Source organism: Cryptomeria japonica, chromosome 3 (assembly GCF_030272615.1).
Source record: "Cryptomeria japonica chromosome 3, Sugi_1.0, whole genome shotgun sequence".
Lineage (NCBI taxonomy): Eukaryota > Viridiplantae > Streptophyta > Pinopsida > Cupressales > Cupressaceae > Cryptomeria > Cryptomeria japonica.
The window spans coordinates 772,606,594-772,678,682 of NC_081407.1; the positions used below are offsets into that span (position 1 = coordinate 772,606,594).

At 36.5% G+C, this 72,089-nt stretch overlaps 1 protein-coding gene across 1 annotated transcript; it reads left to right on the top strand.

The window, feature by feature from the left end:
* Nucleotides 1–36,551: 36,551 nt before the first annotated feature.
* LOC131075248 (glycine-rich cell wall structural protein 2) lies at nucleotides 36,552–37,100 on the top strand. Its single transcript, XM_058012079.1, has one exon. It carries the CDS (start codon nucleotides 36,552–36,554, stop codon nucleotides 37,098–37,100), a length of 549 nt encoding a protein of 182 aa, XP_057868062.1.
* The last annotated feature ends 34,989 nt before the right edge of the window (nucleotides 37,101–72,089 follow it).

Below are 72,089 nucleotides of genomic sequence, written 5' to 3' on the forward strand. Positions count from 1 at the left end.
GCAAAGGTAATAATAATTTACACATTGTTAACTGGAAGTGGTGCCATATTGAGAAATCTCTTGGTGGCCTTGGATTAAAGGATCTTAGGATCCAAGGTATTTCCCTTGCGGATAAATGGATCTTCCATTCTCTCGAAGGTCAGGAACCTTGGAAGGTTTTAATCAGACATAATATTGAGAGGGCTATCCCTAAGAATTCTAAGTCTTTGAAGGGTTTACCTCTCACCGACCTTGTGGTCGATGGTTTTCTTGTTTCTGTCCAGGGCACTTGTGTGTTCAAGTCTATTTGGAAATCTTGGGAACATGTTAGGGGGTTTTTGGTCAACACTAGTGTCAACAATGGTGATTTGATTCATGGCGAGAGATCCTTATGGTGGAACCTCTTCCACGTTGGCAAACCCTTGGCCCTTATTGAAGGATGCTCGGCTAGAGCTTGGGCCAGCAAAGGGATCAAATATCTTATTGACATTTTGGAACATGATACTCTTATCACGTGGGAAGATCTCAGCTCAAAATTTAACCTCCCCCCCGCTCAAAAAAGAACCTACAACATGATTAAGTAGGCTTGTATTGATTTCGGTCTTCCTAAAGACTGTGATGTTGATTCTCATAGATTTATGTCTTTTAAATGGGCTGGTGGTACTATTTTGGCTAAAATTAAGGCTCATAACATATACTTTGTTTTAGCTTATGAAGCTTCCATCATTAAGCATGTTAACATTTTATGGTATTCTGATCTGCCTGTTATGCAATGGAAAAATACCTTCAACATGCTATGGAAAAGTCCGATCGAACCAAAAAATAAGTGCTTTAAATGGCTTATGATACTTAATAGACTTCCTCTCTGAAGGAATTATGATAATAATGATTTGTGCTCTATTTGTAAACTTCCTGAGACTGGCAGGCATATTTTCTTTGATTGCTCCATTGCTAAGGAAATCTGGTTAATGTTTGGCTTTTCTATCCCTAATCTTGTGAATACTATGTGTAGCGTCCTAAAATTGCGACACTTGCAATTTCGACTGCATTTCGGTCTTCACGATGGCGACGCAACACACAACCTGAATGGAGACCCCAAAACTTGCTCACGACACTGAAAACTGCATTTTTCATGCACCCTGGCCTGAACCTCCTTGCACCCCGCTGTCCCGGAGGTGGGACCAGAGCGCCCAGTGCCCTGGTCCCTCAGGACCAGGGCGCCCAGCGCCCTGGTCCCTGGGTCCTATTTTGGGCCCGGTTTCCTAAGTGATATCGGGTCTTTTTGATTGCAATTTGGAAATATACTTCCCTGGTCGGCCTAAGGTCGGGAAAATCAGTCTATCAGCCCTAAATGACAAGTATATAAACTACATTTTCCTCTCTCATTCGATATGATGGAAAAGGCGTGGAAACTATACTCAAGCATTCAAGCATTCAAGCAATCAATCATTTCAAGTCTCCATTCAAGGCTAAGTGTTGCATTCAAGACAAGGATTCAACCATTGAAGAGGAGATCACTTATTACATGCTACATACTACAACATACAACATCTAAACCTTTGCACATAAGGATACCAACATCCTTAGAACAAGGTATTAGTACTTGTTTTACATTACAGTCATTTACATTTACAGCTCTTGCTCATTTCTTGGTTAATTCCAAAACCGGGGTTTGACCTAAAGGCAAACCCCTAATCCCTAACCCCCCATCATCTTCGCTTTTCTGTGTGTAGGTTGCAGGTACGCGGCTGAGATTGAAGATCTGGAATCCTTGTGCAAAGACGAACCGATCCCCCTTCGTTTCGCGGATTTTTCGGAGGACCGTGGCGCCGGGCGCCATCGTCCCGACAACTTTTTCTCAAATTTGCAGGACAGCGCCGTATCGACATTTTACTGCTAATTCCAGGTCCGCAGCTTCATCCTATAACCTAAACTCAGTTTATAAGCGAATCTTTATGACTTTCTATGCATCCTTAGCTTAATTTCCTTAATCAATATTCTTTACAAAAGAGGGTAGCTTTGCTTTCCAAACCCTTGAAATTCATCTAGCATCCAATCTTACCTTGTGTGGGATTGGATCTTATGAGTTTCAACCCCTCTTTTGAATGTAAAGTCTTCCCCCTAAGTGAAAACCCATCGAATCCTAGCGAACCTCCCTTCTCTCTCCTCGGAGTTAGAAGAGGGGAGACCAACTAGGGTTCGACAGCGATTTTCCGCTTTACATTTTGGTGAACCCGACGTGAACATCCTTTCTGATTTTTCATGCTTAGATCTGAAAAGTTGATTACATTTCCATGTTTGATCTTTTGCAAAATTTTAGAGGTGATTGCATAAAAACCCTAAATTTTCTTTTTGAACATTGAACTTGCGAAATGTTTAATTGTTAATGATTGCTTCAGATCTGCTTTTCTATTATAAATTATCAATTCATATCTGTACTTTAATTTTGAAAATAAAGTGGTTAAATGTCAAAACCCTAATTTTTGAAACCCTCTTAATTCAACCTTTGTCCGACAATTTGACCGATCAAAACATCTCCAAATCAGCTGTAACTTTGGATTCTGCAATAAAATCACAATATCTTTCATCCCTGAAAATTTGGAAAAAAGTTGCGAGGACCGTGTTGCACTCCGAGCGCCATCGTCCCCGACATTTTTTCCAAAATTTCGGGAGCAAGATCTTGCTGTATTTTCCTGCTAAAATCCAGAATTTTGGCTGATTTTGTCAATTATAACACTTTCAAAATTACAGTCAAAGTTGGTCTTGCAATTGCTTGGTCTAAGGCTTCTAATCATTCAAAAATCATTGAAATTGAAATTTTGTGTCAAAATTGTGTTCTTACTGTCCTAAATCTGAAAAGTGTGTTTGCATTCATTCGAAATTTCAGTGCTTTATTCAAATTCTTGCAATTTATGACTTTTGAAATTAAGTGCTTAATTACAACAACCTTGATTTCCGCTTTCAAAATTGAATTTTGTGTGAAATTGAGTCAATTTTTAAAATTCAAAACTTGCACTGCTTTTGACATTCCCTCTAAAATCATAAAATTCAAAATTTCAGTTTCCCTCTCTTTTTCAAAATTCAAATTTTGCATTTTTCGACAATCTTGATAGGGTTCAATTTTGAGATTGCAACTTTAATTTGGCCTATCTACAGATCGTAAAATCCCTCAATTTTTTCAGATTAGCTCTAAAATCATCATACCTTTCATCCCTGCAAATTTCGGAAAAAGTTGCAAGGACCGTGTTGCACTCCGAGCGCCACGGTCCCGAACATTTTTTTTGAAATTTCGGGAGACTGTTGTGATTGCATTTAATAGCTTAAATCTGGAAGATTGGCTGTTTTTACTGAAAATTGCTACCTCTAAATTCAAAATCTTTTCTCTCTCTCTAGTGCATGAGTTTTACAACAACAAGTCCTACTTACACTATTCCCGTTAGACGAAGCCGTAGAATTAAGTCTTTCCAAGGTTTAACTACTGAGGAGATGGAACCTAATTTGAGTAGCCTTTTTAACGAGGACATGGGTAATTCCTCTAATCCTCCGAATGATGAAGAAGCTCTCCATGAAGTTTCCGTTGAACAACTTTCCAAATTGGATAACCAATTTGATGATTTTCACCAGTGGATGTCTCATGAGTATCCCGATAGTCAAGCTCTTCCTTTAATTGAGGGTCTAAAACGCATGCTTCAAAGTGATAAGAATGGAATTGATGTTTTGCGTGGTATTGCACACATTGTGGATTCGAATGTGATGCCTATGAAGAGTTGTGCTGAATCCTTAGGTTATACACAACCTCCTACACAAGTTAATCATTCTATTCCTTTGACCACTCCTATTGCTAGTATACCTACCTTTACATCAAACATCATGGCTACTTCTATACAAGACATTCCTCCTGTGATTACCAGTCATGGGGGCAATCCTCCTTCTTCAGTTAATCGTCTTCCTTCATTCAATCCAACTTCTTCGTACATTCCTTCAATGAGTGTTCCTATTACATCTTCACAAATGAACATGACGCAAGGGGGCAATTCATTTAACCATTCCATTCCTCCTTGTAGTGTTCCTCCTATCCAATCATCCCGTATGGTTGACTATCAAAGGGTCCCACCACCTTATTCTCTACCTTCTTTCAATAACATAACACCTCCATCTCAATCTAACACACCTAATATGAATTCTTCGACTGAAGCGACCATTAACAATCTTGCACAAACTGTCTCTTCTTTACAGCAACAAATTGCCTCTATGAATCAATCTAAGTTTAGTGTGCCCACATTTGATGTTGCGAGCCCACTTTCTCTTGACATTGTTCGAGCTATCCCTCCTAAACATGTTGAAATCCCGCATCTGGAGCTTTATAATGGTAAAGGAGATCCTCTAACACATGTTAAGACTTTTCAAACAATTTTTACTGATTTTGCTTACGACCCAAGGTTGCTTGCGAAACTATTCACTAGAACATTAAGAGACAAAGCCCTACAATGGTATTGCTCGTTGCCTTCTTATTCTATTACTTCTTTCGAACAACTTGCAAATGCTTTCATTCAACAATTTCAAAACAATATAAGTCCTAAAGTTACTTTGATTGATTTAATGCATTGTAAACAAGGTGTTAAAGAAAAAGTGACTGATTTCATTGGTAGATATAAGCATTTGTATGCTCAAATTTCTTTTCCAGTGCTTGATAATGATATTCAAAGAATCTTTATTTCTAATTTGCAAAAAGATATTCGAGACAAACTTCTATTTTCTGAGTTTACTTCTTTCCAACAGTTGTGTGCCACTCTTCACAATTATCAACTGACTGTGAGTCAAATGGAACAATCACATCCTATGGCTCCGAGTGATAAGGGTGATAGCAGTCAACAACCATTTGGGAAGTTTAAACCGAACAGAGATTCCATCAAATTCAATGAAAACATCATCAACAATAATGTGAATGCAGCATCAGGTGTGCCTCCTATTTCTAAATTTTTCAGGAAAGAAAGAAAGTATACTCCTTTGAATGAATCATTGCATGATATTATGAATAAGTTATTGGGACAAAATGTGCTTACTCTTCCTCCTATAAGACAAATTGATCCTGCAAAAATTACTTCCCCTTATTTTGATCACAAAGCTTTTTGTCATTTTCATCGTCAGCCTGGTCATGATACTGAAAAATGTTTTTCTTTAAAGGGTAAAATTCAAGATTTGATTGATAATAATACTATCTCTGTTTCTGGAGTGAATGATAAAGGCAACACATCTGTAGCTCCTCCTAACCAAAATCTTCAGATTTTTACTGATCCATTGCCTTCTCATACCTCTAATGCAATTGAGGCTAATGATTCCTCTCTTTCATCTGATGGTCTTGTGTCTATGACTCCGAATGTGATTAACTTTGTAGAGCAGCAAGAAATCCCTAAAGAACCTTCCATCACATTTAATTCTAGTGAAACCATTAGAGCACCTGATGGTCCTTTATACATAGTTGCAAAAGTTAAGAATATACCTTGTCGTGGAGTGCTTATTGATCCTTCGTGCATGGTTAATGTTATTACTGAAGAATTTCTTTTTACTTTGCAATTGAATCAAGTGATATATGACAAAACAGATGTGATTGTGAAACTATTTGATGCATTTTCTGCTCCTGCAATTGGTTCTATTACATTGCCTATTGAGGTCCATAATAAATCCCTTGATGTGAACTTTGCTATTATTCCTTCTTCCGAACAATTTCGTGTGAAGCTTGGCTATCCTTGGCTATCTTCCATGAAGGCTATTGCTTCTCCTATACATAAGTGTTTGAAATTTCCCCATAATGGTGAAGTTGTTACTGTCAATCATAGTCTCTTTAAACCAGCTGAAAGAACCTCTAGTGTTCCTATTGATTACTTTTGGCCTAAACAATTCCAATCTCTTCCTCCACGAAGTGATCATCTTTTCAAATCTTATCAAAAGTGGAAAACAAATATGATCCTATCTTTAAGTGAACCTAGAACACCTAAACTTGACATTCCTATCATTCTTGAGAAGGAAATTCTTCCTTTGAAAGATAAAACTAATGTCTTTCCCCAAGAAGATGCCCAACCCGTCCCCATGGATGTAACTATGTCTATGCCTAATAAATCTTTTAAGAGTAGATCTATACCTCCTCGTCATGATGGACTTGGTCTTCTCCCTAAACCAAAAATTCCTCCTTTATATGGAGCAGTTCCTCCTCCTGCCTTTTATAGAGAGAAGAGACCTTCTTCTTCTCCTATTATTCAACCGAAGAGACCACAACCTAAACACCCAAGTGCTAAGGATGAGAACATTCCTCCTCCTCAATCTTCTCCACTTCCTACTAAGACTAGACGTAATCGTTCTGCACGTGAACGCCGACGAAAGCGTCGTCTTAGAGCTCAAACTTTACAATCTCCAAAAACACCTTCAACAAGCATTATTCCATTTTCGCCTCAGCCGGATATTGAGCCTAAATCTCCTAAACACAAGATACATGATGGTCTTGATCCTGTGCGAGTTAAAGATCCTATTTTTATAAATCTTGATGATGATATAGATGAAAATGTTATTCATGATGAAAATGTTACTCCTCTTGCTTCTGATAGTGAATATGAACTTGTTGATATTGACAACCATTTATCTAATGAATTTTCAAAAGCACTCATCCTAGCTCCTAGACAAGAACAATGTGGCTCGGAACATGAACATAGCCCTTGTTTGGATCTTGTGATAGCTCCATCTGCGGTGTTGGATGTTCCTCCTCTAGCGTGTTCCCTGCTTTCCCGAAACATTGATCAGCAAGATCGAGGGGTAGATGACGTGCTAGACTAGTTACATTAGCATGGCAGATTCTCTCCCCCTCTCTTTTGTTACTTCTTCTATATGTTATTCTCATTCTTCTATTTGTTGTCCTTAGTGTTGTCTACTTGAGGACGATGCAAAGCATTGAGATCTCTTTGGTCTCTCTCATGTTGACTCAAAAGACACATGTGTTCCCTTCTTCTAGGTGACCTTCCTTGATTGGGGAATGAAGAACAATTATGCATACATACATATGATATATACATGACTTATCATACAGCATACTGACCCCGAGGAAAGCAAAGTCACCTCGTGCTTTGTGTTTGTGTTCATTATCCTTAGGTTTATCTCACACTTGGGGGCTAAATCCTTGCGATAACGTGCTCCTTTCCTTTCTCATTTCTTATGTGTATCACTACGTTAAAACAATCACCCCCGTTGAGGCGTGTGCGATCGCTTTAACGTAGGGGGGCATACACCCTGTCTATCCCTTCACGATACTTGAAAATTTCTTGGCGATCTTAGCTTTGTCTTGAAAATTTTCGGTATTTCTTTTGCATGACTCATAGTGAGGGAACCTTACTACTGACAGTCATGGTTCTCCCTCGTGATCTTCCCTTTTACTTTATCAATCGAAGTCGTAAGATCCTTAGTCCACTGGGGGCTTGGTGTGTCTTGCCTCCTTGACATGGTGAAAGTCTTTCAATGTTGTTTCCTTGTACTTTACCGGAAGTATGAGCATACATACTCCCGCTAAAGTGGGGGCTAAATGTAGCGTCCTAAAATTGCGACACTTGCAATTTCGACTGCATTTCGGTCTTCACGATAGCGACGCAACACGCAACCTGAATGGAGACCCCAAAACTTGCTCACGACACTGAAAACTGCATTTTTCATGCACCCTGGCCTGAACCTCCTTGCACCCCGCTGTCCCGGAGGTGGGACTAGAGCGCCCAGCGCCCTGGTCCCTCAGGACCAGGTCACCCAGCGCCCTGGTCCCTCAGGACCAAGGCGCTCAGCGCCCTGGTCCTCCAGGACCATGGCGCCTAGTGCCCTGGTCCCTGGGTCCTATTTTGGGCCCGGTTTCCTAAGTGATATCGGGTCTTTTTTATTGCAATTTGGAAATATACTTCCCTGGTCGGCCTAAGGTCGGGAAAATCAGTCTATCAGCCCTAAATGACAAGTATATAAACTACATTTTCCTCTCTCATTCGATATGATGGAAAAGGCGTGGAAACTATACTCAAGCATTCAAGCATTCAAGCAATCAATCATTTCAAGTCTCCATTCAAGGCTAAGTGTTGCATTCAAGACAAGGATTCAACCATTGAAGAGGAGATCACTTATTACATGCTACATACTACAACATACAACATCTAAACCTTTGCACATAAGGATACCAACATCCTTAGAACAAGGTATTAGTACTTGTTTTACATTACAGTCATTTACATTTACAGCTCTTGCTCATTTCTTGGTTAATTCCAAAACCGGGGTTTGACCTAAAGGCAAACCCCTAATCCCTAACCCCCCATCATCTTCGCTTTTCTGTGTGTAGGTTGCAGGTACGCGGCTGAGATTGAAGATCTGGAATCCTTGTGCAGAGACGAACCGATCCCCCTTCGTTTCGCGGATTTTTCGGAGGACCGTGGCGCCGGGCGCCATCGTCCCGACAGCTTTTTCTCAAATTTGCAGGACAACGCCGTATCGACATTTTACTGCTAATTCCAGGTCCGCAGCTTCATCCTATAACCTAAACTTAGTTTATAAGCGAATCTTTATGACTTTCTATGCATCCTTAGCTTAATTTCCTTAATCAATATTCTTTACAAAAGAGGGTAGCTTTGCTTTCCAAACCCTTGAAATTCATCTAGCATCCAATCTTACCTTGTGTGGGATTGGATCTTATGAGTTTCAACCCCTCTTTTGAATGTAAAGTCTTCCCCCTAAGTGAAAACCCATCGAATCCTAGCGAACCTCCCTTCTCTCTCCTCGGAGTTAGAAGAGGGGAGACCAACTAGGGTTCGACAGCGATTTTCCGCTTTACACTATGAAAATTATTTTTGGGCACATTAAAGAATTGAAAAAGGATGCTAATATCTTTTGGTTTAATTTATCTGCCAATATTCTTTGGTATATTTGGAAAATTAGGAATGCTAATAGGTTTGAAGGTCAAGCTAGGGCCCTTATTGAATCCTTTCGAAGACTCGCATTCTTCAAAATTTTTGTGCAGGTTACCTCTACTATGAACGTTGAGAGGCACAAGCTCCTGAGGTTCCTCAAGGATGGTCACGCCACCATGTTCATCAATGAGATGAAGGATGGTTATGAGTGGAGGTGCAATGAGGACAACCTATCCTCCTTTGATGAGGCTCTCAAGAAGCTAAACAACAAAATTAAAGATAACAGGGAGCCCTGCTATGCCCAAGTTGAGATGCTGGCACAGATTCAGAGTCAAAAGACCATTGTTTAGATGGAAGGACCTCAGGGATGGGTGGCATGGGTTGAACCCCATGATGACATCCTCTCTTGATGCTTTTGTTGACTTCACATGATGCAGTTAGTTTGTTAGTACTCTTTTCTGCGGATTACACACCCTATTGTTACTTTGGTTTTTGTTGTCCTGTGGCGATGACAACTTTGTTTTGTTGAGGCCTGGCCTCCTTGTTCTGGATTCTCTCGATTTCTAATATAAAAAATGATTTAATTAAATATTATAGGATAATAATATAATATCAAAAAAATTAATATAATAATTTAAATCCATAATATAATAATAAAATATTTAAGTGTAATTTTTATTGAATTTTAACTTCTTATCTTTGTTTTCAATTGTAAATGTTTTTTATCTATTGATATTAACCCTAATCTAACTTTAAATCTAACCTATCTTTAATTGAATCTAAACATAACCCTAAATTGAAGATTTAAGCAAAATCTAACCACAATTGTAAAAGTAATCATAACTTAACACTAATTGAATCGTAAACTTAATTTTTAAAACATCGTATTAATATTGAGTATATTATTAAATTTATTATATTTTATTAATACTATATTTATACTATTTAAATCATTATTATATTATATTATTATTACTACATATTAATATTGAGTATATTATTATATTAATTATATTTTATTAATACTATATTTATATTATATTATTATTATTACGTCTAAAGGTGTATTAATACTCACAACATGGATTAATAGATATACAAGATTAAAAACCCCTATGATTAAAATTGACACCCATCATATTGTATGTCACTCGTCATAATTATAATTAGTTTTACTATTAATTAAATAAAAATAATTTAAATAACTTTAAATAACCTAAATTAAAATAAATCCATGAAAAACCAAAAAAAAAATTTATTCATTTTCTCCATCATACTTATAGTTAACTTCAAGAGTTTAAAAAAAATATTAAAATATAGTAATATCTTAATAATAATATAATATTGATTACTCATAATATAATAATAAATTAATATTAATTATAATATAATTATATAAATATTTTTTAAGTGGAATAATAAACAAATATGATATCTTTCCCCTTACTTTACCTATATTTTTCCCTATATTTTTTTATATTTTTCTAAAGATAGGTATACTAGTATTATATTAATATATAATTCTTATTATCATTAGATATAATAATATAATATAATATAATATAAAATTATATATATAATTAAAATTTTATTTTTTTTGGCTTCTACAGATTCAAGTATAGAATAGTGAATTTTGAAGGCAATGGAGCTCTGCATTTTCTCGGTGTTTTCAACTGCGACCTTTCCCTGAATCTGGAAGCAACTTCGAGGCATCAAGTGCTGACAGGGGTACTTTGGCATCTATGTGGAGGATTTAAACTCCTCCACCCGGTTTGCTTTTTCTTACCTTGCCCACTTGCTTTGCCTACTCTTCTTTTTCAATTACTCTTCTCTGCATTTTAATTACTTTGCTCTGCATCTATTAATTACGGTTAACCCATCTGCTCATCCCGTGAAACCCTAACCCTGGTTTCCAATGGAGCTAGAGTCTGATGGAATTAATAGCCCTAAACCCACGCCGCAGTCAAACCCACCCCTGAAAAAAACCTTCACTGAGACCGTCGCCCCACTTGCGAATGGAGTCCACTTGTTGACGTACTTCCTTAAGGCTCCTGCAAATGAAGGACCCAGTAAGGATGGTAAGTCCCCTTGCAATACCTCGGACCCCTTCTACATTTCGCCAAATATGGAAATGTTGAATGAAATTGCCTCAGAAAAACTTAGGCTATGTAACACTGCTATATTTTTTGCTTGTGTTGATGCTCAAAAGTGCCTACCTAGGAAATTTGTAGACGATTGGTTTCGCAATCTATGGAATCTTAAACTAGGGCTTAAAATCACATTCTGTAGACAAATACAGAGAGGTCTGTTTCTCATCTTCTTTAATTCGCATGAGTCCTAGTTGGAAGCTCTTAAACGATAGTACTGGATAGTTGGAAATACCTCCTTCTGAGCTCTAGCTTGGTCTCCTGAAGCGGCTAATGAGGAAGTCCTCGCATTATCCACTCCCAGATGAGTCATCCTCAAGGATGTCCCTCCCTTTCTGTGGCGTTTTCTTCCCCAATTAATGGAACCTTTTGGTAAAATAGTTCGGATCGATGAAACTGCTCAGTTGGTTCCCAACCTAGACGCAAGAATGCTTGTCTCAATCAAGCCCGGAATCGACATCCCACCTTTTTTAAACCTAAATATTAATGGGGACACGTTTATCTATCCGGTTGAAATGCTTGGAGGATTGAATGCTTGTTTCCTCTACAATAAAGAAGGGCATATTCATAAAAAATTCCCAATTATTAGTCGTAGGAACCAAAAGCATAACTCAGCTAGGACCTCTATTAACCCTAATAATATTAATGACCTAAATTCTTCATCTCCTCACTCTACTAATGTGGTCTCTGAAGTACCTGCTCCCACTCCTAATGAACTTAACCCTCGCAAGCCCGATCTCGCACCATCGGCCCCTAAGCATCTCATCCCTGGCTCTGACCCTCCACTCGACCTTGTGGAACCACACTCTTCAACTTGTTACCTCGAGAAAATGAAGGCATAAAACTAACCCTCTCAATGCCCTAAACCATAGTCATTCAAATACCATCCAATTGGCCTCTAACCATAAACCCCAGGACCCTCCTCAATCCCCTATCATTTATGTGGTTAAAAATATGGTCAAAAACCTAGAAAACCCCAATCGTGGTGATGATGATGCTAACATTTGTAATAACCCTACAATGATCCTTAGATTCGGAACCCCCTTACAATTGGTCTCCTCTTCACTTGTAGGTCTTATTACTGATACTAGCACCATCAACCCATCGACTGCATCTACGCTCAAAGAGCTAGAGGATAATCATATTATAGAATTTATTTATGCAAACAAAGGCTTAGATGAAATTAGATCTAGCACTATGTTCCCTAGCTTTCTAGGCTCCCAGTTGTCTGGGTCCGACATAAGAGGAAATTCTGATCTTAGAACTGAGCCTCCCGAAAATAGTGAAGATGATGAGGACCTTAGAAAAGGTTACTCCCTAAATAAAAAGAAAGGTAGGCCTGTGGGCTCCAAAAACAACAAGAAGCCTGGAGATCAACACGGTCTCCCTACAAGCCCCCCCTTAAATCCTCCTCTTTAATGATGTACATATCATGGAACATTCGAGGCCTTGAGTCGCCTGACAGAAAATTTGTTATTAAAAGGTTTCTGGACTGTCATAAAAACCTAGACTGTCTGATGTTACAAGAACTTAAATCTGTTGGGTTCTCCCTTGACACTACTCTTGACTTCATTTGGAGAGATGCAATCAAAATCTGCACCAACCACCCGAGAGGAAAGGGAGGTGTTGGTCTTCTGATTGCCCCTAAATGGTCAATGTACCTCAAGGATAAAGGAACCTCCCCCTGTAATAGAGTGGCCTGGGTTACCCTAGATGTTAAAGGAACTTGCTTTGGCATATGCTCCATATATGCGTCTAATGACTACAAGGAAAGAATATCCCTCTGGAATTGGCTAACATCCCTCCCAAATATCCCCTGGGTCATGGCTGGAGACTTTAATATGACTTAATCCCAGGATGACAAGGCTAGGGGACTTCCATTTGAATGGAAATCCTCAGAAAAACCCCACTGGGATAGGTGTAAACAACATCTGCAATTGTTTGACCCCTTGGAAGGCACTAAACCTGATACACCCAACTTATGGCACACCTGGTGCAATTTTCAGCAAAACACTAATAGGATCTACTCCAGGCTAGATAGATTCTATGCTAATAAGGACTTATTCTCCTTTTCCCCCAATCAATTTGGGAATGCGGTTGCAGTCTTACCAACTACCCTGTCTGATCACTTCCCCATTCTAGCCATCATTAATATCAGGAACTCCATCACCCCTAGCCACCCTCGCTATAAGAAATTTTTGCTTAACACCTCCTTGCTACAAGATGAGGAAGTTCTTAATGCCATCAAGATAGTTAGACTCTTCAATTTGCAACCCCATCCCCCCCAATCCCACACTCTCAGATGGCAAAGGAATATCTCCTCCTGGCAGAAACTTCTCCAAACCATTGGTCAAAAAAAAGCCAAGGACTTTAGGTTCATAGAAAAAACCCTTACCCTTCGGCTTCACTCCCTAGAGCATGAAATCCAACTGCAACCCTCTTCTCCTACCTTGGCCAAATAGATCTTTGAGGCTAGAAATATCCTCAGAAAACACCAGCAAGTTAAAATTAGAGGTGCTTTCATTAGAGCCCGTAACCACTGGCTCCAGTTTGGTGATAAAGGCTCCAAAATATTCTTTAATCTTCTCAAGCAAAAATAGATTACAGAAAGAATAGACAGAATAATGGTAGATAATAAGGATCTCTTGGATCTCAATGATATCAAGGAAGCCTTTGAAATATTTTACAAGAGTTTGTTTACCTTAAAGGATAATGAGGCCTTGGTAGATGCTCGTTCCAAGTGTAGGACCATTATTCCTAATAGAATCTCTGAGGACGAAGCTAGCCTCCTCAAAACTAAGCTAACTATGTGAGAAATTAAGGATGCCATTAAGGCTCTCAAGGATAACAAGGCCTCAGGCCCTGATGGACTTCCTGCTGAATTCTACAAAACCAACATTGACTGGAACTCCAATGACCTCTATGACATCTACAATGAGGCCCTTGACACTAGCACCTTGGGGGAATTCATAAATAGGGGAATCATTAAGCTTATTCCAAAAGAGGGGGATAAAGCCCTCATTAAGAATCGGAGGCCAATCACCCTCCTCAACATTTCCTACAAAATCTTAGCCAAAGCCTTAGCCTCTCGCCTTGAGAAGATCCTCCCCAAATTCATCTGCTCTACCCAAACAAGATTCATTAAAGGTAGATACATCTTGGAGAATCTTGTAACGAGCTAGGAATCCATGGAATGGGACAGAACCTCGAACCAAGACACCACCATGTTCCTTGTTGACTTTGAGAAAGCTTATGACAGGGTGGAATGGGACTTCATCCTCATGATGCTCTCCGCCTTTGGCTTCCCTAATGATTTTTGTGATTATGTTCGGATCCTCCTCAAGGATGCATCTACCCTGGTTGATGTCAATGGGATCCTCTCCCAGCCTATTCCTCTATCTAGGTCAATTAGGCAGGGCTACCCCCTTGCCCCTGCTCTATTTGTCATTGCATCAAATGCCCTGTATTATCTCCTTAGAGATGACATCCTATCCCCCTGTGTCCATGGCATTACTATGCCAAATGACTCTGATCTGATCAACATCCAGTTTGTCGATGACACCTCATTGTTCCTACAACTCTCAAGGAACAATATTGATTCCCTTAATCAAAAAATTGACTTCTTTGGTAGAGCCTCTGGAGCCTGAATGTCTAGCACAAAATCCATTCTACTTGGGTGGAAAGACAAACCTTCGGACTGGCTTCACTAGTTTAGATAGGCTTGGGGAGGACCAAATAAATTAGTCTGTTACCTTGGTATCCCCTTTTCTATTTCTCCCTCTCTTCAAGACATGTGGGGTTGGGTCAAGGGGAAAATAGATAGTAAGCTCAACAAATGGGACAATAGGGTCCTCTCCCTTGCTGGCAGGATCCAAGTCTGCCAAAAAATCCTATCTTCCTACAACATCTACTACTCCTCAATGTGGATGTTCAACAACTACCAAATCTTTGAAATCCAAAAAGCTATCAGATGATTCCTATGGTCTGATCGCAAGGGTAAAAGGAAAGCTCACGCGGTCAAATGGACCTGGTGCCACTTAGACAAAAAACTTGGTGGGCTGGGCCTCAAGGATCTTAGGATGCAAGGTATCTCCCTCATAGCCAAATAGATTTTTCACTCACTGGAAGGTCAAGAACCTTGGAAAATCCTCATCAGAAACAACATACAAAATGGTGTTCCCAAAACTGCCAAAACCTGGAAAGCCCTCTCATTCAGTGATCTAATTGTAGGCAGTTTCCCTGTGTCTATCCAAGGCACCTGGGTGTTTAAATCCATCTGGAAAGCCTAGGAGCATGTGCGTGGTCTTATCAACAACTCAAGCTTCAACTGTGACAATACCCTCCATGGTGAAAGGTCAATATGGTGGAATGTTCTTCATAACTCCAAACCCCTGGCTTTGACCCAAGGTTGTTCTGCTAAGCACTGGAATAGTAAAGGAATCAAGTATATTATGGACATTTTAGAACATGATGACCTTATCAGCTGGGAGACTCTTAGCACTAAATATGATCTCCCTGCTTCGCATAAGAAGACCTACAACATGATCAAAAATGCTTGCACTCCCCTTAATCTCCCTAAGAACACCCAAGTTGATGCCCATAGGTACCTTACATTCCTTTGGAAAAATGGCTCTGCCCTCCCCAAGATCAAAGCCAAGTCTATCTATACCCTACTCAATAGTGACACCTCAGTGATCGAACATATCAACACTTTGTGGTATACTAACCATACCCCCCAAACTTGGCAAAAAACCTTTGAGAAGCTCTGGCGGTCCCCCATCCCCCCTAAGATCAAATGCTTCAGATGGCTGCTTATATTGGATAGACTAACTATAAGGAATAAATCGACTGCATATGATCTTTGTTCTATCTGCAGAAAGCCTGAGACCGCGCGCCACATCTTCTTTGACTGCCCATTTGCTAGAGAAATTTGGCTGTTGTTTGGAATATCTATTACAGAATATGTTTACACTCTTGATATAGTTACTGGTTTTATTCAAGGACTGAGGAAGGATACTAACCTTGTTTGGCAAATTCTATCTTCTTACATTCTTTGGTTTATTTGGAAACTTAGGAATGAGGAGAAGTTCCAAGGTATTACAAGGGAACGTACTGGGTTTTTTAAAAAACTCACACATTACAAAATTGTTGTGCAGGTCTGTTTTCTGATGAACATTGAGAGAAACAAGCTCCTGCGATTTCTCAAAGATGGCAGAGCTACCATATTTGTCTATGAGATGCAAGATGGGTACGAGTGGGCCAGGATTGCACAGAATCAGACCTCCTTTGACAAGGCAGTAAAAAAGTTGATAAAGGATCTCCAGGATAGCAGGCCCCCTCCCTTCAATAGGATAGAGATGTGCTCCCAGATCCTAGCCAGAAAGAAGGTGGTTTGGATGGAAGGAGTTCAAGGCTGGACCACTTGGCTGGAGGACCAGGATGAGGTTCTCTAGTAGTGCTTGACTCTGTTGTGTCCCTTTTTTTTTTTTGATATGATTAGCAGATAATTGTATATAGCTCTCTCCCTGGTTTACCAGTTTGGCGGTTGAGGCCCGGCTCTCTGCCCTCTAATTTTGTATAAACTCTTCATCTCTTATTTGAACTCTCGATTTCTAATAAAATATATATATATATATATATATATATATATATATATTTAAATATTAAAATAATATATATATATTTTAAGATATTTATCTATGTTTTTTATATAAATTTGTTATTTATATAGATTCTTAAAGATATATACACAGGAAAATAAAAAAAATTGTAAATATTTGACACGGAAAGATAAAACTTTGGATATTATTTGTTAAGTATGTTCTCAAAATCTGTTTATAAATTTTGAAACTATTTTATTTCCTTGATTTCTGAATGGTATATTAATGAAGATCGAATAGAGACATTCACCCTTAATAGTTGCTGCTCATTAAAATTATTTAGTCAGATATACATGTACATATATATATATATATGTAGCATCCTAAAATCGTGACACTTACAATTTCGACTGCATTTTGGTCTTCACGATGGCGACGCAACACGCAACCTGAATGGAGACCCCGAAACCTGATTACAACACTAAAAACTGCATTTTTCAAGCACCCTGGCCTGAACCTCCTTTGCACCCTGTTGTCCCGGGAGGTGGGACCAGAGCGCCCAGCACCCTGGTCCTTCAGGACCAGGGCGCCCCAGGACCATGGCGCCCAGCGCCCTGGGCCTATTTTGGGCCCGGTCTCCTATGGGGTCTCGGGTCTTTTTGTTTGCAAATTGGAAATTAAACTTTCCTGGTTGGCCTAAGGTCGGGAAAATCAGTCTTTTAACCCTAATTGGCAAGTATATAAACTACTTTTCCTCTCTCATTTTGGGTAATACATACATGAAGAGGATATGTGTACAAAGTGTGGAAACTATACTCAAGCATTCAAGCAATTGATCATTTCAAGTCTCCATTCAAGGCTAAGTGTTGCATTCAAGACAAGGATTCAACCATTGAAGAGGAGATCACTTATTACATGCTACATACAACATACTACATACAACAAACAACAACATCTATACCTTCGCACATAAGGATACAAACATCCTTACAACAAGGTATTAGTACTTGTTTTACATTACAAACATTTACATTTACAGCAATTTCTCATTTCTTGGTTAATTCCAAAACCGGGGTTTGACCTAAAGGCAAACCCCTAATCCCTAACCCCCCAATCGTCTTCGCTTTTCTGTGTGTAGGTTGCAGGTACGCGGCTGAAATTGAAGATCTGGAATCCTTGTGCAGAGACGAACAGATCCCCCTTCGTTTCGCGGATTTTTCGGAGGACCGTGGCGCTCGGGCGCCATCGTCCTGACAACTTTTGCTCAAATTTGCAGGACAGCGCCGTATCAACATTTTACTGCTAATTCCAGGTCTGCAGCTTCATCCTATATCCCTATCTCAGTTTATAAGCGAATCTTTGTCACTTTATATGCATTCCTAGCTTAATCCTTCTATCTACATTCTTTACAAAAGAGGGTAGCCTTGCTGTCTTAACCCTTGAAACACATTTAGCATCCAATCTTGCATTGTGTGGGATTGGATCTTGTGGGTTTCAACCCCTCTTTTGAATGTAAAGTCTCTCCCTTAAGTGAAAAACCATCAACCCTAGCGACCTCCCTTCTCTCTCCTCGGAGTTGGAAGAGGGGAGAGCAACTAGGGTTCGATTGCGATTTTTCCGCTTTACATTTTGGTGAACCCGACGTGAACATCCTTTCTGATTTTTTCATGGTTAGATCTGAAAATTAGATTCCTCGATTACATTTCCATGTTTGATCTTTTGCAAAATTTTAGAGGTGATTGCATAAAAACCCTAAAATTTCTTTTTAGTAATTGAACTTGTGAAATATTTAATTGTTAATGTTTGTTTCAGATCTGCCCTTCTATTACAAATTATCAATTCATATTTGTGCTTTAATTTTGAAAATTAAGTGGTTAAGTGTCAAAACCCTAATTTTTGAAACCCTCTTGATTCAACTTTTGTCCGACAATTTCACTGATCAAAACATCTCCAAATCAGCTATAACTTTGGATTCCGCAATAAAATCACAATATCTTTCATCCCTAAAAATTTGGAAAAAAGTTGCGAGGACTGTGTGCACTCCGAGCGCCATCGTCCCTGACATTTTTTTTCGAAATTTCGGGAGCAAGATCTTACTGTATTTTCCTGCTAAAATCCAGAATTTTGGCTACTTTTATCAATTATAACACTTTCAAAATTATAGTAAAAGTTGGTCTTGTGATTGCTTGGTTTAAGGCTCCTAATCATTCAAAAATCATCGAAATTGAAATTCATGTCAAAATTGTGTTTCTTACTGTCCTAAATCTGAAAAGTGTGTTTGCATTCATTCGAAATTTCAGTGCTTTATTCAAATTCTTGCAATTTGTGACTTTTGAAATTAAGTGCTTAATTACGACAACTTTGATTTCCGCTTTCAAAATTGAATTTTGTGTGAAATTGAGTCAACTTTTAAATTTCAAAACTTGCATTGCTTTTGACATTCCCTCTAAAATCATAAAATTCAAAATTTCAGTTTCCCTCTCTTTTTCAAAATTCAAATTTTTGCATTTTTCGACAATCTTGGTAGGGTTCAATTTTGAAATTGCAACTTTAATTTGGCCTATCTACAGATCGTAAAATCACTCAATTTTTTCAGATTAGCTCTAAAATCATCATACCTTTCATCCCTGCAAATTTCGAAAAAAGTTGCAAGGACCGTGTGCACTCCGAGCGCCACGGTCCCGGACATTTTTTCCGAAATTTTGGGAGACTGTCGTGATTGCATTTAACAGCTTAAATCTGGAAAATTGGCTGATTCTATTGAAAATTGCTACCTCTAAATTCAAAATCTTCTCTCCCTCTCTAGTGCATGAGTTTTACAACAATAAGCCCTACTTACACTATTCCCATTAGACGAAGCCGTAGAATTAAGTCTTTCCGAGGTTTAACTACCGAGGAGATGGAACCTAATTTGAACAGCCTTTTTAACGAGGACAGGGGTAATTCCTCTAATCCTCCTAATGATGAAGAAGCTCTCCATGAGGTTTCTGTAGAGCAACTTTCCAAATTGGATAACCAATTTCATGATTTTCACCAATGGATGTCTCATGAGTATCCCAATAGTCAAGCTCTTCCTTTAATTGAGGGTCTAAAACATATGCTTCAAAGTGATAAGAATGGAATTGATATTTTGCATGGTATTGCACACATTGTGAATTCGAATGTGATGCCTACGAAGAGTTGTGCCAAAACTTTGGGTTATACACAACCTCCTACTCAAGTCAATCATTCTATTCCTTTGACAACTTCTATTGCTAGCATACCTACCTTTACATCAAACATAATGACTACTTCTATACAAGACATTCCGCCTATGATTACCAGTCATGGGGGCAATCCTTCTTCTTCAATTAACCCTATTCCTTCATTCAATCCGACTTCTTCATTCATTCCTTCAATGAGTGTTCCTATTACATCTCCACAAATGAACATGACGCAAGGGGGCAATTCATTCAACCATTCCATTACTCCTTGTAGTGTTCCTCCTGTCCAATCATCTCCTATGACTAATTATCATAGGGTCCCACCACCTTACTCTCTACCTTCTTTCAATAACATAACACCTCCATCTCAATCTAACACACCTAATATGAACTCTTCGACTGAAGCGACCATTAACAATCTTGCACAAACTGTCTCTTCTTTACAGCAACAAATTGCCTCTATGAATCAATCTAAGTTTAGTGTGCCCACATTTGATGTTGCGAGCCCACTTTCTCTTGACATTGTTCGAGCTATTCCCCCTAAACATGTTGAAATCCCGCATTTGGAGCTTTATAATGGTAAAGGTGATCCTCTAACACATGTTAAGACTTTTCAAATAATTTGTACTGATTTTGCTTATGACCAAAGGTTGCTTGCAAAACTCTTTACTAGAACATTAAGAGACAAAGCCCTACAATGGTATTGCTCGTTGCCTTCTTATTCTATTACTTCTTTCAAACAACTCGCAAATGCTTTCATTCAACAATTTCAAAACAATATAAGTCCTAAAGTTACTTTGATTGATTTAATGCATTGTAAACAAGGTGTTAAAGAAAAAGTGACTAATTTCATTGGTAGATATAAGCATTTGTATGCTCAAATTTCTTTTCCAGTGCCTGACAATGATATTCAAAGAATCTTTATTTCTAATTTACAAAAAGATATTCGAGACAAACTTCTATTTTTTGAGTTTACTTCTTTCCAACAGTTGTGTGCAACTCTTCACAATTATCAATTGATCGTGAGTCAAATGGAACAATCACATCCTATGGCTCCAAGTGATAAGGGTGATAGCAGTCAACAACCATTTGGAAAGTTTAAACCGAACAGAGATTCCATCAAATTCAATGAAAACATCATCAACAACAATGTGAATGCAGCATCAGGTGTGCCTCCTATTTCTAAGTTTTTCAAGAAAGAAAGAAAGTATACTCCTTTGAATGAATCATTGCATAGTATTATGAATAAGTTATTGGAACAAAATGTGCTTACTCTTCCTCCTATAAGGCAAATTGATCCTGCAAAGATTACTTCACCTTATTTTGATAACAAAGCTTTTTGTCAATTTCATCGTCAGCCTGGGCATGATACTGAAAAATGTTTTTCTTTAAAGGGTAAAATTCAAGATTTGATTGATAATAATACTATCTCTGTTTCTGGAGTGAATGATAAAGGCAACACATTTGTAGCTCCTCCTAACCAAAATCTTCAGATTTTTACTGATCCATTACCTTCTCATACCTCTAATGCGATTGAGGCTAATGATTCCTCTCTCTCATCTGATGGTCTTGTGTCTATAACTCCGAATGTGATTAACTTTGTAGAGCAGCAAGAAAACCCTAAAGAACCTTCCATCACATTTGATTCTAGTGAAACCATTAGGGCACCTGATGGTCCTTTATACATAGTTGCAAAAGTCAAGAATACACCTTGTCGTGGAGTGCTTATTAATCCTTCGTGCATGGTTAATGTTATTACTGAAGAATTCCTTTTTACTTTGCAATTGAATCAAGTGATCTATGACAAAATAGATGTGATTGTGAAATTATTTGATGCATTTTCTTCTCCTGCGATTGGTTCTATTACATTGCCTATTGAGGTCCATAACAAATCCCTTGATGTGAACTTTGCTATTATTCCTTCTTTCGAACAATTTCGTGTGAAGCTTGGCTATCCTTGGCTATCTTCCATGAAAGCTATTGCTTCTCCTATTCATAAATGTTTGAAATTTCCCCATAATGGTGAAGTTGTTACTGTCAATCATAGTCTCTTTAAACCAGCTGAAAGAACTTCTAGTGTTCCTATTGATTATTTTTGGCCTAAACAATTCCAATCTCTTCCTCCGCGAAGTGATCATCTTTTCAAATCTTATCAAAAGTGGAAAACAGATATGATCCTATCTCTAAGTGAACCTAGAACACCCAAACTTGATATTCCTATTGTTCTTGAGAAGGAAGTTCTTCCTTTGAAAGATAAAACTAATGTCTTTCCTCAAGAAGAATCCCAACCCATCCCTATGGATGTGACTATGTCTATGCCTAATAAACCTTCTAAGAGTAGACCTATACCTCCTCGTCATGATGGACCTGGTCTTCTTCCTAAACCAAAAATTCCTCCTTTATATGGAGCAGTTCCTCCTCCTTCCTTTTATAGAGAGAAGAGACCTTCTTCTTCTCCTATTATCCAGCCTAAGAGACCACAACCTAAACACCCAAGTGATAAGGATGAGAACATTCCTCCTCCTCTATCTTCTCCACTTCCTACTAAGACTAGACGAAATCATTCTGCACGTGAACGCCGACGAAAGCGTCGTCTTAGAGCTCAAGCAGCTGCTTCTCAAACTTTGCAATCTCCAAAAACACCTTCAACAAGCATTATTCCATTTTCTCCAAAATCTCCTAAACATAAGATGCATGATGGTCTTGATCCTGTGCGAGTTAAAGATCCTATTTTTATAAATCTTGATGATGATATAGATGAACATGTTATTCATGATGAAAATGTTACTCCTCTTGCTTCTGATAGTGAATATGAACTTGTTGATATTGATAACCATTTATCTAATAAATTTTCTAAAGCACTTATCCTAGCTCCTAGACAAGAACAACATGGCTTGGAACATGAACACAGCCCTTGTTTGGATCTTGTGATAGCTCCATCTGCTGTGTTGGATGTTCCTCCTCTAGCGTGTTCCCTACCTTCCCGAAACATTGATCAGCAAGATCGGGAGGTAGATGACATGCTAGACTAGTTACATTAGCATAGCAGATTCTTTCCTCCTCTCTTGTGTTACTTCTTCTATATGTTATTCTCATTCTTCTATTTGTCGTCCTTAGTGTTGTCTACTTGAGGACGATGCAAAGCATTGAGATCTCTTTTGGTCTCTCTCATGTTGACTCAAAAGACAAATGTGTTCCCTTCTTCTAGGTGACCTTCCTTGATTGGGGAATGAAGAACAATTATGCATACATACATATGATATATATACATGACTTATCATACAACATATTGACCCCGAGGAAAGCGAAGTCACCTTGTGCTTTGTGTTTTGTGTTTATTATCCTTGGGTTTATCTCACACTTGGGGGCTAAATCTTTGTGATAACGTGCTCCTTTCCCTTCTCATTTCTTATGTGTATCACTACGTTAAAACAATCACCCCCGTTGAGGTGTGTGCGATCGCTTTAACGTAGGGGGGCATACACCCTGACTATCCCTTTAAGATACTTGAAAATTTCTTGGCGAACTTAGCTTTGCCTTGAAAATTTTTGGTATTTCTCTTGCATGACTCATAGTGAGGGAACCTTACTACTGACAGTCATGGTTCTCCCTCATGATCTTCCCTTTTACTTTGTCAATCGAAGTCGTAAGATCCTTAGTCCACTGGGGGCTTAGTGTGTCTTGCCTCCTTGACGTGGTGAAAGTCTTTCAATGTTGTTTCCTTGTACTTTACCGGAAGTATGAGCACACATACTCCCGCTAAAGTGGGGGCTAAATGTAGCGTCCTAAAATTGCGACACTTGCAATTTCGACTGCATTTCGGTCTTCACGATGGCGACGCAACATGCAACCTGAATGGAGACCCCGAAACCTGATTACGACACTAAAAACTGCATTTTTCAAGCACCCTGGCCTGAACCTCCTTTGCACCCTGCTGTCCCGAGAGGTGGGACCAGAGCGCCCAGTGCCCTGGTCCTTCAGGACCATGGCGCCCAGCGCCTTGGGCCTATTTTGGGCCCGGTCTCCTATGGGGTCTCGGGTCTTTTTGTTTACAAATTGGAAATTAAACTTTCCTGGTCGGCCTAAGGTCGGGAAAATCAGTCTTTTAACCCTAATTGGCAAGTATATAAACTACTTTTCCTCTCTCATTTTGGGTAAGACATACATGAAGAGGATATGTGTACAAAGCGTGGAAACTATACTCAAGCATTCAAGCAATTGATCATTTCAAGTCTCCATTCAAGGCTAAGTGTTGCATTCAAGACAAGGATTCAACCATTGAAGAGGAGATCACTTATTACATGCTACATACAACATACTACATACAACAAACAACAACATCTATACCTTCGCACATAAGGATACAAACATCCTTACAACAAGGTATTAGTACTTGTTTTACATTACAGACATTTACATTTACAGCAATTTCTCATTTCTTGGTTAATTCCAAAACCGGGGTTTGACCTAAAGGCAAACCCCTAATCCCTAACCCCCCAATCGTCTTCGCTTTTCTGTGTGTAGGTTGCAGGTACGCGGCTGAAATTGAAGATCTAGAATCCTTGTGCAGAGACGAACAGATCCCCCTTCGTTTCGCGGATTTTTCGGAGGACCGTGGCGCTCGGGCGCCATCGTCCTGACAACTTTTGCTCAAATTTGCAGGACAACGCCGTATCAACATTTTACTGCTAATTCCAGGTCCGCAGCTTCATCCTATATCCCTATCTCAGTTTATAAGTGAATCTTTGTCACTTTCTATGCATTCCTAGCTTAATCCTTCTATCTACATTCTTTACAAAAGAGGGTAGCCTTGCTGTCTTAACCCTTGAAACACATTTAGCATCCAATCTTGCATTGTGTGGGATTGGATCTTGTGGGTTTCAACCCCTCTTTTGAATGTAAAGTCTCTCCCTTAAGTGAAAAACCATCAACGCTAGCGACCTCCCTTCTCTCTCCTCGAAGTTGGAAGAGGGGAGAGCAACTAGGGTTCGATCACGATTTTTTCGCTTTACAATATATATTTATACATGTATATATATATATATATATATATATATACATATATGTATATATATACATATATGTATATATATACATATATGTATATATATACATATATGTATATATATACATATATGTATATATATACATATATGTATATATATACATATATGTATATATATACATATATGTATATATATACATATATGTATATATATACATATATGTATATATATACATATATGTATATGTATATATACATATATGTATATATGTAGATACATATATACATATATGTATATATACATATACATATATGTATATATATATGTATGTATGTATGTGTATGTATGTATATACATATATATATGTATATGTAAATATATACATATACATATATGTATGTATGTATGTATGTATACATATATGTATATATACATATGTATATACATATGTATATATGTATATATATATACATATCTATATATACATATGTATATATATATATACATATATACATATGTATATACATATGTATATATACATATCTATATATATATATACATATGTATATATATAGATATGTATATATATACATATGTATATATATGTCTATATGTATATATACATATCTATATGTATATATATACATATGTATATATATACATATGTATATATATACATATGTATATATATATACATGTATATATGTATATATGTACATGTATATATATACATATGTATATATATACACATGTATATATGTATATATATACATATATATATGTATATATGTATGTATGCATATATACACATATATATATATGTATATATGTATATATGTATATATATACATATATATATATGTATATATATACATATATACATATATACATACATACATACATACATACATACATATAAACATATATACATATATACATACGTTGTAATAAAATTGAACTCTTTGTTATTAGCCAACTTGTATGATTTCAATTCCTATGATATTAGTTTGCAAAGAAACTAAAAAGGAGGACCATTATAGCCCAGGTGAAGAGATATAGGTATTGATCATTTAAACATCTTAAAGGTATTACTTTAAAATATATATATATATTTCTTTACTTTAAGAAATATAACATGTATTGAAAGTTGCCTTCTCTCTTTGTACTAAAAAGTATTGTTTTATATATATTTTTAAAATAAATAAAAAATGCGATGAATTAGGAATTTTTTTTTCTCTTATATTAATTAACATGTAAACTTTTCCTTAATTCAGATTTAATGTTTTAATATTAGATTCTTTTTATTTACTTTATTTTTTATTTTAAAAATTTAAAATTTTAATGGAAATTTCTTAAGAAATATAGATGGTTATTTTTCTCTATATGAGCTAAATAAGCAGGTGTCAAATATGGGGAAACAAGGGAAAGTAAACCTTGACACCTAGTTTACCAATCGATAGTTGGGTTAAATCTTTGGCCAAAGTAATTAAAATCAATATAATGTTATTGATTATTTTCTTACCTCCTCCAATATTGTGAATATAGGACTACATAGTCATAGGTGATATGTAAGATAGATGTATTCATACTACACCAAGATCCCATCTGATCTAGCGATTCAAGTTTGCTAGGGGCTTCGTGCAAGGGTTGGGAGCTCATTTAGCACCGGAAGAGCAGTTGCTTTGTGGTTGGGTGGTTAATGCGCTTGGGCCACATGTTCGTATCACAAGAGTAGATGGAGAGTAGTCTACGGTGATTAGAGACAGTTCTACATGTACCTTATGATTATTTGTTGTCATTTAATTGTAATCGCCCATTGGTCATTGTATATTGTAATAATTTTTGACATCAAGAGCATATGTATATGTAAATAGACTTTATGGTTCCATTTTTATTATTTTTCAATAAGTGAGAAATTTGTAATTTTAACAACTTTGTTGTATCTTATCTTGATACATGTGTTTCTTGGAAATTAATGAGAAATTGTGTAATTTGTTATTTATGGAAATTTTGGACCTTACACACACTTAATACAATTATTCCACTGGTCATCCCTGTTTGACTTGAACAACAAGAAAAGTGTGATTACATTGATATGGGGTAGTTGCAACCTTTAGCGGTTTCACTAGGTGGCTATCTTCTTTGAAAAAAGAACAATAATCCTCATTTTAGACTAGTGGATTCTCCTCATTCTACGCTTTCTATACTCCAATACAGTGACTCTTTCCTTTGCTAACATTTCTTTTTGATTGGGCTTGCTATCCCTTCTCTAGCACTTTGGCTAAATTTTTAATTCTTGCACCTTGGGTGCTTCTCCAGTGATCTCTTCTCCTTCTCTCTTCAACTCTACAAACCCAATCAATCTACTCTTATACCATTTTTAAAATTTGAAAATAGAGGCACAAACAAAAATGAACACAAAATGTTGTTGCAAACACTTTAATAAAAAATGGTATTTAATGCACCAAATAAACTCTTATTTATTCAACTCAGAGATGGATTACATACTACCTCGATATAGGTCTTTCTCAGAGATCTACAAAGCATTATTCTAAATTTACAGATTCAAAAATAGGGGATCTCTATATAGAGATATTAGCCCCCAAAAATAGGCTCATACTAGCCTCTACAACTATTCATATAATCTTATCATTCATTTCATCCAAAGAACTCTTTTAACTAGCAATTATTAAAATAGACTAATGCAAACAAAATTTGAACTAAATGTCAAACTGCACATGGCAAACAACTAAATGAGGAAGAACTTGGATTGAACTATTTACATACCTTGGCTATTTCTTCTTGCCTTGGTTGCACCTTATCTCTTTATTTATTTGGGCTACAACTTGTTTGGCAGCACTTTCTTTTCAAACATGAGGTTATTCAAAATCTTGATTCCTTCTCTGGTTGATATGCAAATGACGGTTTGACTTCACTCTCCTCTTTGGAGGGTGGACATCACCTTTGGATTGTGGCTTCTAGATTGATAACAAGATTGACTTCATTGACTGAAAATGCTTTGCCCATGAAACATGGACAACTTCCCATACTGAAAAATATCACATAAATGATTTTTGATCTTTGTTGATCTCCTCTAGCTACTTCCTATGGATTGGTTTTTGTTCCCAACAATTTTTAGGGATCTTCTCCAATAGATAATATTATTTTCTTTTATTTATAGTTTATAAATATTGTGATTTTTTTCAAATAGGAACACAATCTTTTGTAGGAGGATGGACATAGCTAAGACAAATAGAGCCAACTGCAACTCTTCTTTAGCATACCCCTTTTCAGCCTACCATACTCTTGGAACTTCTTGCAATCACCTACTCCTAACAAACACCTTTGATCAGACCAAATAGTCTCATGTCCAAAATATTTGATCTAACGCTTTTAACACCATTCAAAGAATTTAGAAAATGGAGACAAATTGCTACATAGAAATAAACACAAATAAATTGTTGCTCAATAATTAATAAAACTTTAAATACATTGAGTGAATTAAAAATCCTCTTAATCACGAGATCAAGGATTAGCTAATCATAGAGGTCAGAGACAAATATTTCATTACAATCTACCTCTTTATATAGATGTCTTAGACAAATAGATTTTGAGAAACTAAAAATAAAAGAACACATATGGACAACTATAGTTAACAACTTCATTCAAATTTAAAAGCTTTTATCGTTAGCTCCAAAAACTAGATTTCTACTTCATCCTATTTTTAGAGATCCTATTTTTATATCATGCAAAGAATTGCAATTCAAACTATAGTTGATCTCTTGTGGTGGGTAAATTAATATGCTGGCAACAAGTTGTTCTCTTGCATACATTTGTATGTCTTTCTGAAGAATCTCCACTCGACTGTTTGACACCACAACATCACCTACACACTAAGTGTCAACCATGCTATAGATATTCCATATTAAATATACTACACCATTATCCTCCCTTATTCGTGCATCAAAGCTACATGCATGGAATGGTTGAAAGAACTAAATTAAGAAATCTTTTTTAAATTAGAAATTGAGGTGATAAATGTAGCATTTTATTTGCTTTCATGTATGGGTGAATGCTCTTGTGGGTTCTCATCATCTCCAATAGATACTTCCATAAGAACAAATTCATTGATTTCATAGGTATGGAAATGTTGCATCTCTTCTATTTTCCATCATTAATTTAGTGTAGAAAAAATGTATTACATCATCCATTCCTGCAATCAAGGCATTATTTTATGGAAGTAAATGTAAGATGATTTGAACTTTGAATTTCTCTTATGGTAAGAACCAATTTTCATTAGTTGTTTGATTCACTAGCTCTTAGATATTATGAGTGGTATGGAAGGGAAATTTTGAAGAAAAAAAACATTGGGTATTGAGTTAGTCTATAACAAGAAACCATCTTTTTCATCAATACTAGCAAGCACAAGCCAACCTTGCTTTATAATTAAAATTATCAAAACCATTTATATATGACCTTATTCACTATTTTGTTTCATGAAACTATAGCCACAATTGATTGTAATTGAAAAGGAAGGAGAGGAAGGTTCCCTATGTAAAATTGCCAAAGCTATGTCAGCATCAATGATTCTAGCATCATGAGTTGATTAAATCTTAAAGCTTGTGGTTGCATATGATTTGGATATGCAAGATAATCCTAGAATTATATCTTTTATAAGGGTAATAACACATGTAACCATATATTTATATGTATAATCATGACAATCGTACTTGTTACCAATTTTTTGCCTTTCAAGTGAAAAATGGTCCCACATAGAGTCTTAGTATTCATAGTTAAAATTTTGAAGAAAATTTAATGGTTATGGTTTAAACCGAGTCAAAAGCCTTTGATTTATTAAAAACAAGTTGCAAGCAATACATTCTTTCTTTTTCTAAGTCAAAGCTTTCAAAGATGGTTCCACATCAAATAAGTCAAAGCCAAGTTCATATTGGACGATAGTCTCCAAATTATGTTTTAGGGCTTATTTCAAGTTTTATCTTGGGCCCTTCTTTACATCTTGATCTTTCACATGGAAATTAGGTTATATATGTGATAGGTTGTAGTAAGCTTGAGTTTAAGCCATGCGATCCCTTTTGTACCTATTTTACATCATCAAGAAGTCATCAACAAATAGTATTGTATATTATGCAAAGGTTCATAGATTTAAAGGGAATTTACAAAGCTCCCAAGAGGAAGTCAGTTGATCATGCAAAGTTTTGGACATGACAAAAAAAAAATCATCAACAAAGCTTTCAAGAGAAATTGTTTAGGGCTTTAGTCAAGATTCATGCTATAAGATAGATGTTACAAAGTCCTATCACATGAAAGAAAAGATTTCATTTGGGTTCTTTACCTGTCCTAGGATTTGTGATATTCCAAAATAAGGAAAGTTTATTTCATTAGTTGAAAGGGCTTCCCAAAAAGCAATCAAAATACAAAGGGAACAATTTTAAATCTTATAAAAGACAATAGATAGAGGGGGTGTTTTAGATGAAAATCAATGTTCTAGATGCAATAGTGCATTCATAGGTATGTAAGTTCTACAAAGAGATTTAAAAAAATAATATGAAGGAATAGGGAATCAGTTATAATGACACCAAGCACTGCTACCATTCAATGGTATTATGGAAATGTAATGGAACAAAATTTATTTACAGTCAAGGGTTCCATTTGGAAAAGGAAAGAACAAAGAATGAAAATGAAAGAGAATTTAATTAATAGTTAAGGAATGAAAATAAAGACACAAGAAAATCATAATAGGCATCAATCTAGGACAATCATGAGAATGTTTGGCATGCCAATTTTGAGATAAATATCAAGAATAGCGCAATGATAGTGATATTAATGAAATAAAATTGGATGCTATGAATACTAAAATTGTATAATTAGGGAAAGTTTCTTAGAATTACAATATGACATAAAACCCTATGTGAGCCAAACCTCATGGATATATATATATATATATATATATATATATATATATATTTATATATTTGTCATAGATAAAGGCCATATTGTGTTTCACATGTTCAACAAAAAATAATATAGTGATATTAGACCATTGACCCACATCTATGACAATACTACAAGGGAAACACCCTTTCCTTTAAGATCAGAAAGCAAAGAATAAGGTTCAAGATATGGTCAAATAGATATAATAGTGATAGGGTGGTAATCAAGATAGTCAAGTATGAAGTCATGGCTAGGAAATAAAAAAATATACCTTGCCATGGAGTATCTACAAGGAGGAGATCTCTTTGAGCTAAGTTCTTACTAAACCTTGACATAAAAGAGGAAAAAGCCAGAGCATATTTTCATCAATTTGTTTTGTAACCCCTCAAAATCTCTTGCTTGATGATCATGGGAATCTTAAAACTGTAGACTTTGGCTTGAGTGCACTACCTAATCAAGAAAGGAAAAATGATCTCCTACATACTACCTTGGGTTCCCCATCTATGAATCCACTGAGATAATATCTAATAAGGCATATGATGGAACTAAGGAAGACCTATGGTCATGTGAGGCTATTTTGTTCTTTCTCTTAGAAAGATATTTCAATCTTAGAAAGATACACCATAATAGATTCAAGTTCATAAGATGAGTAGAGTCAATAGTCCATAACCCAAGTCCAAAAAAAAGATCAAATGCATATGATAGTAGCAAATTATGAGGTATTGAAAGCATTATTGATGATACCAAGTGAAGACAATCCAAAAGACAATGAGTTGTAGTGGAGAGGCCTTGAAACAAAGTATTACAAACAAACAAAGCAAGGTATTGCGCACATTGATGGTCTATTTTTCTGAGGTTTCAATGTATGTAAAAGTGATGAATGGCAAACCTGATAAGAGATAACTATTTAGGACGATCTTATTAAAAGACTCCTACATTATTAGAATAGAATGCAACCCAATATTATGAAAAAGAAAAAAGAAACATGAGACAATCCAAGATGATAAGGGGACATTGGAAAAGTAGTTTAAGGGTAGTCATGACTAAAGATCAGCAAGAAAGATCATGATAGTTAAAGATCTCTAGAGAGGTACAGGCCTAGTGATATGATAATTGTGAAACTTGGTAGTGTAGTAATTAAGAGAAATATAAAGCTTGGTCAAGTAGTAAGCATTAGAAATTTCAAATGAGGTTTCTATTATCAGATGTGCAAGACAACTTAAGCCTCTCCAGAGTTCTCCCACATGTAGAAGAGTCAGTTAGATTTTGAAAGCTCAAATGCAAACTCTTTGAAAGCAATAAAAAAGGTTCAAGAAACACTTGGATTTCATCGTGCATATCAGTTCAACTTGTGATCATAGATGGCAAGAGGTAGTGGTTCCAGTTCATGCAACAGTTTATGACCTGAAAAGAGGGTATTTTCAAGCATAATCAAGAGCTCTACATCAAGTTAAAAGCTCTCAATGGTTGAGTACTATTTCAAGCAAGTTTGGACCCCACCAAAAATCAATTTGGGTTAGTTCTTAAGGCCTATCTGCATTCATTTAAATATCACTTTCAATCTAAGGAGCTATATAATGCAAATTGGAGATAAAATCAAGGTTGAAGACCACAAGTTGGAACCAAGTCTAAGGATCAATTTGTTGCACTTCATCATCAATCCAAATTTTAGTTGAGATAAACTCTTTCTTTGTTATTAAACTTTTTTTTTTCTCTCTAATTCTTTTCTCTTGCTAGCAATACACAACAACATAGAACGTTGTAACTTAAACATTTTTAAATTAATTTCAGTTTTAGAAGCATTTGTAGATTATAATTGCATAATTCCTTTCAGTTTCAATAAAGAGAAGCAATTCCTTATCAAATGACTCTTGTTTTGAAGTGATGAATGGGTAATTTGATATAGTTATTATGATTTATTTAAAAGATCCTTTTATTGTGTCTCTTTATGCATTGGATTAGTGGGAGGTTTCATGTTAGTGCAGGTTATAGGTTGTGTTTAAATGTTCTAGCAAGTTGAATTTGTTAAAACTATCATTTTCCTTCAAAAATATGTTAAAATTCAAACCTTCCTATTAATCAATTATGTATTGGATGTTTTCAAATTGATTTATGAATGAAATCTGATCTTTATTAAAGTTAATCAAGGGTTTTAGAGAAGCAAGTAGAATCATAAATTTTGGTGTACCACCTCCCAATATTAGTAGTTTTCAATTCAAGCAACATCTCTATCCTTTTCCCCATCGATTTTAGTTCATTTTAGGAGGTTTTCAAAGGGAACCAACCCATAATCTGAAGGTTCATTCTAATTTTAGGCAACCCACAAGCCTAGGAGTGATCCCATGTTGCATGCGATTGTTGGATTTTAAGAACTTGGGATGTAGGCGCAATCCTTTGTGACCACATTACCAACATAAAACCCTCTTATTGAATTTAGTTAAAATTGAAATTTATTATATGTGGTTGTTAAAGGAATTGTGTAATATTTCTGCAACTTGTCTCTATCAAGTGTATGTTGTTATTCCCCCTATCTTCATGATTGAATGAATTGGATTTATATAATTTTGAACATGTAGATATGAGAATTGAGCATTTTATCTTAGATAAATTATTGAGATCAATTAACAGTGAGTGGATAATCTTCATTCACTTAAAATATATAGGATTAAAATGGGTCACACATTTTTTATGGGTTTTCATAATAAAGTGAATATATGCGAGGAAAATTATTTACTTTTATTTATTTTGAATAATGGATAAGCTATTATAAAGTATGAGTGGAGAAATTATTTCAATTATTTCTAGAAGAAAAGTTAAAATAGACTTTTTATCTAATTTAGGAAAAATGAAACAACATTAGCATAATCACCTAAATAATATAAATTTCTTAATTAATTAATTAATGGTGGTAGATGAAATGGTGAAATAACATGATAATGAGGAAATACTAGCATGGTATTAAGATGTAATGTTAGTTGCAACATTAAAAAGTGGTGAAATTTAAATTTTAATATTTTACCCCTCTTTGAAATAGCATTGATTGTGATGCAATGTCATTTAAAATAAAATAGATATAGGCACTTGGTGTAACTTGACAATAGTGATCGAATGTGCCCTAATTGAATAGATATTCATTTCAAGATTAATTGATTTGATTTAATTTAGATCAACTAATTGATAAATGGGGTTAATTGAATGGTGATTGATGATTTAATTAGATTGTTAATATTGGATTTGATACTTCAACATTTGGATAGGTTTGGATTGAAAATTTTGATCTTGATTTTAGATGATCTAGTTTAGTGATGTCACCTCAAGATGATAGATAGATTTCAAGAAGATGAATATGCTCTCAAAGTATATTAGATGAAGATGAGATGGTGAGGGATGGATGGAAGAGATATATTTGGATAGGTTTAGGGATGAATGGAAGAGATAGATTTGGATAGGTTTAGTGATCAATGAAGGGATTCGTCATTATAAATTAGATGTTAAACTATAATAAATGTCAATTAGGGAAAGGAGGGGTGAGATGTACAAATTAAACACGAATGATCAATGATAATGATGTAAACATAGAGGTGATAGAGGCATAGATGATGGTATCATGCATGTTGAAAATATATCTATGCACCACACTATTTCCTAAGTGCAATGTGGTTGTAGAATTCACAAGATAGGAACACAATATAGACACACAGTACCACAAAATTGAGATAAATACACCAAAAATATATAACAAATGCACTTGGAATGGATTAAAGGTCACTTGGTTAGGCTATAGTAATCCTAGGTCATGTTATAGGTAATGAAAATTAAAATAAGAATAATTTATGACATTAAAATTATACAGTATGCAATTTTCAATATTACTCGCGGAAGGGGTGAAATATGTAGATTAGAGTCATATTTATGCCTATAGAATGGTCTTATACTTATAAAAATGATCTAGAGGAATGTAGAATTGTTATCCATACTATGCCTAATTTGATAATGGTTCCTCTAACTTCTCCATTATTTAAAATAAACTTTTGGTGGTTTTTGATATGTCAAAAAGGGACAAATTATCCTAGAATCCCCCTAAAACTTAGGTGAAAGATTGAAGATAATCATATTAAAATATTTGAAAGATTGAAGATAATCATATTAAATATTTGTACTTTCCATGTAAATGATATTTTGATGAGATTATTAGTTGTCTTAGATATGAAATGAATGAAATTAAATGTCTTCAAATGTAAGATCATAGAAACAAGCTCCAAAAAATGTGTGTTTAGTCATCATTTGACAAGAAAACAATATATAAAAGTTGACTAACATTTAAATTTATATTTTGAGTTTTAAATTTTTAAGCATCAAATTAGTTAATATAAAATTAATCTAATGTTTGCCAAAATAACGTAAAACATAAAAAATAGATAGATTAAAATAAACAACAATTATATGAAAATATTTACAACTATACACTTATTTAATATATAATTTAAACAAGTATATTAAAACTCACATATAGAAAAATGATATGAAACTTAAATTGATAAAAATATGTATGAATAAATAAATAATAATAAATAGAAAACAAATTTACTTTCCTAAACATAGAAAAATTCTATTTCAACTTCGATACCATGTTAATTGGAAATTGAATGTTGTAGTGTACACACATTTTGCTTAAATGCCTAATGTTTATTCAAAATTCACTCACTTGTAGGTTTGTTGAGCATGTTTTAAGTTGTTAATGTTGATGATAACAACCCATAATTCAGTGAAATGTATTACTTAAATCTAAAATGCAACAGATCATGTGTTGCCACATCAGTGTACCAATAAAATATAACTTAGTGGTCTCACTTTCTTTTGAGGATCTTTTTGGACACTTTGTTAAAAATCATGTTGATCTGACATGATATTTGATGATGGTCATTATTAGGAGACTTGCCAAATAAGTGACTGTAAAAAAATGAGCGAATTCAAATTTTCATATAAGATTTTCACAAGCTCAACATTAGAATACATAACTACTGAAAATGAGAGGAATTTTTCGAATGCTCAAGATTATGGAAGCCAGATCAAGCAGGAGGGAGGAGCAATTTCAAGGAGAGATCAATTTTAGTGCAACAAGTGGAGAAATCCGCCTAACGCATCAACCACCATGCCATTATAATATTTACAATCAAACATACAATTAAAAAATATTACCAAGGTCCCCCATCTCTTTAAAGCCGGCCATCCCTCGTCCCGTCGGTTACGGCGAAGGTGCTTATACTTTCGTCACCGAAAGTTAAGCTCAGTGAAACGCGGAACAGTTGAAATGCCGTGCAGACTTATGCACAAGACCAATCTTGTCTTTAAAGTCTGAAAAATAACACTACCTACCGCAGTATGAGACGAGACAAATTAAGGCGGAGATTGCGTACGAATACAAAATTTAAAACCGGTGCCTAGTTACACGTTCTCCTGGGCTACTTTTCTTGACAAAATACTTGACTGATTTAAGTAAACCAGACAAATTACAGTCGATTCACACTTAATGTCAATAGCGTGGAAAATGCATAGAGAAAGTAGGATATCAAAGTACCCCACCATGTGCCGATGCACTCTCTACTCTCTACTTTGTATGCAATCGAGAATGGCAGGTGGATAAATGAGGGAACACCAAGCTATAAATGTGCACTCTGCTGCTTCTCATCTTCTCATAGTCTCCTTATAGCTAAGCATACCCAAAATTCCTTGTTTCTTACTCACAATGGCTCTCCACACTCAAATCCTATTCTCCATTCTGCTGGCGATTTTAGTTATTTGTAATGTGGTCGTGCATAATGTAGAGGCCAGGGAAGGCGGTTTCTTCCCCGCTCCTGCTTATAACAGCCCTCCTGTGCGAGAAAACGCCGGTTACCCGGATCCTAAAGAGTATTACCCGACGGGGAGGGAGAACTCATACAATAGATATTACGAGTCTGGTGAAGGGCAAGGCAACGGTTACGGAAATGGTGCTGGTGAAGGTGGAGGCTACAGGGAAGGCGTGAATGGCTACGGTAGAGGCGCTGAATACACTACACAAAATGGCGGCGGTGCAGGCTACGGTGGACAAGGTTTCGGCAATGGCGGCGGCTATGGCTCCGGTGAGTGGCGCGGTTCCAACGGTGGCGGCGGCTATCGACAGAGCGCGGAATTTGGCGGTTACAACACCCGGTTTGGCAACGGTAACCGCTACGGCACAGGGTATGGTGCCGGCTACGGCAATGGCAACGGAGAATACATTCCTAACAACGGTTATAATCAGGAAAATCCTTAGAACATTTTATGATGCTTTTTATTTTCAATACCATCCTCTATGAAAAAAAAACAGCAATCATTCCAGACGATGTTTCAGAACAGGAACAACGATGCCTGTGACTTGGTTCGACAGAATTCCCCCTTATCAATATTTTGTATTAAGATATAGGTTAAGATAAGTTTCCTATCTGTATTATCTGCCAAGTAATTGCCCTACAACTTAGCGGTGTGGCTTTCTTCTCTATAACCATATGAATTATGTAACTTTTGCCCTGCGTTACACTAGCACGGGAGGGCTGTTATAAGGAACCGGCGTGTTTATACGGAATGAATTACACTAGCACTTGCACAAAGAAGTGCAACGGTTATTCTGATAGGAAATTATTATAGACTATAATTCAATAAATGTATGAGAAACATTATTTTGTTTTTATATATAATTATTAGTTTATAGTATTTTGGAATTTGTTATGTTATAAATTAAATCTCTTTTTAAATGAGGATAGTTAAGTAAACAACACATTCCGTAGAAATATAAAAGTAATAAGAAAGTATATTTTTAGTCTTGGTTTGAAATAATATTTAGAATTAATTTTGTAATCTTTGAGGATAAACTATAATTGTGAAATATTGAAAAGATTTCTTCTATCAAGATATTTTACCTATGTTAAAATATAAATTTCATGATTGAATGCATATTCTCGCGTAACTATTGGAACACTCTCTACTCCTCTTTGCATTTGATAAAATTATGTTAAAAATTGCATACTTGATGATTGTAGGTAATAGTGTACGCAAATGTTTATAGATGTAGAATCACAAATTTTTGGCTAAGGTCTCTTTTTCCTTCATCCTTAACATAAATACTTAAATTCATAGGAACAATGACCTAAATAGAATACTTCTATTTAATTAAGAAGTGTCATTCATTTCTCTTGTAAAAAATAAAATGCTTTTCCGAAGAAAAAGAAAAAGGAAGCAACACTTGTCTCCAACTTTTAACTTTGTAGTTCATGGTTTAGATAGACACAACTTGTAAAATATAGAAAACAAGGTACATGATTTTTTTTATTTTCTCTATGTGTATATATGTATACACACACACACACACACACACATATATATACACACACACATATATATATGTATATGTATATATATGTATATGTATGTATATATATGTATGTATATGTATGTATGTGTGTGTGTATGTATGTGTATGAATGTGTGTGCATGTATATGTATGTATGTGTATGTGTGTATGTATGTGTATGTGTATGTGTATGTGTATGTGTATGTGTATGTGTATGTGTATGTGTATGTGTATGTGTCGGTGTGTGTGTGTGTGTGTGTGTGTGTGTGTGTGTGTGTGTGTGTGTGTGTGTGTGTGTGTGTGTAAGTATGTGTGTGTATGTGTGTGTATGTGTATGTATGTGTGTGTATATATGTATGTGTGTGTGTGTGTGTGGATGTGTGTGTATGTGTATGTCCGTGTGTATGTACATATATGTGTGTATGTGTGTGTGTGTGTATGTACATGAAAAATCCATCTCCTATCCAAAAACCATTTTGAATAGTAAGATAACTCAATAGAATTTAATCCATTATCTGGGTCATTAAAATAATTTGGATTGATTGTTTTAACCTAACCCATTGTAGCATGATTTAAGAATAAAGCCTCTCATTTCATTTAATAATTGAAAATTAAGTTTTTTTATTATATATTTTTTCTAACCCCCTTTCTTTAGTTTTAATGTTTCTTTTAAGTAATTTGTATCATTGTATATTGAAATAGTATTTCATGATCTTTCTATTAGTTTAAATTAGTTTAAATTTGAATTAATTTAAATTATTATTGTATCATTTTAAAATTAGTTTGAATTAGTTTAAATTAGTATTGTATCATTTTATATATTTAAAATCTAGCAAAATTAAATTAATTTAAATTAAACAAAATTTTATTTTTCTCTATAACTACATGCAAATATTTTTCACATGGCTGATCAATCTGAGGGTAGTGTTCACCATGAGAGTGACCAGACTTCTAGTCAATCTAGTAAATTACCCTCTGATTGTAATGATTCTAGGGCTTGGCTTTATGTCGAAACCATTGAGACATTACAACATGCATTACATCAGCTTGAGCATACATTACATAATGCCCCTATCCTACCAAATAGGGATAGGGCACTTAGCATTAGGTATGAGCTATTAAATATGATTGACATTTTTCAATCATATAATCCCTATATGATGATATTAGTATTGATGCTTTTTATATTTCTCTTTCATGTAGTGTTGTTGGTAAGGCAAGATGGAAAACCATCTCAAAGGATGTTTCTACGACACATGTTCATACCATGTTCCCCTATTATGCAGGGAAAGATAAAGTCAAGGGTTATCTCATCACTAGGTGAATTGATCCACTTGTGGCCCCATTCATATATCCTAGATGGTTGGTAGTTCATCATAGCTAGTCATAAAAAGATGAGTTGCCACTTTATTTCTACAAATAATTATTTGCAGAGTTTCATTCACACTATGATATAGATTATACAGACTTTCCATCACATGTCGAGTAGGGGAGAGATAGGTTGTGTGACATGTTTAGGTCACCTAATTCACCATCTCCCATTAATAAGTAGGCATTAGTTGGTCCAAACCTTTTGGTTCTTTCAAAACATTTAAAACTAGCACAGGTAGCAAATGTGCCAATTGATGATGCCAAACGAGATATTTTCTAGCATTGCGACTATTGCCATTTAGGTTCATCAGATGTCATCTGATCATGTTGGGATATATTTGTTACATTCACAGGCTACCATTCCTTAGGCTACTGATGGTACATTTAGCAATTATGATCCTTATATTCGTGTTGACATAGCATCCCCTGTTGATGTTGCACGATTGCCTGAGGTTGATCCTTTGTGTCACATGAGTGCATGTCTCTCAAGTGATTTATTAGATGTCTATTAGTTTATTTCTTCTAAGTATGGGATCCCTCTCCACTTTGTATGGACATGTGAGACAATGTCTTGGTAGAACTGGTTATAGAAGCCATGATGGTAGAGCTTCTTAGGGTGACATGATGAGAGAGGAGGGCATTTCAGTACATCCAACAACCCCTCCATCGCATACATCAGTTGACCCCACACCTCCTCCTCAGCCTACACCATTTGATCCTACACTTGAGCCCCCTCAATGTACAATGTCGCCACATGTTCTTGCAGATCTCCCACATCATATGCAACATGATTCTACACCTCTTGTTTGAGGTCGAGGCCATTTTACCAGTCTTCTTATGGATACAGATGAGGTACGACTGGATATGGATATTGACCATGTGTCCTTTCATCCTTTTGAGATCAGTAGGATCAGGAGAGCCTTCGAGTCACATGAGGCACATAAATTTTTATGATATTTTTAAATTCATTTTAAAGAGTAGATTTTGACTTAAAAATTGTTAACACAATTTGAATTTTGAATTATATACTGTATACACATAAAATTGGCTATGAGCATATTTATTTAATGTTTATTCTTCTATTAAATAGTTAAATTGAAAAGATTAATTTTTTAATTCATTTTCGTGTCTTTCTATTAATTTATTTAATTGAAATAATTTATTAATTAATTCATCTATTCTATTCCTCTAAATAATTAAATATCTAATATTTAATTATTCTTTTAATCAATTAATCGAATATCTAAATATTTAATTATCTCCTCCAAACAATTAAATATCTAATATTTAATGGTTATTCTCCTATCCTATAGTCTCAAATATTAAATAATTCTTAATTATTTAATCTCTTTTCCAACTCATCCTTCCATCTCCACTTCATCTTCCCTTTGCCAACTCATCCATCATGTGGCTAAGGAAACTAATATTTCTTAAATATTAATTCATTATTTATCTTCAACCTCCAAATTTAATGAATATTGTGTACGTACACATATTTCATAACCTCCTATATTCTCTCCAACAACCCCCATATCTTAAGAAGGACTTGAGTCCACTTGTCCTATCATGCCTAAATTTTCTCCAACCATCCCTAGATTCCCTCAGTCAGCAACCCAATCAAGGTGAGATGAGTGACACTTGTCTTCTCCTTCCCCCTTTCTCTCAACCTTCACCTTTGTTCACAACCATCCAAATCTGTAGATCTGATCATGACCGTTGATCTGAGCCACATCATCTTATCCTCTCAAGGTCTATAAAATCAAGAGCTTCAGTTGAGAGAGAGTTAGTCTTCAAGTTGTTTTTCAAAGCTAAATCATTTTTAAAACTTTTGTGGGTATGTGCAAGATCATGGGGGACCAAAAAGTGGCAATGGAGAAAAAAATACGTTTTCAACCTTTCCAAACACGCCAAAATACGCTTTGACTTTTTGTTTGGGTCGGGTAAAATTTGAATTTGGTTTGGTAATACTAAATTCACTATTGTGATGTCACCATTGTGATGTCACCATTGTGATGTCACTATTGTGATATCATACTTTTCAAATCGGATATCCGTTTTTCTCAACATAAAAAATATAGTTTCGTAAAATGGGCATAACTTTTGCGTTTCTTATCAAAATTTTGATTTTTTACAGGCGTTGGAAAGGTAATTAAGAGACCTACCAAATAGATTGGGTAGTTTTATGATATTATAGACCAAAAATTAATTATAATAATTTGAATTTAGTCCTTCAATTTTAAAACTTTAAATACTCAGAATTTTTGCATACAAAGTCTCATTTTTTTCCTATCACCTCCTTTATCTATCACTTGTCTATCTATACTTATATAATGTATATTATATATCTCTTTATTCTCTACTTATGTCACTTATTTTCTCATTCCATTTAAATAAATAAATTCCCAAGTTACATGCATCTCTGCGTATATCTCCATCTTTCTATTCATATCTCTCCCTCTCCCACTCCATCATTGTCACTCCTTATTTCTATATTTCTCTCTAATAAGCTTTCTTCTCTCTATTTATCTCCCTCCTCTACCTTATCCTACCTATACTTATATATTACTTGTATCTATCACCTCCTTTCTCTCCCTATCTTGTCCCCTCTCTCTCTATATCCCTATAGATCTAACTTCATGTATATTTATATCTCATTATCTCTAAATCTCACTTATTCACTCCATCACTCCCTCCATTTGTCTTACTCTCTCTATCACTTTCTATCCATATCTATCTCTATCTCCATCTTCACATCTCCATCTCTTTCCCTATCAATCTCTCTTTTTATATGTTCCTCTATCTTTATATATCTTCCTCTATTCGTGATTAATCTACTTCTCTGTCTCTTCCTCTATCGCCCTCTTGAATTATCTTTCCCTTTCTCTACTTTTATCTCTTTATTTACTCCATCTTTATATATCTTTTTCTCTCTCCCCACATCCTTCTCTATAGTGCCTTTATATATCTCTATATCTTCCTCTTTCTCTCTCTCCCTCTCTATCTATCCCTATCTATAATCTCTATCTCTCTTTCTCACTCTCTTGCACTATCTATATATCTCTATCTATCTATATTTCTCTTCCCTTATATCTCTCTATCTCTTCCTTTTTTATCTCTCTCTTTACCCCTCTCTATCCATTTTTATCCATCTCTTCATATATTTATCTTTTTCTTTACCTCTCTCTTTCTCTATATCTATTCACCTCCCTCTCCCTTTATCTTAATTTTTTATCTCTATCTTCCTCTCTCCTTTTCAATATCTAGATATGTCTACCTCTTTCTATCCATCCCTGTCCTTTAGTTTTTCTCCCTCTCACTTTTATATATATATATATATATATATATATATATATATATATATATATGTCCTTGTTATTTAGTTATTTTCCCTCTCTTTAATTCTTCATCTCTCTTCACCCTTATATCTCTCCTTATTTCAAACTTAGTATATATGGTCTCCTAAGGGGTTATATCATGTCCTAAGGGGTCATAGAACATCATATGACCCCTTAGGACACAATATGACCCCTAACAACACCATATGGTCTCCTAAGGGGTCATATGGTGTCATAAGGGGTCATAAAACACCATATGACCCCTTAGGACACCATACAACCCCTAATGACACAATGTGGTGTCCTAAAGGGTCATATGGTGTCCTAAGGGGTCATAGGACACCATATGACCCCTTAGGATACCATACGACCCATAGCACCATATAGTGTCCCAAGGGGTCATATGGTGTCTTAAGGGGTCAAAGAGTGTCATATGACCCATTAGGACATAATACGACCCATGATGACACATAAGGGGTCATATAGTGTCATAAGGGGTCATAGGACACCATATGACCCCTTATAACACCATACGATCCCTTATGACACCATATGGTGTCCTAAGGGTTCATATGGTATCCTAAGGGGTCATATAACACCATATGACCCCTTATAACACAGGAAGACCCATAACGACATGATATGGTGTCCTTAGGGGTCATATGGTGTCAGGAGACACCATATGACCCCTTAGGATACAATATGACCCCTAACAATACCTAAGGGGTCATATGGTGTCCTAAGGGGTTATATGATGTCCTAGGAACCTTTAAGACATAATATGACCCCTTAGCACACCATACAACCCCTAATGACACCATATGGTGTCCTAAGGGGTCATAGGACACCATATGACTCGTTAGGATACAATATGACCCCTAAAAACACCTAAGGGGTCATATTGTGTCCTAAGGGGTCATAGGAAACCATATGACCCCTAACAATACTATATGGTGTCTTAAGGGGTCATATTGTGTCCTAAGAGTTCATAGGAAACCATATGACCCGTAACGACACAAAATGACACCTAACGATACCTAAGGGGACCCCTTAGCACACCATATGATCCCTAATGACACCATATGGTGTCCTAAGGGGTCATAGAACACCATATGACCCCTCAGGACACCATACGATGCATACTGATACTATATGGTGTCCTAAGGGGTCATAGGACACCATATGAGCCCTTAGGAGACCATGTGACCCATAACAACATAATATGGTGTCCTAGAGGGTCATAGAACACCATGTGACCCATAACAACATAATATGGTGTCCTAGAGGGTCATAGAACACCATATGACCCCTAAAAAACACCATACGACCCATAACGATGCCATATAGTGTCTTAAGGGGTCATAAGACACAATATTACCCCTTAGGACATAATATGACCCCTAACGACATCATATAGTGTCCCAATGGGTCATAGGACACTATATGACCCCTTAGGACACCATACGACATCATACCACCCTTTAACGACACCATGTGGTGTCCTAAGGGGTCATATGGTATCCTTAGGGGTCATATAATACCATATGACCCCTTAGAACACAATAAGACCCATAACGACATGATATGGTGTCTTAAGGGGTCATATGGTGTCATGAGATATCATATGACCCATTACGAAATAATATGACCCCTAACGATACCTAAGGGGTCATATAGTGTCTTAAGGAGTTATATGATGTCCTAGGAACCTTTAGGACACAATATGACCCCTTAGCACACCATACGACCCCTAATGACACCATATGGTGTCTTAAGGGGTTGTCGGGCACCATATAACCCATTAGGACACAATATGACCCCTAACAACACCTAAGCAGTCATATTATGTCCTAAGGGGTCATAGGACACCATATGACCCCTTTGGACATTGTATGGTGTACTAAGGGGTCATATTGTGTCCTAAGGGATCATAGGACACCATATGACCCCTTAGCACACCATACGACCCCTAATGACACCATATGGTGTCCTAAGGGGTCATATAACACCATATGACCCCTTAGGACACCATACGACCCATAATGACACCATATGGTGTCCTAAGGGGTCATAGGACACCATATAACCCCTTAGGAGACCATACAACCCATAACAACATAATATGGTGTCCTAGAGGGTCATAGAACACCATATGACCCATAACAACACCGTGTGGTGTCCTAAGGGGTCATAAGACATAATATGACCCCTAACAATGTCATATAGTGTCCTAAATGGTCATTAAAAATCATATGACCCCATAGAACACCATATGACCCCTTATAACATCATACAACCCTTTACGACACCATATGGTGTCATAAGGGGTCATCCCATCTAGATAAATAAATTCCCAAGTTACATGCATCTCTGCATATATCTCAATGTTTTTATTCATATCTCTCCCTCTCCCACTCCATCATTGTCACTCTTTATTTCTATATTTCTCTCTAATAATCTCTCTTCTCTCTATTTATCTCCCTCCTCTACCTTATCCTACCTATACTTCTATATTACTTGTCTCTATCACCTCCTTTCTCTCCCTATCTTGTCCCCTCTATCTCTATATCCCTATAAATTTGTCTTCATGTATATTTATATCTCATTATCTCTAAATCTCACTTTTTCACTCTATCTCTCCCTCCATTTGTCTTACCCTCTCTATCACTTTCTATCCATATCTATCTCTATCTCCATCTTCACATCTCCATCTCTTTCCCTATCAATCTCTCTTTTTATATGTTCCTCTATCTTTATATATTTTCCTCTATACATGTTTAATCTACTTCTTTGTGGTCTTCCTCTATCGCCCTCTTGAAGTATCTTTCCCTTTTCTCTACCTTTATCTCTTTATTTTCTCCATCTTTATATATCTTTTGCTCTCTCCCCACATCCTTCTCTATAGTGCCTTTATATATCTCGATATCTTCATCTTTCTCTCTCTTCCTATCTATAATCTCTTTCTCTCTTTCTCGCTCTCTTTCACTATCTATATATCTCTATCTATCAATATTTCTCTTTCTTTATATCTCTCTATCTCTACCTTTTTTTTATCTCTCTCTTTAACCCTCTCTATCCATTTTTATCCATCTCTTCATATATTTATCTTTGTCTTTACCTCTCTCTTTCTCTATATCTATTCATCTCCCACTCCCTTTATCTTCATTTTTTATCTCTATCGTCCTCTCTCCTTTTTAATATCTAGATATGTCTACCCCTTTCTATCCATCCTTGTCCTTTATTTTTTCTCCCTCTCACTTCATACTCCTTAATATCTATATCTCTATTTATGTCCTTGTCCTTTAGTTCTTTTCCCTCTCTTTAGTTATTCATCTCTCTTCACCCTTATGTCTCTCCTTATTTGAAACTTGGTATATATTGTCTCCTAATGGGTTATATCATGTCCTAAGGGGTCATAGAACATCATATGACACCCTAGGACATGATATGACCCCTAACGACACCCCATGGTCTCCTAAGGGGTCGTATGGTGTCCTAAGGGGTCATAAAACACCATATGACCCCTTAAGACACAATAAGACCTCTAATGACACCATAGTGTGTCCTAAGGGGTCCTAAGACACCAAGTGACCCCTTAGGACACCATACAACCCCTAATGACACAATGTGGTGTCCTAAAGGGTCATATGGTATCCTAAGGGGTCATAGGACACCATATGACCCCTTAGGACACCATACGACCCATAACACCATATAGTGTCCCAAGGGGTCATATCATGTCCTAAGGGGTCATAGAATGCCATATGACCCATTAGGACACAATACGACCCATGACGACACCTAAGGGGTCATATAGTGTCATAAGGGGTCATAGGACTCCATATGACCCCATAGAACACCATACGACCCCTTACTACACCATATGGTGTCCTAAGGGGTCATATGGTATGCTAAGGGGTCATATAACATCGTATGACCCCTTATAGCACAAGAAGACCCATAACAACATGATATGGTGTCCTAAGGGAGGACACAATATGACCCCTAATGATACCTAAGGGGTCATATGGTGTCCTAAGGGGTTATATGATGTCCTAGGAACCTTTATGACACAATATGACCCCTTAGCACAACATACAACCTCTAACGATGCCATATGGTGTCCTAAGGGGTCGTAGGATACCATATAACCCATTAGGACACAATATGACCCCTAACAACACCTAAGGGCTCATAATGTGTTCTAAGGGGTCATAGGATACCATATGACTCCTAACGACACTATATGATGTCTTAAGGGGTCATATTATGTCCTAAGGGGTCATGGGATACCATATGACTCCTAACGACACAAAATCACACCTAACGATACCTAAGGGGTCATGGGACACTATTTGGCCCCTTAACACACAATATTACCCCTTAGGACATAATATAACCCCTAACAACATTATATAATGTTATAAGGGGTCATAGGACACCATATGGCACCTTAGGATACTATACGACCCCTTACAAAACCATACCACCCTTTAGGACACAACATGGTTTCCTAAGGGGTCATATGGTTTCCTAAGGGGTCATATGGTATCCTAAGGGGTCATATAACACCATATGACCCCTTATAACACAAGAAGACCCATAACGACATGATATGGTGTCCGAAGGGGTCATATGGTGTCATGAGACACCATATGAGTCCTTAAGACACAATATGACCCCTAACAATACGTAAGGGGTCATATGGTGTCCTAAGTGGTTATATGATGTCATAAGAACCTTTAGAACACAATATGGCCCCTTATCACACCATACAACCCCTAACGACACCATATGGTGTCCTAAGGGGTCGTAGGACACCATATAACCTGTTAGGACACAATATTACCCCTAACAACACCTAAGGGGTCATATTATGTCCTAAGGGGTCATAGGACACCATATGACCCCTAAGGACATTGTATGGTGTACTAAGGGCTCATATTGTGTCCTAAGGGGTCATAGGACACCATATGACCCCTTAGTACACCATACGACCCCTAACAACACCATATGATGTCTTAAGGGTCATATAACACCATATGACCCCTTAGGACACCATACGACACATAATTACACCATATGGTGTCCTAAGGGGTCATAGGACACCATATGACCCCTTAGAAGACCATACGGCCCATAACAACATAATATGGTGTCCTAGAGGGTCATAGAACACCATATGACCCCTTAGAACATCATACGACCCATAAAGACACAATGTGGTGTCCTAAGGGGTCATAAGACACAATATGACCCCTTAGGACATAATATGACCCCTACGGACGTCATATAGTGTCCTAAGGGGTCATACAAAACCATATGACCCCTTAGAGAACCATACGACCCTTTATGACACCATATGGTTGTAAGGAAGTTAAGTAGCAGAAACAACTTCCTACACTAACCTTGAGAGGAGGGTAATGCAAAACTTTTTCAGATCATTACAACAGTTACAGAAAATAGAAATAGATATAATAGAAATCATACCACAACACAATGATTTACGTGGGGAAAACCCTTTCGGGAGAAAAACCCCACCCTCCAAAAGCAGCTCAATATTTTATTCAGCAATCAAAAATAGATTACAACATACTTGCAGAGCAAGCTCTTCGCAGGAGTACCACTAATCAGAGATTCAGAGGCAACTCAATAGCCATAAGACTCTTACACACAACCTCTATCTCACACACCTCATAAATAGGAGATACAATACAAGAAACCGTCAAACGGTATTACAAAACCATGGGCTAAAACCACCCAATAAGGTGTAGCCGACCTTATCTCCCTTCTAGACGCCCTATGACATGTTAAAGCACACATCAACATGTGTCGCTCCCCTTTACAGCTCATTTATGTATCCGATACAAATTATTTTTCCTATTTCAGGAGTACAAACTTCCGGAGGCCATAACTTGAGAACCGGGTGTCCGATTGACGAACCGTTTGAAGCGTCGGAAAGCTCGCGAAGTGCTCTATCACCTCGTAACCCGCTTTGCCGGTTACGGCCACTTTTCAGGGTGTTTTGGAGCCTCTAAAGTCCCCAAAATTAAGTTTAAATATTTTATTGCACCCCTCCAAGACGAAAACATTAATATCTTCAAAACTAGCTGTGACCTTGCGACGCAACTTTACCGGAATGCTTATCTAACCAACCAGAAGCTTTAGGGAGAGTTTTGCACCATTTCATGCTCAAATGAAAACTTACTATAAATAGTAACCTCACATAAATGCAAGGTTGAGACACCATTTTTCCCAACAAATCTCCCACTTGTCGAACACCTTGCAAGAGCGGAAGGGAATGTCAACACAATGAATCAATTGCTAGGGGCCATAAGGCCCATAGACTCTGAACACCATCTGAACTTCTCTGTGCTCACAGCCTTAGTTAAAGCATCTGCAACATTCATCAAAGTTTCCACCTTAACCAGCTTCACCCTACCATCTTCGACCATATCTCTAACAAAATGATACTGAACATCAATATGTTTGGTCCGGGCATGAAATGTCGGGTTCTTAGCTAGGCTAATTGCACTCTGACTGTCACAGTAAACTGTCACTGTACCTTGTTTTATTCCAATATCCGAACACAGTCTCTTAAGCCAAATGGCCTCTTTACAAGCATGAGTAGCTGCCATATACTCTGCTTCAGTAGTGGATAAAGCAACCACAGCCTGTCGCTTACTCATCCAACTAATTGCACCAACAAACAAAGTAAACACATAAGCACTGGTGGATCTTCTGCTATCAATATCACCTGCCCAATCTGAATCCACATAACCATGGATATCAAGGGAAGTCATGTCTCCAATTGAATTACCATGATAACACAAAGAATACTCTGAAGTACCCTTCAAATATCTGAAGACTCTTTTGACTGCATCCCAATGAACTCTACCAGGATTAGACATATATCTAGAAAGTACTCCCACTGCTTGGGCAATGTCTGGTCTAGTACAGACCATAGCATACATCAAGCTTCCAACTGCACTCTGGTAAGGCACTCTGCTCATGTCTTCCATCTCCAATGGGGATGTAGGACAATCTAAAACAGATAGTTTCGTTCCAACTGTAAAAGGAACACTCAATGGTCTACAATTCTGCATGTTGAACCTCTGCAACACTGAATTCACATACTTACTCTGGCCTAGCCATAGCTTTCTGTTCGCCCTATCTCTTCTAATTTCCATCCCAAGAATGTGCTTTGCTGCACCAAGATCTTTCATTTCAAATTTAGCAGCGAGCTGAGACTTCAGTTCTGAAATCATACCTTTCCCTTTACCAATGAATAACATATCATCAACATACAATGCAATGAATAAGAAATGATCACCATAAGATTTATAATAAACACAGTGATCTGATTTAGAACGTTCAAATCCCAAACTCAACACATATGTATCAAATTTCTGGTACCACATCCTAGGACTTTGTTTGAGACCATACAAATATTTCTTCAATTTACAGACCAAATTACTTTTGCCTTTCACCACATAGTGCTCCGGCTGTGTCATATAAATATCTTCCTCCAAATCACCATGAAGGAAAGCAGTTTTCACATCCATTTGCTCAACCTCTAAATCATAAGCAGTAGCAATAGAAAGCAAAAATCTAATGGACGTCATTTTTGCAACAGGAGAAAATATCTCACCGTAATCAACACCCTCAACCTGAGAGTAGCCTTTTGCAACCAACCTTGCTTTATACTTCTCAATGCTTCCATCTGAACCAATCTTTTTCTTGAACACCCATTTACAACCAACAGGCTTTCGTCCTTCAGGCAATGGTACAAGATCCCATGTATCATTCTTTTTCAAAGCTGCCATTTCTTCCTCCATAGCAATCTTCCAGGATTCTGCATCATTCATACCTAATGCCTCTTCTACAGATTTCGGTTCATCCACACTAGTATGCAGAGCAAAAATACATCTCCAATCATCAGGTGAATACCTTTCAGGTGGTTGTCTATGTCTTGTAGACCTTCGAACAAGCTGAGTTGGAGGTTCTTCCTCCTCTTCTAAAAATTCAGAGCTAGACGAGCTCTCCTCAAATTCTTGCCTATCTAGGGGTCTCGATTCAACTCTTTCAGGTGTAGAAGGAAGTTGAATCATATCTTCTTTTTTAGTCTGTTCTGGCTGCAATGTAACAGAAGGAGACTTAATTTCTCTAAAAATAACACTTCTACTGTGAATTACCTTTTGTGCAACAGGGTCCCAAAGCTTGTATCCTTTCACACCATAACTATACCCGATGAAGATACATTTCACAGCCTTGTTCTCCAACTTTGTCCGCTTCTCCTTTGGCACATGTGCATATGCCTCGCAACCAATAACTCTACGATGTCTCAATGAAGGCTTGTGACCTGACCATGCTTCCATAGGCGTTTTATCAACAAGAACTGATGTAGGAGACCTGTTAATCAGGTAGCAAGCAGTGGCAACAGCTTCAGCCCAAAACTTTTGTTCGAGACCAGCACCACTCAACATACTCTTAGCCTTCTCCATCAGTGTCCTGTTCATTCTTTCTGCAACTCCATTCTGCTGTGGAGAATACGGAGTTGTCTTCTGCCTGTTAATTCCACAGTCTTTACAGAATCTATCAAAATCATTAGAGAAAAACTCACCGCCATTATCAGTTCTCAAACATTTTATTTTCTCTCCAGTCTGCAACTCAACCATTGCTTTAAATTCTTTAAAATGACTAAAAACTTCAGATTTACTCTTTAGAAAATAAACCCATGTCCTTCTACTAAAATCATCAATAAATGAAACATAATATGTGGATTTTCCAATCGAAGAGACATCTACTGGACCAAACACATCAGAATGGATAAGATCCAAAACACCACAAGTTTTATGAGAACTCGAGTAAAACTGAACGCGGTTTTGTTTTCCATAAATGCAATGCTCACAGAAATCAAAGTCAAGATTACAGTCATTCAAACCTTCAACAAGGTTTTTATTTTTCAAGGTCCTTAGACCCTTTTCTCCAATGTGACCAAGTCTCTGGTGCCATAACATAGTCTTCTCTGCAGGTAACTTTTCTTCAGACGAAAGAGCACCCTTAGGTACCCAAAAACCATTTCCATCTGCTGAAGGTGAAACCTTCAAATCTTCCAATGAAGTATCTGCAGATTTACTTTTTACAGAAGTGCTATTACACTCAACAGTGTATGCTTCAAGCTTATACAAAGTGCCAAACCTGACACCTCTAGCAACTACCATAGCACCCTTAATCATCTTACATCCTGCTTCAGAAAAGACTACCTGCACACCCGCATCTATCAGTTTGCTCACAAATAACAGGTTTCGTTTTAATCCAGGGATATTTAGCACACCATTAATCCTTTTTATTCTACCATCAGAAAACCTGATTCTAACTTTACCTCGACCAACAATGTCTAGATGTGAATCATCACCCAAGTACACCTTACCTCCATTAAATCCTTCATATTCAGAAAACCAATCTCTATTGGAAGTCATATGAAAAGATGCACCTGAGTCAATTAGCGAGGCATCATTACCTGCATGAGTCGCCAAAGCCGCAATAAATGCATCGCCATCTTCCTTGTCGGACTCAGAATCAGAATCGAACTTTTTCTTTTTCTTCTTCTTCTTTTCTTCTTTGCAGTCCTTACAGATGTGACCCGGTTTACCGCAGTTCCAGCAAATGACTTTGGACTTTCCAGGAGATTTCGATCTCCCTTTGGATTTGGACTTGTCGCGCTTCTCATTCTTCTTGCCTTTCTCCTTAGGTCTTCCACGAACGGTTAGGGCTTCCTTTGAACTGATGGATACCTTCCTTCGCATCTCTTCACCGAGTAGGGCACCCACCACGTCTTCAGATTTCAAAACAACAGAAGTACTACCGATAGCCATAACAAGAGAATCCCACGAATCAGGCAAAGAACAAAGCAAGATCTGACATTTCTCCTCCTCGTCCATCTTAACACCGATGGATACTAATTGAGCCACCAACATATTGAATGCTTCCAGGTGGTCTGCAATTCATCCACCTTCTTCCATCTTCAAGGAATACAATTTCTTTCTTAAGAAAATTTGATTTAATAAAGATTTCACTTGATACATCTCACCAAGCTTAGTCCATAGCTTCTTTGCAGAGTTCTCTTCATGGACATTGATTAGAACAGAGTCTGCCAGGCACAGTCTGATTAGACCCTTGGCTTTTCGGTCCATAACATCATACTGAGCTGCCGCAGTAGGATCTGAGGGCCTTTGGACATTCGCATCAACAGCATCCCAAAGATCTCGATCTATTAGCAGATCTTCCATCTTCAGCTTCCACATCTCAAAATTACTTCCATTAAATTTCTCCACCTCTATTCTCCCTGACGAACTCACCATCTGAATATTCCGGCAACAAGATCAAAAAGTGTCTTCTGCACAAGCTCCCACTCAAATCTGGATTAGTTCAAAAAACCCAACTGCCCACAATTGAAACCAAAGGTGATCAGGCTCTGATACCACTTGTAAGGAAGTTAAGTAGCAGAAACAACTTCCTACACTAACCTTGAGAAGAGGGTAATGCAAAACTTTTTCAGATCATTACAACAGTTACAGAAAATAGAAATAGATATAATAGCAATCATACCACAACACAATGGTTTACGTGGGGAAAACCCTTTCGGGAGAAAAACCCCACCCTCCAAAAGCAGCTCAATATTTTATTCAACAATCAAAAATAGATTACAACATACTTGCAGAGCAAGCTCTTCGCAGGAGTACCACTAATCAGAGATTCAGAGGCAACTCAATAGCCATAAGACTCTTACACACAACCTCTATCTCACACACCTCATAAATAGGAGATACAATACAAGAAACTGTCAAACGGTATTACAAAACCATGGGCTAAAACCACCCAATAAGGTGTAGCCGATCTTATCTCCCTTCTAGACGCCCTATGACATGTTAAAGCACACATCAACATGTGTCGCTCCCCTTTACAGCTCATTTATGTATCCGATACAAATTATTTTTCCTATTTCAGGAGTACAAACTTCCGGAGGCCATAACTTGAGAACCGGGTGTCCGATTGACGAACCGTTTGAAGCGTCGGAAAGCTCGCGAAGTGCTCTATCACCTCGTAACCCGCTTTTCTGGTTACGGCCACTTTTCAGGGCATTTCGGAGCCTCTAAAGTCCCCAAAATTAAGTTTAAATATTGTATTGCACCCCTCCAAGACGAAAACATTAATATCTTCAAAACTAGCTGTGACCTTGCGACGCAACTTTACCGGAATGCTTATCTAACCAACCAGAAGCTTTAGGGAGAGTTTCGCACCATTTCATGCTCAAATGAAAACTTACTATAAATAGTAACCTCGCATAAATGCAAGGTTGAGACACCATTTTTCCCAACAATGGTGTCCTAAGGGGTCATATAAAACAATATGACCCCTTAGAACACAAGAAGACCCATAACGACATGATATGGTGTCCTAATAGGTCATATGGTGTCACGAGACACCATATGATCCCTTAGGACACAATATAACCCCTAACGATATCTAAGAGGTCATATGGTGTCCTGAGAGGTTATATGATGTCCTAGGAATCTTTAGGACACAATATGACCCCTTAGCACACCATACAATCCCAAGCAACACCATATGGTGGCCTAAGGGGTTGTAGGACACTATATGACTCATTGGGACATAAAATGACCCCTAACAACATGTAAGGGGTCATATTGTGTCCTAAGGGGTCATAGGACACCATATGATCCCTAACGATACCTAAGGGGTGTTATGGTGTTCTATGACCCCTTAGGACACCATATGACCCCTTAGCACACCATACAACCCTTAATGACACCATATGGTGTCCTAAGGGGTCATATGGTGTCCTAAGGGGTCATAGAACACCATATAACCTCTTAGGACACCATATGATGTATAATGAAACCATATGGTGTCCTAAGGGGTCATAAGACACCATATGACCCCTTAGGAGACTATACGACCCATAACAAAATAAGAATGGTGGCCTAAGGGGTCATAGAACACCATATTACCCATAACGACACCATGTGGTGTCCTGAGGGGTCATAAGACACAATATGATCCCTTACGACATAATATGACCCCTAACGATGTCATATAGTGTCCTAAGGGATCATAGGATACCATATGACCCCTTAGGACACAATATGACCCCTTAGGACATAAAATAAACCCTAATGACACCTAAGGGGTCATAAGACACCATACAACACATAACAACACCAAATGGTATCCTAAGGGGTCATATGGTGTCTTAAGGTGTCATAGGACACCATATGACCCCTTAGGACACCATATGACCCATAGCACCATATAGTCTCTTAAGCATATGGTGTCCTAAGGAGTCATACGACACCATATGACCCATTAGGACACAATAAGACCCCTGATGACACCTAATGGGCCATATAGTGTCTTAAGGGTTCATAGGACACCATATGACCCCTTAGGACACCATACAACTCCTTGCAACACCATATGGTGTTCCAAGGGGTCGTATGGTATCCTAAGGGGTCATATAATTTCCTAAGGGGTCATATGGTGTCCTAAGGGGTTATAGAACACCATATGACCCCTTAGGAAACCATAAGACCCATAACGATGCCATATGATATTTTAAGGGGTCATATGGTGTCCTAAAGGGTCATGGAAAACCATATGACCTCTTAGGACATAGTATGAGCCTTAAAAATCCTAATGGATCATATGGTGTCTAAGAAGTCATACGATGTCTTGTGACCCCTTAGGACACAATATGACCCCTTAGCACACCATACAACCCCCAACGACACCATATGGTGCTCTAAGGGGTCATAGGACACCATATGACCTGTTCAGACACAATATGACCCCTAACAATACGTAAGGTGTCATATGGTGTCCTAAGGGGTCTATGTCTCTCTTCACATTTGTTCCCATCTCTCTTCTCTCTTTGTTGATACTTTCCCCTCTCCCCCTCTCCTCCTACCCCCTAATAATATCAAACTCTCCCTCTCATTCTCTCTTCACCCCAATCACCCCCTCCCTCTCTCTCTTCACCTTCCACCTAATTACTTATAGCTCTCTCTCTCACACACTCTCTCTTCCCCCAATTAATATCTCCTTCTCACCTCTCTCCCCCTCTCCTTTTTTTGATACTTCCCTACGCCTCTCCTTGTCCCCTCTGAATTTTGTTGCTAGAGATAAGAAGGAAATGCAAAGAGACTACTCTAGATCTTAGGGAAGAGAGAGTGATATAGAGGAGGAAATTATGAAGAGGTAGAAATATAAGCACCTTGTAGAGCTTGAGAGATTGAATGAGGTATTCATTGATAGTTAGAGATATAGGTCTAGAGAGAGATGTATAAATATGGACAAAAGAGAGGGAGGAAGAAACAAATAGGTGAAGTGATAGGTTTAGGAGAGAGAGGTGGAGAAAGGAACAAACATAGATAACATGGTTTATCAAAATTTATCGAACTCAATAAAATTCATAAATTTTCTATTATTAATTAATTACTTATTTAGTTTATTTTGAGATGATTGTTACAAAAATTCATGCAATAGGGAAATCATATGAAAAAGTCATGAGTTTTTTATGTTTTAAAAATGAAGGATGAATTTAAATGAATTATAATTATTTTTTTAAACAAATAATTGAAAATATTCCTATTCCATATAATAGAGCTCTTAATTACCTTTCCAGTGCCTATAAAAAATCAAAATTTTGATATAAAACGAAAAAGTTATGCCCAAATTACTAAAATATATTTTTTTATTTTTTCAAAAACGAATATATCGGATATCCGAGTTTAAAACACAAATTTTTCCCTCCATCTTTTGGTTTGGGTTTGCTTTGGGATTTGGCTTGGAAGTGACAAGCCTGGAAAGTCAACTAAAAAAATGAGTTTTTCAATATTCCTTGATTTTCCAGACTTTACACTGGTGGCTGACTACTTTTTTTATAGCCAAAATTGATAAAATGAAAAGGGTTTTTTAAGGACGTTCTCAAATTTCCAACAATATAAGGCTTGTCTTATTTCAACTTTAATAAATAATTATTATTTATTTTCTAATTGAATTCTGACAAAAGTCCTAATTGATAGACTGATTGAAAAATACTCATAACTTTCAAACCACATAAGATTTTTTGAATCTGAAACATGCGTCACATCCTATGCTTTGTCTACTATAGGGGAAAATTTTTAAAAAATTGAATTCCATAAGGTTTTGACCAAGTTAAGGTTGTCAGACGCGAAAGTTTCTGAATTTCTATAAAGTTGTAGTAAAAATTTTATAAATAATTATTTACTCTATAAACAATTATAAAAAAATATGTGTCACATCAGGACATGAGTTTAATACTTATATTATAAATATTATAAAAAAATATTATGATTTGATTGTGATTAGGGTGGTTAGACATACACCTACTTCTTATCTTTTTCCTGAAATTTTTATACCACTGCATTGAAATTTGAAATTTTCATCAAATAGGATTTTTTTTATTCAAAAAACAACTAGTGGCTTAGAAAATACATTCAATTTTCTATAGATTCTCTTCTTACATATTTTAAAAATAATGTTTGTAACTTATTCAATTTTTCATGTCAAGTTAAATAACTCTGATTTTTTCAAATTTCATTGCCACTTAAGGGCCTGTTTTGGCACACCATGATCCTGTACATACCCATGCATCCGTGAGTTTTAATCTTGAAGCAAATAAAAATTAGAATTTTAGCATAATCATGTAGTATTGCATATCATAGTATCAGTTAACTACTAGTTATCAGTCCATTCTCCATATGCCATCTTGGAAGCTATCAATGCTTGTCTGACAGCACACCATCTGCAACCAGGAACAGTGGAGTTAGGACACAATGAGACCTAAACCATGAAGGTAATATTAGTATTTTTATTTCATAAGTATTTCATGTAGTTTCATTGGTTGAGTTTGGATTTCCTGTAGCATTTCCATTGGTATTTTGTGAAACTAACTTGTTGTAGGTAGCATTCTAAGGATGAAATTCAAGTCGACACATTTTGGCGCCCAGCGTGTGGCTCATGGACCTCGCATATACCTTTAAAAATCTCGCAAAAAGTAAAATTAACGCATTTGTAATGCAAATTCACGCATGTCTGAATTCTGACAATGCTTTTATTCAATAGGTTAGCGTATCTGCATCTTAGGTTAGCGCATTTGCATCTCAGGTTAATGCATTTGCATTGCAGGTTAACGCATATGCCATGTAGGTTAGCGCTTTTGTTTGAAAATCTATGCATTTGCATTATAGGTTAACATTTTTGTCCTCTAGTTTAGCGCACTCGTTAAAGAAATCACGATTTTGAGTCCACAAAGCAGTGCTTTTGTAGTGCAGGTTAGTGCTTTTGAGGTGAAAGATAGCGCATGTGTTAGAATAGCGCTTTTGTTTGTGACTAACAAAATTTTCTTGCAGGTCCGAATGTCCAAGAACTTAAATTTTTCAAACTACTAACATGCATGTGTAGGATTGTGTTTAAGGCAAATTTTATGCATTTCCTCACCTAGTTAATTAAAACCCTTATTTTGGGAAGTAATATATCATCTCTTGCTCATTTAGTCTAACTAAGGGGATAAATTGACAGCATGCAACTTGCATTTTGAGTAACTTCTCTAAAATAGTTGCACGTAGATTTTTTTTAAAAGGCTAAAATAAACACCATGCTTGTTGGAGCAACATCTCCAAATAGAAGATAGATCACATTGCTATGGAAAGTTAAAAAGAATACTTATATTCCGTGTCTCGAAAGTGGTAGGTATATGCTCTCCCCTTAATTGGGTGATCAAAAAGTCAAACCCACTCTTTTATGCTTTCTTTACTTTCAAGCAAATTGAATCCTTTAGAGGGTCTGCCTTCCTGAGATGCCTTGAGGGGGCCAGTGAGAGGGGAACGACCTAAAGTGGAAACAGGCTAATACCAAGTCCTTCCAATCCACTCTAAATAAATCATGTTTGTGACAAAAGTCCCAAACAACATGTGCTGATAAGTTCATACCGACACTATGTTTCCCATAAACCATATGGAGTGTAACCTCTATAGGCTAGGAACCTTATGTATTTACATAGCTGAAAGTGTCACATGTGTGGCCACATGACTAGAAGCCTTTACTAAAAACCACTTGTACTATTTGCCAAAACCCTACTAGTTGTTGGCACAAGAGGTCGGACCTCTGAAGCGGCTCACACACATACGGTTCTTAGTAGAGATGTGAAGTTTGCCATGGAGATTTTTCATGGAAACTGGTTCTTGGCTGCCCCGGAGAAGTGAGTGTCAAGGGTGGAGCCAGTGGGGTCAAGCATCTAAATATCCGCTTTGAATAGCATAGCCTTGGGGAAACCCCATGTGAGATTCAACAACTATTGTCTCAGACTGCCATAAGATTTGTACTTGCTTGTGCATTTTGTTTATTAAACATTGTGTCTTCTATGTCTGTTAAATGTTCCAAATGGTCAAAAATTGAAGAAAATAATCATCTACACTTGAGCAAAAATTCAACAAATTGTTGAAAAGAAAAATTGATCAAAAGGGTAATACAAAGGCTTTCCAACATTTGAAACACTAGATCAAACTAAAGTGTCAAAATATCAATATCGAAATACTTCTTGAGTAGATTTGTCTCTAAACCATCACGTATTTTCAAACTAGCTCAACAACTGGGTCATTAATTCAACAGGCTATTCCCAAAAGGTTTCTATAAGCATAAACATTCAACAAACTATTGATTCAAACATCTTAAGTGCAAAAAAATCAACATCATTGTCAAGTCTCTCATCAGGATGATCAAATCCTCTATCACGAAGCTTGATCAATCTATACTATGTTCATAATCTTGGACATATGTTTCCTTTTTTGAACCTAGGTTATATCAAAATCGGAATTGCGCCAACATTGGAATCAAATAAACTTGTAAACTATCAGATGCTTATATGACTTTTAAGTATCACCTTAAGAAAAGAAAACCCAATTATAAAGCTACTCAGAAAAGAATAAGATTCTTGTATATCAATCGCAAGATCTTATTAAAACATAGGACATTCCTACACCATTTTCGTCACTACTTGCATGGTTGTGGTACAGAGTTTGACGGATAAATTTTGCAAGGACGTGCTTTTCAACAAAGAGACGCTTTATCACAACGAACAAACAATAGCGGTAAAATCAACAAAGCATATCTTCCTAAACTAATAATCACCTATTGACTTTGTCCTTTGGAAATTTCAAAAAAATTGAAATAATCACATGCCAGTTTGGACTAGAGCTCAATACGAACAACTGAGAAATCAACAAATGGAGGAAGAAGATAATCCTACATTCCAAACTTTTGGGTATACTGTTGTTGATGAAGAAGCTGTCAATAGCACCATTAGAGACCTTGAGCAAGATTTCAAATTTGATAGGCTAATGGAAAAATTGTTGGCAAAGCAAAAAGAGAAATATCTCTTGATGTTGGCAAAATATGGAGCTAAATTACCACAAAACTTTAACATAGAAATCTTGAAACAAGATACAGAGGCAAGTAACACCCAAAACACAAATGATCCAAATAACGAAGATATGAACAAATAAAGTCATGAAGAAACAAGAAAAGAAAGGGATGACACAAGAAAATAGTGTAGTGATAAAAGAACTTACGAAGAAACAAGGAGAAACTATGTGGATAATCCATTGTTAAACCTTACTCAACAAATGCAAACTCTACAACAACAGATACAAGATATGCAAAATGGAACAAGCTCAAAGAAGTATTCATTCGAAGATATATGCCCATATCCTTTCGATAAAAATTTGAATATGGTATCATTTCTGCAACATTACGAGATTCCTAAATATGACAAATACGATGGAAAATTCAATCCTCAGGATCACATTAGAGAGTTTTGTACTATGAGCATGGAATTTTCCCACGATGAAACTTACCTTATGCATCTTTTTCCCAGGAGTTTAAATGGACAATCAATGGAGTGGTTTTCAGGATTACCATCCGGAATCAAATCTTTTGAAGAATTTGTGAATAGATATATTTCACAATACTCCTACAATATAAGGAATGAGATAACAATGTTGGATCTATGCAATGTTAAACAAAAGAATGGTGAATCTTTTATGATCTTCTTACAATGATGGAAATGCATGTTTAATAGGTATCCCCGAGATGTACCCGATCAAGAAAAAATGGACATATTCATTGATAATCTTATCAGTGAAATGAGTTATCGACTAAGAATGCAATGTCCTCCCTCCTTTGCCAAAATGATCGAGAATGGTCTAAAAATAGAGAATGCGATGGTAAAGAAAGGAGAGATAAAACTTTACAATAATTCCTACAACAACAACAACAACAACAATAATGACAAACCCAAGTTCTAGTCAAAGAATAGGAATGTCAGCAATGGAGGAAATGACAATAATAGTGCCACAAAACAACAACAACCAATTTTTAATCTATCAAGTCAAATCCCAAGCAATAACAATCCAGAAAATAATAAAACCAAGTCCTTCTTCTCCAATCCTCGAAGGAAATTCACAAACATTGGAGAACCATTGGAATCAGCTCTAAAAACTCTACTTGCCAACAAATTGATTGTTTTATCGGAAGCAAGAAGTTATGAACCACCAGTCAAGCCAAATTGGTGGAATGAAAATCATTTTTGCAATTACCATCGGAATAAAGGACACCAAACAAATGATTGTTAGAGATTGAAATACCTTATCCAAGATATAATCGATAATAGAACCATCATAGTGGATAGACATAAGACAAACGAATCACACCTAGCTTTCAAAACTCCACTTCCAAATTATGACAAAGGTGAACCATCCCAATTAAAAGATGACAAGGGAAAAGCCAAAGCGAATTAGACTTATACATATGATGATGTGGTAAATGTTATCATTGTTAAATATAGTCCATCTTCAGAGCCAATCAATGTTATTACAAGAAGCAAAGCAAAGGTTACCTTTCTAGGTGTAACGAAAGACCCAACATCCACTTCACAACAATACAATTTAGTAGAGAAATTACAAAGAATACCCACTCAAATATCAATTCTGGAACTTCTCAAGGTTTCACCTATGCATAAGGAAATTTTGGAAAAAGCTTTAGTGGAAACAACAGTTTCAAAAGATTTGGATATAGATCAGTTTCAAAACATGGTAGGACATCTTATAGCCCCTCATTGCTTATCATTTTCTGAAAATGATGACGCATCCTTACAACATCCTCACAATGCTCACTTACATGTTGAAGTCATCATTAATAAAACTCATGTCAAATGTGTACTCATAGATGGAGAAGTCGACTTAAACATTTGTGCATTAAGTTTGATAAAAGCTTTGGGATATTCAGAAAATGCAGTGGACACAAAAAAGAAAATAACCATCAAGGCTTATGATGAAGCAGATCGTTCTTCTAAAGGAATTGTTGTGTTACCAATCAAAATAGGACCTGTGGAAAGGAATACATTGTGTCAGGTTTTAGATTTGAACCTCTCTTACAACATTCTTCTAGGAAGACCATGGATTTACAAGATGCAAGTAGTTCCTTCTACATATCATTAATGTGTAAAATTTCCTCATGAAGGACAAGAGATCACTATAATTGCAGATTCTAGTCAATATTGCAATAATTTGAAGCCAACACAAGATACAAGAGTTCCACATAATAGAGAATCAGTATATCCTACCAAATAAATTCAAGAAAAGTTATGGGAAACCTTTGAGGAAAAGCTCAAATTTAATGATGAAGGAATGGGAAAATATTCTTTGCATAATTTTCCACTTTCCCCTAAGTCATATGGAAAGCTGACATATATTCAATCAAAGAAATCAAAAAGACCAAAACATATGTTTAAAGGAACATTTGTTAGTGTTGGAACTCTTGAAGAAGAAAATGACAACAAAGACATTCTTGGTTGGTTGTATAAGGATGAAGATAAAACTATAGCAACAACAACAAAATTCAATATTCCCATTAAACAATATGACAAAGGTTATGGAATCATGCAAAAAATGAGATATGAAGGAAAAGGACCAATTGGTAAGCGACATCAAGGTATTTAAGAACCTATTTGTCCACACTCGCAATCCAAAGAAGATAAATCCGGGCTTGGATATCTAAAATCCAATCTAAAGCGACATAATCATCAACAACAAAAGTGGAGAAAGAAATTAGTCTCTAAAGAAGAAAATTGGCAAGAAAAGCTACATCAAGCGGCAAAAATAGTAACCAATAAACAAAAGAGGCAACAAGAACATGAGAAGCAAGATGAGATTAACATCAAGGGTAAAGTAGAATCTTGTCAACAAGTTCTGAGAATACAAAAAAATGCAAAATCTAAACAAGATATTCTAGAAGCAGCGAAAATAGAGATGGCAGAAATCAGGGAACTTTTTGCACAATACAACATTCCTGTATGTATAGTGGAGTAGTTCTAGATCATGATTCAGAGACAGATTCAAATGAGTATGAATGGGGTCTAGATATCTTATCTACTACATCAAGTAAGGAAAACAATGAAGACCAAGTAGCTATCACAAAGGAAGACTTGTCTATTACAAAACAAAAGATGGAGTTAGAAAGAAGGCAAGAAAAACTCAAAATTTACAGAAAAGAGGCGTATGCAAAAAGGAAAGGGAATGACAAAGACAAAGAAGTAATGCCACAAGAAGTAAAAATAGGGATAGATCAGGCATCTGGAAATATAATATTTTCATCAAAATAGGAACAAGATGTATCCAGAAGTGGCAGAACCATAGAAGAATTAAGAGATAGTCAAGTCGGATTGACTATTAGTCCAGAAGAAATTGAGTTTGAAAGGAGACAAACTCTAGCAAAAGAATCCTCTTTATCATGTACACAAGTATGTCAACTCCAAAATGCAAATGAGGTCAATCGAGAAGGATTTTGCAATATTAAAGACGTGTGTGTTGATATAATCCATTCATTTAAGGGACAAACATCAGTTGAAGAACCACTTGAGTGTGAAGTGCAAAATACTAATATTGATTTTGTTAGAAGTAATTGGGAGACGCTTGGGAAAGACAATTCTCAAAAACATTTAATCTATGACAATACCTACTCAAATTATGATAATTATGTCATGAACTTTGAAGCACCTAATGATGACAGTGATTATAATTTACCCCTTCTTCATCCTGAACTAATTGATTGGGATAATTTAGAAAACCATGAATTAAATGTCTTTTCCAATGATCATGACTTAGTCGTGTACCTTAATGTTGTCAAACCCATCGCACCTAAGATATCTTCCATTGCAAAATCAAGTAATGTTTCTCGTAGTCAAGATAATACCAAACTTTCCAGTTGCAAAAGCGAAATAAAATAGGAAAGAGACCTACGGTTGAAAAACATTTCATGGAAACACTAGATCAATCAAAAGGGAAAATAAAGGACGTATCTGATGGTGAAAACCTCTTTGAGGCGCCAAAAGATGGAAATTTTGACATTCTTCCTGCATATTTTCAGGAGAGATCTGCTATCTTGATAGAAGCAACAAAAACAATAAACATTGGTACATCAAAGGATCCTAAAATAATTCATTATGTTGCCTCATTATCAGAAGAAGAGAGGAAATAAAACATGGAATTATTTAAGCAAAGACAAATACATTTTTCTTGGTCCTATGTAGACATGCCATGACTTAATCCAGATCTTATCATGCATCATCTTAATGTATATTTAAAAGCAAAACCAATAAAGCAGAAGCTAAGAAAGATGCATCCACACATTGCTCTTCTTGTAAAAATTGAGTTGAAGAAACTATTAAATATGGGTTTTATAAGATCCGTTGCTTATCCAGAATGGGTTTCAAGTATTGTACCAGTGTCAAAACTAGATAAAAGCATAAGAGTTTGTATAGATTTCAGAGATCTGAATAAAGAATGTCCAAAAGATGATTTCCCGCTACCAAACATTGATATAATTGTAGACTTATCAACAGAGCATGAGATGTTTTCATTAATGGATGGCTTCTCGGGATATAATCAAATAAGAATTGCACCTGAATATCAAGAAAAGACAGCTTTCACTTGTGCATGGGGAACTTGTTGCTGGAATGTTATGCCATTTGAGCTTAAGAATGCAGGAGCAACTTATCAAAGGGCTATGACAACAATCTTCCATGATATGATGCATACATTTATGGAATATTATGTCGATGATATACTTGCAAAATCTCATACAAGACAAGAACATTTGAACATCTTAAGCAAGATTTTTGACAAGATGGAAAGATATCAATTGAGATTAAATCCAAAGAAATGTGCATTTGGGGTAACCTCTGGAAAACTCCTTGGGTACATTATATCAGCTCGTGGAATTGAAGTAGATCCTGAAAAGGTCAAAGCCATCATGGAGATGGAGTCACCTAGGAACATAAGTCAATTGCGATCTTTATAAGGAAGATTGAAATCAATCAGGAGATTTGTCTCTCAGTTAGCAGATAGATGTCTTCCATTCACCATCTTCTACATCAAAATATTCCACTCAAATGGGATCTAAAATGTGAAGAAGCTTTTTTGCAAATAAAAGAATATCATATGAGTCCTCCAGTACTGGTATCACCAACCAAAGGGAAACCATTGTTGCTCTATATCTCAGCAACAAATGTGTCATTAGGAGCTCTCCTAGCTCAATATGATGAAGAAGGAAAAAAAAGAGCAATGTATTATATCAGTAGAACTCTTGTTGGCTATGAATTAAATTATTCCTCAATAGAAAAGACATGTCTAGCAGTTATATTTGCAACTCAGAAGCTGCGACATTATATGTTGATTCATTCTGTAAAACTAATAGTAAGGATAGATCCCCTCAAATATTTGTTGAGAAAGTCAACCTTGACAGGAAGACTAGCCAAATGGGTTATGATACTGAGTGAATTTGATATAGAGTATGTTGACCAAAAATCTATCAAGGGACAGGTCATTGTTGATCAATTGGATGATGTGCCTTTACAAAATGACATGCCTTTGCACATCGAATTTCCTGATGCGGATATTTTGACAGCAAGTACAAACTTTTGGGAATTGTACTTTGATGGTTCTTATACACAATATGGATCAAGCACAGGAATATTTTTCATCACACCTCAGGGACACACAATTCCAAAATCATATAGACTATGCTTTCCATGTACTAATAATACTACGGAATATGAAGCATTGGCTATTGTGCTCAAGATGGCCATTGAATGGAATGTCAAAGAACTACATGTCTACGGTGATTCATAGCTTATCATCAACCAAATAAATGATGAATATCAAACTAAGGATGAAAGCTTATTCCATACAAACAGCTGGTAGAGGAGTTTGAAGAACACTCTAAAGAAATATCATACACCCAGATTCCAAGAAATGAGAATAAAGCAGCAGATGCAATGGCTACAATAGCATCTCTCTTGCAAAATAAGGAGAATCGACACCATTACGAATTTCTCATGGAAGATATCTTAACCCCTACCATTAAATCCCATCATACCTACTGAATTTGCCATATATCAGGAACCAGTCAAACTTATCAGTATTTAAAAGAAAATATCCTTCCTCTTGACTTATCCCGCAATCAGAGAAGGAATTATATCTGTCAGTCCTCTCGCTATACTATTATTTCTGATATCCTATTTAGGCGTGGTCTAGATAGTACTTTGTTGAGATGTCTTGAACAAGAAGAATCTGAGAAAGTTCTTAACGAAGTTCATGCAGGTATTTGTGGGACACACTCAAGTGGTTTAACATTGACTAAGAAACTTCTTTGTATGGGTTACTATTGGCCTACTATGGAGAGAGATTCATTCACATATGCCAGGAAATACAAACAATGTCAGATCTATGTGAATCATATTCATGCACTAGCACAAGAGTTATATCCTATGATAGAATCATGGCCATTTTCTCAATGGGGCCTTGATTTGGTAGGAAAGATAAGTCCCTCATCTTCCAATGGACATAAGTTTATTCTAATTGCTACTAAATTTTTTACTAAATGGATTGAATCAAAGCCTTTAACAACAGTGAAAGAAAAACAAATATCATCATTCATTTTGAATTATATAATTTGTCGTTATGGAGTTCCTATGACCATTATCACTGATAATGGAAGATAATTCAAAATTCAAGATGTGAAGGATCTATGTGAACAATTTCATATCCAACATAGATTTTCTACTCCATATTATCCACAGGGAAATGGTCAAGCTGAGGCATCAAACAAAACTATCTTGAAAATTTTAAAGAAAATAGTCAATGAAGCTGGAAAAGATTGGCACATTTAGCTAAATCCTGCTCTTTGGGCCTATTGAACTAGCATCCGCACTCCAACAAGGGAAACTCCATATTGTTTGCTCTATGGATCAAAAGCTATATTACCTATAGAAGTAGAGATACCTTCTCTACGAGTATCCTGGAAAGGTCTCATACCAAAAGAAGAACAACGAGTCTCTTGACTCCAGGAACTTGAACTAATTCAGGAACGTCGCCAAAATGCAACAAATCATTTGAAAGTATATCAACAAAGAATGGAAAGAATTTATAACCATAGGGTCAAGTCGTGCATTTTTCAAATTGGAGATATAGTTCTAAGGGAGAATCCAAGAAATCAGCAAGACCGAGACAAGAAGGGAAAATTTGAACCAAATTGTCTAGGACCTTTTGTCATAGTAGCAACATATGGATCAAGAGCATACAAGTTATCTACCCCTGAAGGTGATTGGTTTGATGAACCTATCAATTCTATCCATCTCAAGAAATTCTATGCTTGAGATATAAAGTCCTGAAGAAAAAAAAATCAATAAAAAGCATATAAAGTCCTGAAGAAATCAGTAAACATCAAAAAAGCAAAAAAGCAATAACTAAATTAAAAAAAAAAATGCAATAAATTTAGATGGTGAAAACCTGGTAAATAGGCATTATCTAAAAAGTAAGTTCCTCCATCTATGAGATTGCTTTGCGCATCTATTCACTCTATCCTATCGCATCTATCGCTTCCATCTATCTTAGCTTATCCATTTCATCTTTCGCATCCATTTCTTTGAACCATTTCGTAGGAAATATGCAGCTTACCAACAATTATCAATCTTTGACACACTTGTCGTAGTCATTGTCTTAGATTTTATCACAATCAATCAATCTGCATTTGTATCCTGCCATGGTTTGGATCTTGATCAATTCATACATCCATAATAATTTTTTGTTTCTGCTGGGGGCAAAATCCTAATTCCTTTTGCTAAGGTTATCTTTTGAGTCTTTAAAAATCCACAACATTTGAAAAAAATAGAAAAACCAAAAACACCTAGGGTTTTGAAACAGATAACGAGCAACAAAGCAATGAAAATCAAGGCGTCTTACAACAACTGAATCATGAAACTCAGAAACCGAAGAATCAATTAGCAAGTAATAAAGGTTTATCAAAAATCATTCATCATGATGATTATATCAGTTATTGACCATAAGAACATGTGAATGGCATACAAGATTCAGTGTTTATATCTTGATTTTATTGCTAATCATGTACTCTATGTGACTCAAAGATGTCCATGACTAGAGAAGCTATGATGGGGTTCTTTGATTGTTGTATGTCATTTATCTCTTAGTACGATATGTACTTGTCTCGGGATATGATCGACAAAAGATCAAGGAGGACGTTCCAAGTCATGCATGAAAGGAGATAATTCTTGTCTGTTCTGCAAGCAATACTCATGTCAACTTGATCCATTATATTAAGTTGCTTGTATTAACTTGCTATATCAAAATCCATGTAAGAAATACTTAGGTCATCTTGAATCATTATGTCAAGTTGCTTGTATTTTCTTACAACATTTTAAAGCTCAATGATGAAATCAAGCATTGTTACAAGATAACATATGAAGAATGGCAACATCATTTTTAGTTAGATCATTTTAGATTAGCTCATTATTCATCTGCATTATAAGTATTCATTGTCAATTGCATTATAAGCCTATTATTTCATTAACAAATCAATAGTCATAAATAAAGATTGAGTATACTTCGACAAACAAAAACAATTTGCATTTGATCATCATAGGTGCATTCATCTTTAGAATCATTTAAATAATCATCATCCATTTCATTTAGTTGCATTTAAATCATTGCATTAATTTGCATTCAATTAAGTGCATTTCATTAATCATGTAGTGTATCATCATTATTATTTGCATTATCATTTCCATTCATTTAGTTGCATCTTTGCACTTAGACTCATAATCATATTTTGCATAAACCCTAAAACAATCAATCATTGCATTTGCATTTTTCACATCATTTTCAAATTGCATCAAAAATCAAAAACATTTGAATAAAATAGTGCATAATCATTCATTTGCATTTCCATATAGATCATTGCATTTTCATCATTTAAGTTAGTAATCCTTTTCAGTTGCATCCAAGGTCATCAAAATAAAAAAATCAACAACATTTATAATTGCATCATGTAGATCATTATCATAAAGCAAGGAAAGACAATCATCATCATATCATCATCCATCTAATCACTAAATTCATATAATCAAGGCATATAGATCATCATAAAACAATAAAAGTCCAAGTATACAATGATATTAGATAAACAATACAAGTGCCTCCAAATCAAGTCACGATTGTCCTATACTACTACCACCTGACTCTGTCCATCTTTGTGGTTGTGGGCGAGAAGATTCTCCAGATGCCTATCTCCCATGATCACCACTCCTCTAAGGAGGTCCCATGACTCTGCCACTGCTAGTATCCATCAACACGGTGGTATGATAGCTACCCGCTCTCTGGCTCTCTACGACTACCTCCTCATATAGTCATCACCAATGGGAAGTCTCCTTCCTGGCCCAAACTAGTGCTCTAATAGTGTCAGCTAAGAGAGTACCCAATCCAACCTGTTGAATATGATCAAGAAGGCCCTGAGTATCATATTGTCTCCTAACAACTCTATCTCTCTCAGCCATGAATGTTTGTACTTGTGCTTGAAGCTGACCAATTTGTGCGCTAAGAATATCAATGGTCTCCTGCTTTGGCATATCATGCTCTGGTGCATCCTGCTTTGGCACATCCTGCTATGGTGCATGAACCCCAATCCCCTCCTCACCACCTCCCTATCCACCTGCTGGAATCTCAGTCTGAGTAGCTCTTAGAACCTATTGTCTAATAAGTGGAACATGATCCTTTGGATCCTCATCCTCTCCATCATAAGCTACAATAACCCTAGGGTTTGGTTGAATCTGACCAAAATCAATGCCTCTCTCGCTACCCCCATCCAGTCTAGTCATCCTACCTCCTCCTATCAATGACAACCCTCTCGGTGATCTCATCCTTGCCCTACCAATATCCCTCCCAATCTGGCCAACATCTCTCCCACTCATAGGACACGGTCTCCCAATCCTGCCCACTAGTCCAAATGGTCCTCCACGAACTCAATTGGTACCTCCTCTCCGTCTAGGTCTCCTACCACCCCCACCTCCATCCCCACCCTCATCTCCATCTCCCCCAACCTCCTGAGCAACTCTAAGCTCTCATATTCATCTCCGTCTCCTGACACCTGGATCATCTGAATCGTCATCCTCATCCAGGATCATTAATACGAGGGCATGGATGTGCTAGTATATACTAAGCATACTCTACAGTAATACTAGGATCAAGAATGTGTAATCTCATATCATAAGCCACTCTTAGCGTAGCAAGAAACTATGCATGAGAAATCTCAAATGATAAAGAAGGTCCCCAATCTCGCCTATCTCTGTACCGTCGAGCATATATCGTCACACCTATAGGCATAGGTTGAATGATACCAAATTGTCTAAGAATGTGACTAATAAACTGTCGCTCAATAATGTAAGCAATCTGACCAATGAGATATCTACTCTGCATATTAAATGGTAATGTTAATGCATCATCCATCCATGGTTCACAATCAACATATGGTCTCCAAGTGATACTATCCAATGAATCAAGCACCCAATGCCAATACTCCATCTTACCCAGCTTATGCTGAGTAAGAATACCTGCATATAGATACAGATATGGCTGCCTCTCTCCATGAAATTTGTGATGGATAGGCTGAGTAATAGCAATGTGCTCCCAGCACCAGATCTGCAAAAGTGTGCATCCTATCAACAAACTAGCACTCTCATCATACACCACCTGATGAAGATCGTGATATAAATGTGTCAGCATACAAACACCCCAAGCATATCGAGTCCGATGTTGCATCATACTCTAAAGAATCTCAACCCATCCAACAGCAAAACCTCACAATCGCCTATCAAGACAAATGAATCCTCCAATCAAACCAGCAAGAATCACAAGGAGAGTCTCATAATACATAACCATATCCTCCCATTGAATCTCTCCTCTAGAGATGCTCTCATCAGCAAAAATGGCTCTGCAAGCCTCTGTCCCAACATGATCCTGAAAATCATACTGCACTAACTCGCCAATCACTGGGATGTGCAAAATCCTATAGACATCCTCGAGCGTCACACTAATCTCACCCATGGGCAAGTGGAAAGTGTTATGCTCACTGTGTCATCTCTCGACTAACGTCGTCAACAATCCTCTATTATGCGTAATCTCAAGCACATATAACAAATGGCGTAAACTGCAGGCATCTATATGTCTCACCTCTGCTTGTGTCAGCTCTGGCACTAAATGACATACCATCGGGAATTTCTCCCGACACTCGAGGACATCAAGTTTCTCCTATTTTACCAAGAGAATTAGATCAATCATCACTTATCTATCAATCAAATCAAACTGAAGCATCTTAGGCTATCAAATCAATCAAATCAAACTGAAGGAGCTTACGCTATCAAATCAATCAAATCAAACTGAAGCAACTTACACTATCAAATCAATCAAATCAAACTGAAGCAACTTAAGCTATCAAATCATTTTAAAACCTATCAATCATGGTTTTCTATCAATCACTGAGTTAAATGAAAACTCTGCTAAGCTCTTACATCAGAAACTAAATCAGTTTCTTAAAGATAATTTATCAAAACAAATTAAATCGATCTATCAATCTATCAATCAATCAATCAATCAAACAATCAAATCCCTATTCATCATACACGCGCATCAAACATGTTAAATCTAATCAACGAAGTGATTTTTTGGCTTTTTCATCTATCAAAAACATTAATTTAGAG

What these genes read in the sequence shown, in the direction of transcription:
- LOC131075248 (XM_058012079.1), top strand. Translation starts at nt 36,552, where the DNA reads ATGGCTCTCCACACTCAAATCCTATTCTCCATTCTGCTGGCGATTTTA.